This window comes from Ranitomeya imitator, chromosome 2 (assembly GCF_032444005.1).
Source record: "Ranitomeya imitator isolate aRanImi1 chromosome 2, aRanImi1.pri, whole genome shotgun sequence".
In the NCBI taxonomy this organism is placed as follows: domain Eukaryota; kingdom Metazoa; phylum Chordata; class Amphibia; order Anura; family Dendrobatidae; genus Ranitomeya; species Ranitomeya imitator.
The window spans coordinates 729,167,239-729,239,327 of NC_091283.1; positions in this window are offsets into that span (position 1 = coordinate 729,167,239).

The window sequence follows — 72,089 nt, forward strand, 5'->3', positions numbered from 1 at the left end:
TCTCCAGCAAGTCTGTGTTACTGTTCGGGTTCGGCACCCTGAACACTGGTTTTTGTTGCACTGACATCTGCATGACAGTGTAAGAAACAACAACAGCTCTGATTAGTGGTAAGATTATTCTCTCCAGTCACAGAGATGTTGTCTGATGGGAGTACTACTGACCACTAGTGTTGAGCGATACCTTCCGATATTTGCAAGTATCGGTATCGGATGGTATCGGCCGATACCGGCAAAATATCGGATCTCGCCGATACCGAGTTCCGATACCAATGCAAGTCAATGGGACACAAATATCGGAATGTATCCTGCATGGTTCCCAGGGTCTGAAGGAGAGGAAACTCTCCTTCAGGCCCTGGGATCCATATTAATTTAAAAAATAAAGAATAAAAATAAAAAATATGGCTATATTCACCCCTCCGAAGAACCCTGGCTGTCACCGCTGCAAGCGTCCGCCTCCGTCCTTAAGAATGCTGTGAGTGAAGGACCTTCGATGACGTCACGATCAGGTCACCGGTCACCTGACCGCTCACGTGACCGCTCACCTGACCACTGAAGCTAAAAATTTCTGATGGTGACCTGCGATGGTCTCACTAAGCTCACTGCTGCACGGTGCGACATTTTCTCAGGGTGATAGCAGTGATCTCACTAAGAACACCACAATTCAGGGGCTCGGCTGGGAGTGCAGCCTAAGTGACCTACGCTAATCTCGATGACATCACTGCTAGTCAATGACGCAGCATTCATAGCAGCTGATTCTCTTGCGGTTTTCAGCCTGGAAGGTTGCATCTTGGCAATGTCCAGGTTACAAGCCATTTATCACAGACATAGATTATGGCGTGGGACAAAACTTCGGACAGGTGAGGGATACAGTTGTTATTTATTTTTGCATTTTTTAATGGGAGGCCAAGGTTTCAATGGAATGGGCATTAGGTGAGTATTTTTGTTGTTTATTATTTTATTTTTTTTACAGGGGACGAGAGCTTCAATGGAATGGGTATTAAGTGAGTCTAACTGTGTTTGTTATGTTTAAATAAAGTAAAATGGTGACTCTTTTTATTTTAAATAAAGGACTCTGTTCTTGCTGTGCATTTATTTACATTATGACCATGAGATTAGTAATAAATAATGATGAGCGAGCGTGCTCGCCACCATTCGTTACTCACCCGAGTATCACAATGCTCAGTGTACTCGGCGAACAACGAGTATTTCTGGGATTATTAGGCGGGAGCTCGGGTCTCCACCCTGCAATTCTGGTGCTCTTAAATGCGCCAATGACAATGCAGGGATTGTCAGCCATGCACTGTAATGCCGCAGCCATCTTTGCTGTGGTATTACAGTGATTGGCTGGCCACACAGCTTGATCAGGTCTATAAGAGACCTGGCGCTGCCCTGCTCACTGCATTCTGCTCCGGACTTAGCGAGTGTAGGGAGAGCAACTGCTGAGATAGGGTCAGAATCATCCTTTTAATAGTGTAGGTCTGCAACTGTTCTGTCCACAACTCCTGAGAAACCAACAGTCCTTTTTAGGGCTAATTCGGGGGTCTAGAGATTGCAGCGCTAGGTAGGCAGGGGAGTCTAGGCACATATCCACATTAGTGTAAGGCCTGCAGGCACTGTATGTGAGTTCATAGCTCTTACTGTATACCTCCAAAAGCTCCATTACTGTCTGCTGCTTATTTAATATATACCTAGCTGAAGTTTTCTGTGGCATTTTTTTTCTCCACCTTATACCTGCTCATTTTATTCTAAAGCAATCCATAGCCCCCTTACTTCAAAATTCGTCTTCTTGGTCACATTGCATACTACAGTCAGGTTATTGTAATCAAAAAACGTGCAAATCTACCTTTGTTTTTTTTCTGTCCCAGGCACCAGATGTTGAGTGCGACAACATTTTATACAGTCTGTCATGTCAGGCTGAGGCCTGATGTATCTGTGATGGAAAAATCACAGTTTTGCAGGCATACGTAACATAGTTCTGTGTGCTAGCCATGTTCTACTTGTTTTTTTTTCAAAAATTCACCATCCCCAACAAAAAAAAATTGTACAGTCTGTTATGTCAGGCGGAGGCCTGGTGTATCTGTTTGGAAAAATCGTACCTTCGCAGGCATAAGTTCCATAGTTCTGCCTACTAGCCTTGTTGTACTCATTTTCATTTTTTTCAAAATTTCACATACAACAGAAAAAATAATTATACAGTCTGTTGTCTATGGCTGCAGCCTGTTGTATCTGTCGTGGAAAAATTGTAGCTTTGAAGGCATACTAATCAGATATAATTTTGCTCCAAATACAAGTGTTGGGCTTTTGAAATAGTTCAGCAGTCCATTTAAGATGGGCAAGGCAAGGGGCAAGGGACAGGGAAGTGGATGTGATCCTCAGGGTGCATGCAGAGGACAAGGCCATGGCTGAAAAGAAGGCCACAACAAAGACCCATATCTTCTCGCTCGACCTTCCTTTTCCAGTTTCTAGGGGATCGCAGCACACCACTATTGAAGCCAGAGAAGTGAAACAGTTGTTGGTTGGATACTGGATAATGCTTCCAGTCACATAGCCACCACCACCATGTCTTCCACACAGTCAAGTCTGAGTAGCCGTGAGTGTGGACCGGGTATTCCTCATCCTGATCATCCTTCCTCCCACCATGCCGAGTGCCCTGTGACAATTGATTCCACACTTGGACACTCCGAAGAGCTGTTCAGATTTCCTTTTCAAGATTCCTGATTCTCAGCTGGTCAACTTGAAGTGGGGCCAGATGAGATTGCATGTAGCGATGCCCAAAGCTTTGACCAGCCATGGTCACACAAAGGCGATGATGGGAAAGTGTCACAAAAGGTGGATGATGATGAGACACAATTGCTAGAAAGTCAGGAGGAGAAGCAGGGTGCGGATGTGGAAGACGAGGTGGTGGATGACATAGTGGCTGACCAAACCTGGCTGGAGGTCATGCAGAGCGAGGACAGCAGCACACATAGGGAAGGAGGCAGATCACCCTAACAGGCAGGAAGAAGCACTGTAGTGGTCAAAGACAAAAGGCATGCATCCGTTCCCCGTAACTCCAACATGAGGGAAGTTGCTATTCCAACTGTTAGATCTTCCTGAGGCTGGTTACTTTTTAAAGACTCTGCCAATAACCCCAAACAGGCCATTTGCAGCACCTGCCATGCCCGCATCAGCAGTGGTAGCAAAGCTACCAGCCTGACTACCACCAGCATGATCAGGCACATGGCAGCAAAGCACCCAACTTTGTGGGCCGAGCCCCAGGCTCCAGGAACACTGTCTTCTGGTTACACCACTGCTTCTTCCACTGTTTTGCATAGATGCCAATCCTCAGTCCACCGTGTATGTGAAGATGCCTCTTGCCCTGCACCTGTTGTTGCCCACTGTCAAGCAGCACCATCATCAAGCCCATCCATATCCTTGTTCCAGCACAGCCTTCAGTTGTCTATACCCCAGTCTTTGGAACGTAAGCGGAAATACCCAGGCAATTCCCCACAGGCCACAGTACTAAATTCTAACATTTCTCTTCTGCTTGAGCTCGAAATTTTACCTTTTAGGCTCGTTGAGATTGAAGCTTTCCACAACTCGAGGCACTCGGTGTCCAGTCGCCAATATTTCTCCAGGTGTGCCATACCAGCATCACATCAGCATGTGTCCTACAACATTACCCGTGCCCTCAACAATGCTGTTACTGGGAAATTCCATCCATCCACCAGTTACAGAAGAAGAAGTAATCAGGCTCCTTGCATCCTCTCGCCCGACCACTTGCACCAGTGACCCCATTCCGTCACATCTCCTCCAGTCCCTTTCCCTGGCAGTCACCTCTCACGTAATAAAAGTATTCAACCTTTCTCTCTCTTCTAGTATTTTTCCTCCTCATTTAAGCATGCCATCATACATCCATTACTTTAAAAACCATCCCTCGATCAAAACTGTGCCGCTAATTATAGATCTACTTCTAATCTTCCCTTCATCTCTAAACTTCTCGAACGCCTGGTTCACTACCATCTTACCCGCTATCTCTCAAATAACTCTCTTCTCGACCCTCTTCAATCTGGTTTCAGCTCTTTACACTCTACGGAAACTGCCCTCACTAAAGTCTCTAATGACCTACTAACAGCTAAATCTAATGGTCACTACTCCATGCTAATTCTCTTGGATCTCTCCACAGCATTCGACACTGTGGATCATCAGCTACTCCTCACTATGCTTAGCTCCATCGGCCTCAAGGACACCGTTCTCTCCTGGCTCTCCTCCTATCTCTCTGACCGCTCCTTCACTGTATCTTTTGCTGGTTCCTCCTCTCATCTTCCCCTTACTGTAGGGGTTACTCAAGAATCAGTCCTAGGCCCACTCCTCTTCTCTTTTTATACTGCCCCTATTGGACAAACAATCAGTTGATTTGGCTTCCAGTACCATCTCTATGCTTACGACACCCAATTATACACTTCTTCTACTGATCTCATGCCTGCCTTTTTAGAAAACACCAGTGATTGTTTTACCTCTGTCTCTAACATCATGTCCTCCCTCTATCTGAAACTGACCTGTCAAAAACTGAACTCCTCGTGTTCTCTCCCTCTACTATCCTACCTTTGCCTGACATTGCCATCTCCGTGTGTGGTTCCACCATTACTCCAAAGCAACATGCCCGCTACGTTGGGGTCATACTTGATTCTGAGCATTCATTCACCCCCCACATCCGATCACTGGCTTGCTCTTCTTATCTGCATCTGCATGGGGGGGTGGGATTATGGGTTGTGATGGGGTGGGGGGCGGGATTATGGGTGGTGATGATTTTATGGGTGGTGATGGGGTGGGAGGTGGGATTATGGGTGGTGAAGGGGTGGGGGGCAGGATAATGGGTGGTAATGGGGTGGGAGGTGGTATTATGGGTGGTGATGGGGTGGGGGGCGGGATTATGGGTGGTGATGGGGTGGGGGGCAGGATTATGGGTGGTGATGTGGTGGGGGGCGGGGTTATGGGTGGTGATGGGGTGGGGGGGTGGGATTATGGGTTGTGATGGTGTGGAAGCGCGATTATGGGTGGTAATGGGGTGGGGGGGAGGAATTATGGGTGGTGATGGAGTAGGAGGGCGGGATTATGGGTGGTGATGGGGTAGAGGGCTGGATTATTGGTGGTGATGGGGTGGGGGGTGGGATTATGGGTGGTGATGGGGTGGGGGGTGGGATTGTGGGTGATAATGGGGTGGGGGGTGGTATTGTGTGTAGTGATTGGGTGGGGGGAATAATGTGTGGTGATGTGTTGGGGGGCAGGATTATGTTGTGATGTGGTGGGGGGCGGGATTATGTATGGTGATGTGGTGGGGCGGAGCTACTGTGCAGGGGGTGGGATTAGTGAGTGTGATGTGGTGTGGGGCGGGATTATGTGTGGTACTGTGGTGAGGGACGGGATTATCTGTGGTAATGGGGTGGGGGGCGGGAAATATGTATGTTGATGTTTGGGGGGGCGGGATTATGTGTGGTGATGGGGTGGGGGGAGGGATTGTGCATTGTGGTGGGGGTGGGATTATGCATGGTGATGGGTGGGGAGCAGGATTATGCGTGGTGATGGGGTGGGGGCGGGATTATGTGTGATGATGTGTTGGGGGTGGAGCTACTCTTCAGGGGGTGGAATTAGCGAGTGTGTGTGTGATTAGCGAGTGGGATTATGTGTGGTGATGTGGTGGGGGCGGGATTATGTGTGGTGATGTGGTGGGGGCAGGATTATGTGTGGTAATGTGATGGGGGCGGGATTATGAGTGGTAATGTGGTGGGGGGGATTATGTGTGGTTATTTGATGGGGGGCAGGATTTTGGGTAGTAATGGGGTGGGGGGTGGGATTATGGGTGGTGATGGGGCGGGGGCGGAATTATGGGTGGTGATGGGTGGGGGGTGGGATTATGGGCGGTAATGTGGTGGGGGTGGGGTTATCTGTGGTAATAGGGTGGGGGGGCAGGATTATGTGTGGTAATATGGTGGGAGGCAGGATTGTGATGTAATATGGTGGGGGGCAGGATTATCTGTGGTAATGTGGTGGGGGCGGGATTATGCTTGGTGATGTGGTGGGGGCGGAATTATGCATGGTGATGGGTGGGGGGCAGGATTATGCGTGGTGATGGGGTGGGGGGTGGGATTATGTGTGGTGATGTGTTGGGGGTGGAGCTACTGTTCAGGGGGCGGGATTAGCGAGTGTGTGTGTGATTAGCGAGTGGGATTATGTGTGGTGATGTGGTGGGGCGGGATTATGTGTGGTAATGTGATGGGGGCGGGATTATGAGTGCTAATGTGGTGGGGGGGATTATGTGTCGTTATTTGATGGGGCAGGATTTTGGGTAGTGATGGGGTGGGGGTGGGATTATGGGTGGTAATGGGGTGGGGGGTGGGATTATGGGTGGTGATGGGGTGGGGGGCGGTATTATGGGTGGTGATGGGGGGGTGGGATTATGGGTGGTGATGGGGTGGGGGGGTAGGTTTATGGGTGGTGATGGGGTGGGGGGTGGGATTATGGGTGGTGATGGGGTGGGGGGCAGTATTATGGGTGGTGATGGGGTGGAGGGGCATGATTATGGGTGGTGATGGGGTGGGGGGTGTGATTATGGGTGGTGATGGGGTGGGGGATGGGATTATGGGTGGTGATGGGGTGGGGGGCGGGATTATGGATGTTGATGGGGTGGGGGGTGGCTTTATGGGTGGTGATGGGGTAGAGGGGTGTGATTATAGGTGGTGATGGGGTGGGGGAGCAGGATTATGGGTGTTGATGCGGTGGGGAGCGGGATTATGGGTGGTGATGGGTAGGGGGCGGGATTATGGGTGGTGATGGGGTAGGGGCGGGATTATGGGTGGTGATGTGGTGGGTGGTGGTATTATGGGTGGTGATGGGGTGGGGGGTGGGATTATGGGTGGTGATGGGGTGGGGGGCGGGATTATGGGTGGTGATGGGGCGGGGGGCGGGATTATGGGTGGTGATGGGGTGAGGGGTTGGGATTATGTTTGGTGATGGGGTGGGGGGTGGAATTATGGGTGGTGATGGGGTGGGGGGGCGGGATTATGGGTGGCGATGGGGTGGGGGGTGGGACTATAGGTGGTGATGGGGTGGGGGTGCAGGATTATGGGTGGTGATGGGGTGGCGGGGTGGGATTATGGGTGGTGATGGGGTGGGGGGTGGGATTATGGGTGGTGATGCGGTGGGGGGGTGGGATTATGGGTGGTGATGGGGTAAGGGGGTGGGATTATGGGTTGTGATGGGGTGGGTGAGCGGGATTATGGGTGGTGATGGGGTGGGGAGGAGGGATTATATGTAGTGATGTGGTGGGGGGCGGGATTATCTGTGGTAATGGGGTGGGGGCGGGATTATGTGTGATGATGTGTTGGGGGCGGGATTTTGTGTAGTGATGTGGTGGGGGGCAGGATTGTGTGTGGTAATGGGGTGGGGGATGGGATTGTGTGTGGTAATGGAATGCGGGGTGGGATTATGTGTGGTGATGTGTTGGGGGCGGGATTATGTGTGGTGATGTGGTGGGGGCAGTATTGTGTGTGGTGATATGGTGGGAGGCGGAGCTACTGTGCAGGGGGTGGGATTAGCGAGTAATCATGATTCCTCTTATATATATACAGTAGATAGCCAATTTTTGAGCAACCAAATTTGTACATCTGTAGCAGGACAATTTTTCTTTTTCTTTTCTAACCAACAAAATTTAACACAATACATGTTATACATTATATATGACAAAATAAAAATTTTTGTAGGAAAAACATTTTGAACTGTACCAAGCCAAGCATTTTCAAAAAATTTTTTATCCCACCTTAATTTTCCACAAAGCATATTAAACTGTGTAGATGACTAATTGAATCTAGATTTTTAGAAAAAAACTTAACTGTTTTTGGAGTTTTTGAAATGACTGTATTGTAACAATAACCATGTAAGGCTATGGTAACGCTATCAGTATTTTGTCAGTATATTTTATCAGTATTTGTAAGCCAAAACCAGGAGAAGAACATACAGAGGAAAAGTATAATAGAAACACGTCACCACTTCTGTATTTTTTACCCACTCCTGGTTTTGGCTTGCAAATACAGATGTAAATTACTGACCAAATACTGAACGTGTGACTGTAGCCTTAACTGGATGACTAATTGAATCCAGAAACAAAATTGAACTCAATTTTTGGAGTTTTAGATACCACCATAATGTATGTAGAAATGAGCCATAGCCCTTTGTGTCACCTGCACCGTCGCCTGCTCTCACATAGAAGGTGGTGAACCCCAAGGACAGTCTGATATCTCAGTGGTGGTAGCCCGATCTGGAGCCTCCTCGTGTAGGCTCTCCAAGGTCTGTTCATTTCTCAAGATGGGTTCATCCTGATCTTCTCCTTCTTGGATCACACCCGTTCCGTCTCAACTGCTCGCTGGATGTAGAAGATGTGATGATGAGTGCCAAACTCTTTGATTGACCCCCTTCTCCGATGCTGGTCATATGTTATCACCTCCTACTGGGATGCCATCTGTAGGTACCTTTCAGCTAGTGGGAACACTAGCATTTCTCCAGCAGTAGTCCTGGCTTGCCTCCTTCTTTCTTCCAACCAGCCTAGGCCTCTCAGTCCACTCACTAATAGCAGGATCCTGGCAACATCTGAATGAGGCCCTCCAGTTGTTACCTTCAAGGGTATATGGATGACCCATTTTTACTGGCTTTGCACTGTGTGCAGAGCCTTTTTGAGTCTAAAAATATCAGAACTACATTTAATATTTTAATGAGGCCCTCCAGTTTGTACCTTCAAAAGCATATGGATGACCCTGCCACTGTACTTGCAGTGGGTACGGAAAGTATTCAGACCCCTTTACATTTTTCACTTTTTTTCATTGCAGCCAATTGGGAAATTCAAAAAAGTTTTTTTTTTCTTATTAATGTACACTCTGCGCCCCATCTTGACCAAAAAAACAGAAATGTAGTAATTTCTGCAAATTTAATAAGAAATAAAAACTGAAATATCACATGGTCATAAATATTCAGACCCTTTGCTCAGTATTGAGTAGAAGCACCCTTTTGAGCTAATACAGCCATGAGTCTTTTTGCTAATGATGCAACAAGTTTTTCACACTTTGATTTGTGGATCCTCTGCCATTCTTCCTTGCAGATCCTCTCCAGTTCAGTCAGGTTGGATGGTCAGCATTGGTGGACAGCCATTTTCAGGTCTCTCCAGAGATGCTCAATTGGGTTTAGGTCAGAGCTCTGGCTGGACCAGTCAAGAATAGTCACATAGTTGTTCTGAAGCTACTCCTTTGCTTTTTAAGCTGTGTGCTTAGGGTCATTGTCTTGTTGGAAGGTGAACCTTCTGCCAAGTCTGAGTTCCAGAGCACTCTGGAAGAGGTTTTCATCCAGGATATCTCTGTACTTGGCCGCATTCATGTTTCCTTCAATGGCAACCAGTGGTCCTGTCCCAGCAGCTGAAAAACAACCCCATAGCATGGTGCTGCCACCGCCATGTTTCACTGTTGCTATTGTATTGGGCAGGTGATGAGCCGAGCCTGGTTTTCTCAACATATACCACTTAGAAATAACACTAAAAACGTCTTCTTTACCTCTCTCACCAAGGCTCTTCTCCCACGATTGCTCAGTTTAGCTGAACGGCCAGTTCTAGGAAGACTTCTGGTGGTCCCAAACTTCTTCCATTTAAGGATTATAGAGGCAACTGTGTTCTTAGGAACCTTGACTACTGCAAAAATTCTGTTGTAACCTTTGCCAGATCTGTGCCTTGCCACAATTCTGTCTCTGAGCTCCTTGGCCAGTTCCTTTGACCTCATGATTCTCATTTGGTCTAATCTGTACTGTGAGCCGTGAGGTCTTATATAGATAGGTGTGTGCCTTTCCACCTCAAGTCCTATCAGTTTAATTAAACACATCTGACCTCTGAGGGAGTAGAACCATCTCAAGGAGGATTGCAATAAAATGGACGGCATGTAACTTAAATATGAGTGTATGAGCAAAGGAGCTGAATACTTATGACCATGTGATATTTAAGTTTTTCTTTTTTATTAAATTTGCAAAAATTTCTACATTTTTGCTTTTTTAAGTCAAGAAGGGGTGCAGAATATACATTCATGTTAAAAAAGAACTATTTTGAATTTACCAAATTGCTGCAATTAAAACAAAGAGTGAAAAATGTAATGGTGTCTGAATACTTTCTGTACTCACTGTAAATTAATACATTATTTTGCTTAAATCCTTTTTAGTTTTCCCTTAAGTTCAAGTGATTATACAGGGAACAATGTTTCTTAACAATTTTTGCCTGCAAACTCATATTGTTGTCAATTTTGAATGTTTTATTGTCAGTCCTGAAAGTTGTGTAAAAGTGCGACACCATTATTTTCAGCAGTGATTTTGGAGTCAGAGATGCTTCCAAATGTCTTTCCCATGTGTTAGGTCTCGAGTTCCCGCTTCTGCACAGGGGGAATCTCGAGCCATCTCTGCTGCGGTCTCCCATTCTTATCCAGCCGCAGTGGAGTCTGCTCAGCAGAGACGTCAGTCCCAGCGTCTTGCTCACTCTCACTCTGTACAGAGAGTTACTGCTACTTCTTCAGCTTCTGCCATTAAAGCCAGTGCTGGTCAGCAGCGAGCGGACTTCTCTGGGACTAAGTCCTTGTCTGCACACACTGAGCATGCCCAGGGCAAGATCTCCCGTTGGAGATCGAGGGTCATGTGCTCAGGCCCTGCAGCACATTCCATTGGTCCTCTTGGCAGGTCTTGGAAGGGCAAAGTTTCTGTGGCCACTTCCTGTGCTGCAACTATATAAACTGCGCATGACCGCACGGCCATGCGCTAGTGTACATTTGCTTACGTGTGTTTGTTGTGAGTGCAAGTCGTCCTTGGATACCCCTTCCCTATTGAATGTCTGTTCGCGGAAGGTGTATGGTTGCTATCTAGCGCCCGACTTATCCTACAGCACGAATCACACAGTACAGCGTCCAGTTGCTGTGACCGCCAGTACGGCGCCGTGCACTTCCTCTGTGCTTTCCTTACCCAAGTCTGGGTGGTTAGTGGCGTTCGTCAGTGCGGCACCGCATGCACTCTTGTGCCCTAATATAGTTATTTAGCTTCCTTACACACCCAGTTGCGGTGTTGTGCCAGCAAGGGTCTAATCGGACTTCAATCCTAGTTGGGGTTGAGTTCGCTGACTACTTGCTCGCGCTCTATGTGCGGTACCGCGATCCTGTGACGCAACAGGATCGCTTCCTTCACGCTGGGTGAAGTTTAACCCACGTGTGTATACTTATGAGTACCGCCATATAGTCCGTCATTACTTGGCAGCAGGTTCCATCTCTGCACGGTGGACCCCGGGCTGCGAATGCACCATACTCTATCTGTCTTATTATTTGGTGCGTTCCGCTAGCCCTAACATTACACTAGCGCCAGGGTCTGGCTAGTAATGACGGACAAACAGCAATCCTTGCAGTATATCCAGCAGCTGGAGGGTAGGTTGGCGGCTCTTGAGAGCGCAACCTCAGCTGTGGATGTTACCGCAGTTGCTGTAGTGGCTGCAGCAACCCTGTCCATTGCCACCCCTGCTCCGACATTTTCTCGCCTCCCGCTGCCAGAAAAATTTTCTGGTGATAGCAAATTTTGTAGGGGATTTGTGAGTCAGTGCTCTATTCACCTCGAGCTCCTGGCTGCACGTTTTCCCACAGAGCAGGCTAAGGTGGGATTTATAGTGTCTCTCTTGTCGGACAGGGCGTTGGAATGGGCTACGCCGCTGTGGGAGCGTGGCGATCATGTGGTGCAGAGTGCTCCGCTGTTTCTGAGCACTCTGAAACAGGTCTTTTTAGGACCTCAAGTCACCCATGATACTGCGCTCCAACTGCTGGCATTAACTCAGAGTGAGTCCTTGGTCAGTCATTTTGCCGTCCAATTCCGCACTTTAGCTTCTGAGCTGGATTGGTCGGATAAAGCTCTTATCCCCATATTTTGGAGGGGCCTGGCTGACCACGTTAAGGACGCTCTGGCCACTAGGGAGATTCCTGCCACACTGGAGGAGTTAATAACTGTCTCCACTCGAATTGACCTCCGTTTTAACGAGCGGAGGTTAGAGCGAGCCCAGTGTAGGCAGAGGTTTCGGCTGGCTCCTACCTTCGCCAAACCTCTGGAATCTCCGGTCCTGGTTCCTGAGTCACATGAGGCCAGGGAAGTGTCACAAGCGGGATCTAAGTCCCGGACCGCTTGTGCACTCAAGGTCTGTCATGTTTGCCAGCAGTCAGGACATCTAGCCACCAGATGTCCTCAGCGGTCGAGGAAACGTCAGCGTCTAGTGGTAGTAGGTGGAGGTACACTAGACACGGCGACGTTTGCCTCTAAATTGTCCTTTAAGGGGACAATTACTATAGGCTCATTCTCCCACTCGGTAGAGCTCTGCGTGGCTTCTGGGGCGGAGGGCAATTTTATGTCTTCTGCCTTCGCCCAACGTCACGCAATACCCCTGGTTATGCTAGCTCAACCAGTAACGGTGCGAGTGGTGAATGGGTCGACACTGCCCTCACAGATAACACACCAGACCATCCCTTTTACTCTGTCCATGTCACCATCTCATCAGGAGATTATATCTCTGCTCGTCATTCCTGAGGGAATTGATGAGGTCCTGTTGGGAATACCTTGGCTACGGTACCACTCTCCTCATATCGAGTGGTCCTCTGGCAGAATCCTGGGATGGGGCGAATCTTGTGGGGGTAGGTGTCAGAGGGAGTGCGTTCAGGTTGCTTCTACAGAGGTACCCGCAGATCTTTCCTCTCTCTCCAAGCAGTATTGGTCTTATGCAGACGTGTTCTCCAAAAAGGCGGCGGAGATCCTTCCGCCCCATCGCCCCTATGAATGTCCTATTGATCTCTTGCCTGGTGCTGAGCCTCCCCTATCCGCTATCTCTCCTGGAGATGGAGGCAATGTCACAGTACATCCAGGAAAATCTGGCAAGAGGATTCATTAGGAAGTCAGTGTCACCTGCTGGGGCAGGGTTCTTCTTCGTGCAGAAGAAGAATGGGGAATTGCGTCCATGCATAGACTAGAGGGGTCTTAATGCCATCACCGTTAAAAATAAGTATCCTTTGCCCTTGATATCTGAGCTCTTCGATAGGCTTCGGGGAGCAAGGGTATTTACTAAACTAGATCTGCGGGGTGCTTACAACCTGATTCGCATCCGTGAGGGGGACGAATGGAAGACGGCTTTTAACACCAGGGATGGGCACTATGAATATCTGGTGATGCCCTTCGGGCTCTGTAATACCCCAGCCGTTTTCCAAGACTTTGTGAACGATATCTTCCGGGATATGCTTTCCACCTCGGTCGTAGTCTATCTGGATGATATTCTCATCTACTCTCCAGATATCGACTCCCACCGGAGAGATGTTTGCAAAGTCTTCGACCTCCTACGGGCAAACTCCCTCAATGCCAAGTTGGAGAAGTGTATGTTTGAGCAGGAGTCCTTACCTTTCCTAGGCTACATCATCTCTGCCCAGGGATTGGCTATGGATCCTGCCAAACTACAGGCTGTGATGGACTGGCAGGAACCCCATTCTCTTAAAGCGGTGCAGCACTTTATGGGGTTCATTAATTATTATCGCCAGTTCATTCCGCACTTCTCAACTTTGGTAGCTCCCTTGGTTGCCCTCACCAAGAAGGAGGCGAATCCCAAATTGTGGTCTGAGGAGGTCTCCAAGGCCTTTAACTCTATAAAGTCACACTTCGTTAGCGCTCCCATCCTACATCGCCCCGATGTTGATAGGCCATTTATCATGGAGGTGGATGCCTCTTCTGCTGGTGCTGGAGCAGTCCTCTTCCAAAAGGATGCTTAAGGTCGGAAGCATCCTTGCTTCTTTTTCTCCAAGACCTTCTCACCAGCAGAGAGGAATTATTCCATCGGGGACAGGGAGTTGCTAGCCATGAAGTTGGCTTTCTCGGAGTGGAGACATCTCTTGGAGGGAGCACGTTTTCCCTTCCAAGTCTTCACAGACCATAAAAATTTGGTGTACCTGCAGACAGCCCAGCGGTTGAATTCTCGCCAGGCCAGATGGTCCTTATTCTTCTCCCGGTTTCATTCCACCCTCCATTTTCTTTCTGGGGAGAAGAACATTCGGGCCGACGCTCTCTCTCGCTCCGTTGTGTCATCTGCGGAGGAGGAGGAGGAGCCTCGGCTTATTGTCCCCACCGAGAGCTTGAGAACTGTGGCCCCGGTTTCGCTAGAGTCTGTGCCTCCGGGCAAGACTTTTGTACCATCCAGTTTGCGACCAGAGGTTCTCTCTTGGGCACACTCGTCCAGGGTGGGTGGACATTTTGGTACCAAAAGGACATCTGAGTTACTGGCGAGGACATACTGGTGGCCGCATATGGCTCATGACGTCGCAGAGTATGTTCGGGCGTGTGTCTCTTGCGCCAAGAACAAGACTCCTCGGCAACGGCCAGCTGGTTTGCTTTATCCTCTGCCGGTGGCGGACAGGTCCTGGGAGATGGTCGGGATGGACTTTGTGGTGGGCTTACCCAAGTCTCGTAACTGCACCATTATCTGGGTGATCACCGACCATTTTTCCAAAATGGTGCACTTGGTGCCTCTTCCACGGCTACCTTCTGCACGGGCGTTGGCTGTCTTGTTCGTCAAGCATATCTTTCGCCTACACGGTATGCCAGACAAAATTGTTAGTGACCGGGGTCCCCAGTTTGCGTCTCGATTCTGGAGAGAGCTTTGTCGTCTACTCAGTATTGAGTTGAATCTCTCTTCGGCATATCATCCCAAGACGAATGGGTTGGTATTGAGGGCCAACCAGACCTTGGTCACATATTTACGACATTTTGTTTCTGCCAGGCAGGATGACTGGGCATCCTTGCTACCGTGGGCAGAGTTTGCACTTAACAATGCCGTAGCCGACTCCACCGGTCAGACTCCATTCCTCCTAAATTACGGTCAGCATCCGCGTGTTCCTGTGCCCATGCCTGTGTTTTCTGCTGACTCCAGGGTGGCAGACTGGGCTGTGGAGGCACGGGACATTTGGGACCGCACGCAGGATGCCATTCGGGCCTCCAAGGAGAGAATGAGGTCCTCCGCCGATGTTCATCGGCGCCCCGCTCCGACCTTTGCTCCTGGCGACTTGGTGTGGCTCTCCGCCCGTAACATCAGGCTGCGAGTTTGCTCCTCGCTACTTGGGTCCCTTCAAGGTTCTCGAACAGGTTAATCCTGTGGTCTACCGTTTGGCTCTTCCTCCACGCTTGGGTATCACCGACACCTTTCATGTGTCCCTCTTGAAACCCGTATACATGTCCCGGTTTTCCGAGTCATCTGCCGGGACATCGGGTTCGTCTACGGACGATTACGAGGTGAACGCTATTTTGGGGTGCAAGGTGGTACGCGGCAAAAAGTTCTATCTGGTGGATTGGAAGGGTTATGGCCCAGAGGACAGGTCATGGGAGCCTGCTGAAAACATTCGGGCCCCACAGCTCATTGCTGCCTTCGAGTGTAGCGAGGCCCAAGGGGGGGGGGGCCCTAGGAGGGGGGGTAATGTTAGGTCTCGAGTTCCCGCTTCTGCACAGGGGGAATCTCGAGCCATCTCCGCTGCGGTCTCCCATTCTTATCCAGCCGCAGTGGAGTCTGCTCAGCAGGGATGTCGGTCCCAGCGTCTTGCTCACTCTCACTCTGTACAGAGAGTTACTGCTACTTCTTCAGCTTCTGCCATTAAAGCCAGTGCTGGTCAGCAGCGAGCGGACTTCTCTGGGACTAAGTCCTTGTCTGCACACACTGAGCATGCCCAGGGCAAGATCTCCCGTTGGAGATCGAGGGTCATGTGCTCAGGCCCTGCAGCACATTCCATTGGTCCTCTTGGCAGGTCTTGGAAGGGCAAAGTTTCTGTGGCCACTTACTGTGCTGCAACTATATAAACTGCGCATGACCGCACGGCCATGCGCTAGTGTACATTTGCTTACGTGTGTTTGTTGTGAGTGCAAGTCGTCCTTGGATACCCCTTCCCTATTGAATGTCTGTTCGTGGAAGGTGTATGGTTGCTATCTAGCGCCCGACTTATCCTACAGCACGAATCACACAGTACAGCGTCCAGTTTCTGTGACCGCCAGTACGGCGCCGTGCACTTCCTCTGTGCTTTCCTTACCCAAGCCTGGGTGGTTAGTGGCGTTCGTCAGTGCGGCACCGCATGCACTCTTGTGCCCTAATATAGTTATTTAGCTTCCTTACACACCCAGTTGCGGTGTTGTGCCAGCAAGGGTCTAATCGGACTTCAATCCTAGTTGGGGTTGAGTTCGCTGACTACTTGCTCGCGCTCTATGTGCGGTACCGCGATCCTGTGACGCAACAGGATCGCTTCCTTCACGCTGGGTGAAGTTTAACCCACGTGTGTATACTTATGAGTACCGCCATATAGTCCGTCATTACTTGGCAGCAGGTTCCATCTCTGCACGGTGGACCCCGGGCTGCGAACGCACCATACTTTATCTGTCTTATTATTTGGTGCGTTCCGCTAGCCCTAACACCATGCTGTTCTCCTTCCATTCAGCACTTTTTCCTTCCATGTCAATATTTTCACTGCCCCCTATAACTCCTTGTAGGGACTTGCTGAAAAAATGCTAAGATTTCTTATTGTCTCCCAATATAAATGTTACACGAAATGATCATTTGAGCATTAGGAATTGCTCAGTTTGAGTGACTGAATTTCTGAGATTAATTTTGGCTGTATTGTACCGGGTTTCCAAGTGTTTTTGTTTGAGAGATTTTTTTAAGTTAATTAGATCTTTTTTTTTTATATATATATTTTCCAATTTCAAAGCATATGAAAAAAAATCACAATATGTTAAGTTGTTATGTTGAATGAAAGAGAAAGTGATAAATGAATGTTTATCTATTGTTCATTATTTTTGATCAGTTTGTTATCCCCTTTCTTTTCCATTTCTTATTGGGAAGTTTTGATATTGTTATGGTTAGAGTTGAAATGGAGATAAATTGCAATGGTACTTGTGTTGAACGTGAGTTACAAAGTTGTGACAAATGTTTCCAAATAGATATTGCTGCTCTGTTGTAGGGAGTTTCAGGTTTGGGAGACTTGAGTCCAGGAGATGTGCTATGAATTATGCAGAGCTATGAATTTCATCCAATCCAGTTTCTACTCATACAAGACTATTTTCATTTGTGAACCATTTTCTGGATTGGGTAATTATATTAGCCTCGTAGTGTCCTCTTAGCTGTAGTAGTAGTAGTAGTAGTAGTAGTAGTAGTAGTAGTAGTAGTAGTAGTAGTAGTAGTATAAATGCTCCCTGATCACTGTGAATAAGGTAAGTAGTATTTTTGATAGTCTCTGAGCGATGACTTTAGCGTAAATTTTAGTGTCAGTGATGAGATGGTAGATCAGTCTTTAATTCGTAACTGATGTTAAGCCACTACCATGTTTTGATATAACTGTGATAGTAACTTTAAGCATTTCACTCATTGTAGTTCCTTCTTTTGTAATATGATTTAATAATTTTGTCAAAAAATTACTATGTGGTAATATTTGGTAGTATTCATTTGATAGCCCAGGAGCTTTACCTTTTTGACTTACTAATGATCAATATTATCTCCACAACATTCCATAGTATCCTGTGATATGTCGCTGGGGTGCATAAACCTACAGATGTCACTATGTTTAATTACCGTATATACTCGAGTATAAGCCGAGATTTTCAGCCCAAATTTTTGGGCTGAAAGTGCCCCTCTCGGCTTATACTCGAGTCAATGTGGGTGGCAGGGTCGGCGGGTGAGGGGGTGAGGGCGCTGAGGTATACTTACCTAGTCCCAGCGATCCTCGCGCTGTCCCTGCCTTCCTCCCCGTCTTCTGTGCTGCAGCTTCTTCCCCTCTTCAGCAGTTACGTGGGACCGCTCATTAGAGATATGAATAAGCGGCTCCACCTCCCATAGGGGCGGAGCCGCCTATTCATTCCTCTAATCGGCGGTGCCGGTGACCGCTGACAGGAAGAGCTGCGGCACCGAAGACCAGGCAGAGGGACAGCGCGAGGATCGCCAGGACTAGGTGAGTATGTCATATTCACCTGTCCTCGTTCCAGCCGCCGGGCGTTGCTCCATCTTCCCGGCCGGCGCCTCCATCTTCCCGACGTCTGCGCTCTGACTGTTCAGGCAGAGGGCGCGATGACGCATATAGTGTGCGCGGCGCCCTCTGCCTGATCAGTCAGAGCAGAGACGCCGGGAAGATGGAGGCGCCGGAACGAGACGCCGGGAGCTGCAATCAAGGGAGGTGAGTATGTGTTTTTTTTTTTATTGCAGCAGCGGCGGCGGTGGCGGCAGAGATTTCTATGGGGCACAATGAACGGTGCAGGGAGCAGAGCTGTGTATATATGTGGGACATGCAGGGAGCAGAGCTGTGTATATATGTGGGACATGCAGGGAGCAGAGCTGTGTATATATGTGGGACATGCAGGGAGCAGAGCTGTGTATATATGTGGGACATGCAGGCGGCAGAGCTGTGTATATATGTGGGACATGCAGGGAGCAGAGCTGTGTATATATGTGGGACATGCAGGGAGCAGAGCTGTGTATATACAGTGGGGCAAAAAAGTATTTAGTCAGTCAGCAATAGTGCAAGTTCCACCACTTAAAAAGATGAGAGGCGTCTGTAATTTACATCATAGGTAGACCTCAACTATGGGAGACAAACTGAGAAAAAAAAAATCCAGAAAATCACATTGATTTTTTATCATTTTTTTTGCATACTATGGTGGAAAATAAGTATTTGGTCAGAAACAAAATTTCATCTCAATACTTTGTAATATATCCTTTGTTGGCAATGACAGAGGTCAAACGTTTTCTGTAAGTCTTCACAAGGTTGCCACACACTGTTGTTGGTATGTTGGCCCATTCCTCCATGCAGATCTCCTCTAGAGCAGTGATGTTTTTGGCTTTTCGCTTGGCAACACGGACTTTCAACTCCCTCCAAAGGTTTTCTATAGGGTTGAGATCTGGAGACTGGCTAGGCCACTCCTGGACCTTGAAATGCTTCTTACGAAGCCACTCCTTCGTTGCCCTGGCGGTGTGCTTTGGATTATTGTCATGTTGAAAGACCCAGCCACGTTTCATCTTCAATGTCCTTGCTGATGGAAGGAGGTTTGCACTCAAAATCTCACGATACATGGCCCCATTCATTCTTTCATGTACCCGGATCAGTCGTCCTGGCCCTTTGCAGAGAAACAGCCCCAAAGCATGATGTTTCCACCAACATGCTTTACAGTAGGTATGGTGTTTGATGGATGCAACTCAGTATTCTTTTTCCTCCAAACACGACAAGTTGTGCTTCTACCAAACAGTTCCAGTTTGGTTTCATCAGACCATAGGACATTCTCCCAAAACTCCTCTGGATCATCCAAATGCTCTCTAGCAAACTTCAGACGGGCCCGGACATGTACTGGCTTAAGCAGTGGGACACGTCTGGCACTGCAGGATCTGAGTCCATGGTGGCGTAGTGTGTTACTTATGGTAGGCCTTGTTACATTGGTCCCAGCTCTCTGCAGTTCATTCACTAGGTCCCCCCGCGTGGTTCTGGGATTTTTGCTCACCGTTCTTGTGATCATTCTGACCCCACGGGGTGGGATTTTGCGTGGAGCCCCAGATCGAGGGAGATTATCAGTGGTCTTGTATGTCTTCCATTTTCTAATTATTGCTCCCACTGTTGATTTCTTCACTCCAAGCTGGTTGGCTATTGCAGATTCAGTCTTCCCAGCCTGGTGCAGGGCTACAATTTTGTTTCTGGTGTCCTTTGACAGCTCTTTGGTCTTCACCATAGTGGAGTTTGGAGTCAGACTGTTTGAGGGTGTGCACAGGTGTCTTTTTATACTGATAACAAGTTTAAACAGGTGCCATTACTACAGGTAATGAGTGGAGGAAAGAGGAGACTCTTAAAGAAGAAGTTACAGGTCTGTGAGAGCCAGAAATCTTGATTGTTTGTTTCTGACCAAATACTTATTTTCCACCATAAAATGCAAATAAAATGTTAAAAAAACAGACAATGTGATTTTCTGGATTTTTTTTTCTCAGTTTGTCTCCCATAGTTGAGGTCTACCTATGATGTAAATTACAGACGCCTCTCATCTTTTTAAGTGGTGGAACTTGCACTATTGCTGACTGACTAAATACTTTTTTGCCCCACTGTATGTGGGACATGCAGGGAGCAGAGCTGTGTATATATGTGGGACATGCAGGCGGCAGAGCTGTGTATATATGTGGGACATACAGGGAGCAGAGCTGTGTATATATGTGGGACATGCAGGGAGCAGAGCTGTGTATATATGAGGGACATGCAGGCGGCAGAGCTGTGTATATATGTGGGACATGCAGGCGGCAGAGCTGTGTATATATGTGGGATATGCAGGCGGCAGAGCTGTGTATATATGTGGGACATGCAGGCGGCAGAGCTGTGTATATATGTGAGACATGCAGGCGGCAGAGCTGTGTATATATGTGGGACATGAAGGGAGCATATGGCACCGTATATGGCACAGCAATGGGGCACAATGAACAGTGCAGAGCACCGTATATGGCACAGCAATGGGGCACAATGAACGGTGCAGAGCACCGTATATGGCACAGCAATGGGGCACAATGAACGGTGCAGAGCACCGTATATGGCACAGCAATGGGGCACAATGAACGGTGCAGAGCACCGTATATGGGCACAGCAATGGGGCACAATGAACGGTGCAGAGCACTATATGGGGCACAGCTATGGGGAAATAATGAACGGTGCAGAGCACTATATGGCACAGCTATGGGGAAATAATGATCTATTTTTATTTTTGAAATTCACCGGTAAATGCTGCATTTCCACCCTAGGCTTATACTCGAGTCAATAAGTTTTCCCAGTTTTTTGTGGCAAAATTAGGGGGGTCGGCTTATACTCGGGTCGGCTTATACTCGAGTATATACGGTAGGTTGATTCTTGCTTTCTGTCTCTGAAATTTTGCTTTACTGTATTAGCCACAAGTTTGTATATATTATTATTGGGTAATAAAGATTGGCTATAGTTAATTGAAATGATTTATCAGATTCTAGCAGATATAATTGTATACCACCACGCTAACACCTATAGCCCAATAATTAATAAGTACCTACCCCGACAGTGCAACGTAGGTTGTGCCCACAATGATATACAGTGTCAATTACCTAAGAGACAGGAGATCAGTAGTCAGAGTGTCCCCTGATCTGATGCGGCGAGACTAGTTGAGTTTGGTTGCTTTGGGTGTATGAAGCACAGTTGGTTCAAGCATTTAGATGAATGAAACACTCACTGTTCCATTAATTTGATTCATGGTCCTCCAGTTCCAATCCCACAGGGTAGATGATGGCAGGATCCTCTGGAAAAGTAGGTAAGTTACGGGAGCATCCTCTCATGTCTGCCCCTCTGCTCTGCCTGCCTGGAATGATTGTAACGATGGCGCTTTCTCCAGCTGCTCCTGTTGACTCGCTGCACGAGAGGGCCGTGAACAGTGCGATGTCACTGAAAGCTAAGCTACGGTACCTCGGTGCAGCCACAAACTGATGGGTTTTGTATTACATCATTGCTCGTCAAATATCCGCTGTCAGGGTCCGTTCCAAAACACTAGGTGCTCAGGACGGACCCTGAACATTACTGTTTGGGTTTGTCCATTGCAAGCCTTAAGTAAATGAGAAAAAATGAGTGCTGCTTTTCTTATTCTTGAATAAACTTTTGTCTGACAACAAATAATATCTGTTGCTAGATGTTGATTGCAGAAAGATCCTTCGACTTTCCGAAGAATATTTCATATTTTTGTATTTAGGTTCCGGGGCTTGAAATATATCTTTCCTTCTGGAGTTGATAGTAGAGATGTGTTTGACCTGCAAGGATCTGCAGGTCTTGCTTCATCTTCCTCACTCTCTTCTGTCATTTTCTTGATACTCCTTTGTGAGGTATTTTTTGTGTCTGGAGAATTCAATGAATTTTCAATTTATAATTTTGAAGCAAAATATTGCTGTCATGAAAGTCAAAGAATTTTGCTGTGATAACTATACAATTTTGCTCTTTCTGACAATTTTTGTCTTTCTGACCTGCTATGTGCAAAGTCCGCACACATGACAAAATTGTATTCACTTTGTAGTAGATGAAAAGGGTCCTCAAGGTCAAATATACGATCAGCAATTATTGTTTGTGGAAAAACTTCAATGACTAGGTAACATAGACTTTCCTGCTACTAAGCCAACTCCACCACCTCAAAATTTTCAGGACAGTTTTGGGAAAAATTTATCATTTTGTTTAAAGAAAATGTCACATATGAAGGTCAAACTATTTTGGTTTGACAATTTTCAACAATTTTTCACAATCATGTTAGAATGAAATTGAAAAAATTAAATCTAGATGCTGTAGCAATATTAATTGATTTCAAAATTGTAACATGTAATACAATAAATGTTGTATATTGTTACAAAAAAACTGGCTGGGCCAGCTTTTTGGTACAATAAATAATGGCAACTAGATGTATTCCCAAGAGCCTAATTAAATGCAATTCTTATAACAATGGCAATATAATCAAGGTGGTCTGGCATCAATTGTGCTGAACTTGAATATATGGAAGTACAATTTCCATATAATTGGATTCATGTTTCTTGTAAAACCAAAAGGAGAACTGAAGATACAATGAAGATACTGGAGGAATCTTATGGAAAGCAGTAGGTGGGAATAATAATGGGGCTGATGATAAGTCAAGACATGGGGACAGGTCGGTTACTAGAAAGATAATGAGAAAGGAGGATAGTTTGAGCCTTGCTTAACTTGCTGGGCAATTTACTCGCTACTAGTGTTGAGCATTCCGATACCGCAAGTATCGGGTATCGGCCGATATTTGCGGTATCGGAATTCCGATACCGAATTCCGATACTTCCCGCGTATCGGATACCGGAATCGGAAGTTCCCAGAATTCAAACAGAACGCAGCAATCAATGAGGAATGATTGGAAGTGTGGGCACATCCTGTTTAGCATGGTGGGCATGTAAGTACTGGCAAGGCTGTGATTGGCTGCTGAAATGATGTCACTCTGCACTATAAAAAATGCTGCCACCATTTTGCGCTCACTCTGCTGTGATTTCAGTTAGGGACAGGACGCTGTGCTCTAACTGAGGGCCAGTTGAGATAGCTCAATAGTAGAGAAAACATACATCCGCACTGCTCAAAGGTCCAACTCAGTGACCGTATTATAATATCAGTCTAGCACCACAGAAAGTGATACTGGCTGTATGAATCCTTTACACCTGAATCAACGGGGTGCTGCTGCCAGGAAAAATGTGTGCAGAATCCAAATGGCAAAAACGAAAAAGTAGGCGCGCACTTACCCTGTTGCGGTGAATATCACTTTATTAGGACATATAAACAAACGGATAGCAGGGAGGGATAGGGTCAGCCATGGACAACGATCGTTTCGTGCTCTACGGCACTTCAACGGGTCCTCAACCTAATAAAGTGATATTCACCGCAACAGGGTAAGTGCGCGCCTACTTTTTCTTTTTTGCCAGTTGAGATAGCTAATTGCTTTATTTTGCTTTTCCAAGGCTAATTTAGCAAACGCTGTGTTCACTGTTCAGTTCACCTTGCTCTTGCCTTGCAGCGCTGTTTTAACAGCGTTCTGCAAGGTCTCTGTGTGTGTGTGTGTGTGTGTGTGTGCAGCTCACTCTGTAGTCTGTGTGCAGCCATATACCCGGTTGTATTCAGCTCAGGGGGGGTTCACACTGCCTCACACAGTTGTCCTTTTTTGCTCATGGTGCAGCCTGCTGCACATTTTTTCTCAAATTTCCTATTAGTGTTTTTACACCCGTCTCCAGCTAAATTGTGGAAAAACACTACATAGGATAACCTAGAGGGGGGTTTTTGGGCCTTGCAGCGCCGTTTACGGCTGTCTGCACGGTCTCCGTGTGAGCCCAGCTCGCCCTGTAGTCTGTGTGCAGCCATAGCCGGTTGGATTCAGCTCAGGGTTCGTTACTGGCTCATACCTTGAGAAAAATTTTCCTTTTTTTCAAACAGTGCAGCCTGTTTAAAAATTTAAACAAAAAATTCCCTATTAGTGTTTTTCCACCCGTCTCCAGCTAAATTGTGGAAAAACACTACATAGGATAACCTCGAGGGGGGTTTTTGGGCCTTGCAGCGCCGTTTACGGCTGTCTGCACGGTCTCCGTGTGAGCCCAGCTCGCCCTGTAGTCTGTGTGCAGCCATAGCCGGTTGGATTCAGCTCAGGGTTCATTACTGGCTCATACCTTGAGAAAAATTTTCCTTTTTTTCAAATAGTGCAGCCTGTTTAAAAATTTAAACAAAAAATTCCCTATTAGTGTTTTTCCACCCGTCTCCAGCTAAATTGTGGAAAAACACTACATAGGATAACCTAGAGGGGGTTTTTTGGGCCTTGCAGCGCCGTTTACGGCTGTCTGCACGGTCTCCGTGTGAGCCCAGCTCGCCCTGTAGTCTTTGTGCAGCCATAGCCGGTTGGATTCAGCTCAGGGTTCGTTACTGGCTCATACCTTGAGAAAAATTTTCCTTTTTTTCAAATAGTGCAGCCTGTTTAAAATTTTTTTAAAAAAATTCCTATTAGTGTTTTTCCACCCGTCTCCAGCTAAATAGTGGAAAAACACTACATTAGATAACCTAGAGGGGGTTTATTGGGCCTTGCAGCGCCGTTTACGGCTGTCTGCACGGTCTCCGTGTGATTTAAACTAGCTCTGTAGCCCGATCTGCACAAAAAAAAAAGTAAAGTTCACCAAACACAACTTAACACTTGTGTAGGCCACATTTGAAAAATAATAAAGTTTAGTCCACACTTTACAACATTAGTGTTTCTTACACCTGTTAGGAGGAGCATTTCAGGAATAAGCACACTAAGGCCTTAGTACTTTTCTGCTTATCTTTATCTGTCAACCAAGATGAAGAGGGCAGGGAGTAAGGCACGTGGGCGTGGGCGCGGGGCAGGGAGAGGAGCAGGGAGAGGACGTGGTGATTCTGTGCCTGCTGCGGGCGCCGGTGACTCGTCGTCACTCAGTTTCAGCAGGGAACAATCCTTCATGCGCAGCTTTGTCGGAGAGCGCCGTGCACCGCTGCTGCGTGAAGACCAAATTGAAGCCGTTGTCGGGTGGATGGCAGCTAACGCCTCGGCATCGACTTCAGTTAGTGCCACATCCTCTCAGGCACAGAGCACTGGAGAGCAGCCATCTGTCTCTTCACCACCTGCCAAATTGGCCAGGCAGTCAGAGAGCCCAGGACAGGAGCCGTCTCTACTTCTGTTCTCTGAATCTCTTGGCTTGGAAACAGGGGGCCAGCCAAGCAGCATTGGAGAAATGGAAGAAGAGGCAGTGTGCAGTGATGCCCAACAGCTTTTTCTCTCTGACTCTGAAGAGGCAGGTGGGCCAGTGCCTCCGGTGACCACAGCGCAGTACGCATCTGATGATGAAACTCAGGTGCCGCTTTCTGATGCGTACTGTGCTGCTGAGACTACCCAGGAGGAGCAGTTGGTGGCAGAGGGTAGTGGAGATGATGAGGTCCTTGACCCATCGTGGCGTGAGGAACAGGAAGGTGGTGGGAGCAGCTCTGAGGAAGAGATTCCCCTTACGGGCCAAAGAGGGAGAGGGAGGGGGAAGACTGCGGAGCCTGTAGCCTCCACTTTGGCACCCGTTAGGAGCCTGTCTCTTTCCAAAGCCAAAAAGGGCGCTCCCAAGACTTGCAGTGCCTGGTCCTTTTTTGACAGAGTTGCAGATGACATTTGTTTTGTCAAATGCAAGCTGTGTCATCAGAAAGTAAAAAGAGGGAAAAATGTCAGCAACCTCAATACCACAAATATGTGGAAACATGTGCGGACCAGGCACGCGGTGGAGTTACAGAAACAGACTGAAGATGTAGGCCAACCAACAGCGGCAGCTACCACCTCTTCAGCTCGTGTTGCCTCTTCCTCCAGCTCACGCACAGCTGGTTTGGCTTCCTCCCAGGATCGCCATGGAAGAACCTCTGGCACTGTTGTCCAGAGACCTTGTGTAATTCCACCCACAGCACCACCTTCCCAGTCATCCTCACACTCCCAGTCTACTCTACAGCCATCGGTAGTACAGGCATGGGAGAAAAGGCGGGCATTCTCGGCCAACCACCCCCGAGCACAGGCTCTGAATGCAGGCATTGCCAAACTGTTGTCCCTGGAAATGCTCCCGTTCAGGCTGGTGGAGACTGACAGCTTCCGTGACTTGATGGCATTGGCAGTCCCACAGTACAAGGTGCCCAGCCGCTTTTACTTCAGCAGGCAGGCTGTCCCTGCCCTGCACAGGCATGTTGAGGCAAACATAAAACGCCGTCAGTAGCAAGCTCCACCTCACCACCGATGCGTGGACCAGTCAGCATGGACAGGGGCGATATGTTTCCCTCACTGCCCATTGGGTTAATGTTGTTGAGCCAGGTACAGATCGTGCGAGTGGCGCAGGACGTGTCCTGCTCACTCCAAGGATTGCAGGAATCCAGTCTGTACGCATCGACTCCTCCTCGTATACCAGTTCCTCAGATTCCTCTCTGCAGGATCTGTCACAGTCCACCTCCACATGGACCCGTGAACGTTTACCTATGACCGACATGAGCACAGCCGTGGCCAAACGTCAGCAGGCCGTCTTGAAACTAGTTTTATTGGGGCATCGAAGCCACACAGCGCAGGAGCTCTGGAATGCCATCAAGCAGGAGAGCGATGTGTGGTTACTGCCAGCGAATCTCCAGCCAGGCATGGTAGTGTGTGACAATGGCCGAAATCTGGTGGCAGCTTTGGCCCTTGGCAACCTCACTCACATCCCATGTCTGGCACATGTGCTCAATTTGGTTGTGCAGAGTTTTCTGAGGGACTATCCGGATCTTGATGCCCTGCTGCACAAGGTCCGCCTAGAGTGTGCTCACTTGCGGCGTTCCAGCTTGGCCAGATCCCGCATTGCTGCTCTGCAGCGCCGATTCCGCCTTCCGGAACACCGCATCATATGTGACCTACCTACCCAGTGGAATTCCACGTTACATATGTTGGAGCGGTTGTGTGAGCAGCAGCAAGCAGTTATGGAGTACCAGCTGCATCAGGCGCAAAGAAATCGCAGTCAGCGCCGATCAGACTTCACAACCACAGAGTGGGCCACTATGAAGGACGTCTGCCAGGTTTTGTGTCCTTTTGATTATTCCACGCGGATGGCAAGTGCAGATGATGCACTAGTCAGCATGACTGTCCCCCTTATCTGCCTGCTTCAGCAAACTTTGCAAGGGTTAAGGGATGATGTTGTGGAAGAGGTGGAGGATGAGGAGTCACCTTTTCCATCAGCTTCTGGAGAGTCAGCGCCACGTGGTTCCTCACAAAGGGGTACGCAGGGGCCAATTTGTGAGGAGGATGAGGAGGAGTCAATGGAGGAGGAAGAGCTCCGTCCAGAGGAGGGAGCGACACAATTGTCCAGTGGTCAGTGTGTACAGCGAGGGTGGGGTGATGACGAGCGGGCAGAGATCATGTCTCAAGCAGGGGACAGCGTTTCTGGGCCAGTTGGCACTCTGCAGTACATGGTGGATTTCATGCTGCAGTGCCTGAGAAACGACCGCCGCATCGACCACATTCTCAACATGCCTGATTATTGGGTGTTCACCCTCCTCGATCCTCGCTACCGGGACAACGTCCAAAACCTCATCCCTGCGTTGACCCGGGAGCGTAAATTGCGGGAGTACCACGACACACTGGTGAATTCCATCATCTTCTCCTGTCCAACTGAGAGGAGTGCTGCTAGTGCTTTACAAAGCAGCTCAGTGTGTCGAGGCAGTGGGGGAGGCTCTGCCCAAAGAGGGAGCAGAAGCAGTGCCTCTGCCCAAGGCAAGCCCAGTATGGCACAACTCTGGCACACTTTTGTGTGCCCGCCCCAAATGTCTACACCATCACCGGCGGCTCCAGTCAGCAGGAGGCAACGGTTCCGTCAGATGGTGACAGACTACATGGCTTGCCCTCTTACTGTACTCCCAGACGGCTCTTCCCCGTTCAAGTTTTGGGTCTCTAAGCTGGATACATGGCCAGAGCTAAGCCAGTATGCATTGGAGGTGCTGGCTTGCCCTGCGGCTAGTGTCTTATCGGAACGTGTCTTTAGTGCCGCAGGTGGTGTACTAACAGACCGTCGCATGCGACTATCCTCCGATAACGTTGACCGACTTACTTTCCTGAAAATGAACCAGGCCTGGATCTCGCAGGAATTTGCCACTCCTCTGCCTGATTAAGTAATTGGATGTCATCCAGGTCTCCTGCTGTGTTCATCTTTCTACCACCTGAACTGCTATTCCAGGGCTCCAACACCGCCAGTTGCGGCTCAGAAGTGCAGGCTGCACAGTAAAAACATACGACCCAGTGTTATTGGGTTTCAGTAACGTCAGCTGATCCCCAGCTGTGTAGCCGGCAATGTGTCCTGTGACCGCCACGCTGGCACAACAACCTAAATGTAAGGGAACCTGTCCCCCCCCCCCCGTCGTTTGTTACTGAAAGAGCCATCTTGTGCAGCAGTAATGCTGCACAAGGAAAAGGTAGCTCTTTTTTTTTAGCTCCTTGCACACGCAGAACTTAACACTTATAAAATGTGTTCACTGATACCGTTATACTGTCCCGGAGCTGGGACTTTCCTTCGTAATGTGACGCAGCACAGCCGTCATTCCTACCCCCTTGGTGCCATGCGCTGCCTCCTCAGCGTTGTTTTAAGCTGTCACGGAGCCTGCGCTGTTCTGATATCCCTTGGCCATGACCTATTTGCGCTGCCTGTCTTTTGACATAATTTGGTGTCAGGCTGGCTGCGCCTGTGCGTCCGCGCTGCCCGAGATCCCGCCTCGCAGTGTCTTCTGATTGAGTCACACTGCGGGCCTGGGATCCATGGGCATGCGCAGTGCATATCTTCCCCTCGGGCTCTCGCTCATTTCACTCCGCCTTCTTTAGACTGTGCGCCGTCAGCTGATCCCTAATAGCATGCCACGGCCGTGACACCGCATAGTCTGAAGAAGAGGGAAGGAGGGGAGTGAGAGTCGAGGATATGCACTGTGCATGCCCATGGTTCCAAGGCCCGCAGTGGGATTTTGTTAGACAAGACTGCGAGGTGGGATCTGGAGCAGCGTGGACGCACAGGCACTGACAGCCTGACACCAAATTATGTCAGAAGACAGGCAGCGCTAATTGGGCATGGCCAAGGGCTAACAGAACAGCGCAGGCTCCGTGACAGCTTAAAACAACGCTGAGGAGGCAGCGCACGGCAACAAGGGGATAGGAATGACAGCTGTGCTGTGTCCCATTACGAAGGAAATTCGCACCTCCGGGACGGTTTAACGGTATAAGGGGACACATTTTTAGTGTTTACTTCGGTGTTTGCAAGGAGCATAATTAAAAGAACCACCTTTTCCTTTTGCATCCTTAGTGCTGCACAAGATGGCTCTTTCAGCTACAAACGTCTTGGGGGGGGGGGTTAAAGGTTCCCTTTCAACTTGCTCCAATCAGGCTTCGGCCTACACTCTGTTCCTCTGCTCCTCCTGCTGTCCCTGGGCTCTAACACCGCCAGTTGGTGCCTGGAAGTGCTGTGTGCACAGTCAACAGTCGCTCCTCTGGTATTGGGGTTCAGTAACGTCAGCTGATCCCCAGCTGTGTGTGCGGCAATACCTCCAATCTGCTCCTCCTGCTGTCCCTGGGCTCTAACACCGCCAGTTGGTGCCTGGAAGTGCTGTGTGCACAGTCAACAGTCGCTCCTCTGTTATTGGGGTTCAGTAACGTCAGCTGATCCCCAGCTGTGTGTGCGGCAATACCTCCAATCTGCTCCTCCTGCTGTCCCTGGGCTCTAACACCGCCAGTTGGTGCCTGGAAGTGCTGTGTGCACAGTCAACAGTCTCTCCTCTGCTATTGGGGTTCAGTAACGTCAGCTGATCCCCAGCTGTGTGTGCGGCAATACCTCCAATCTGCTCCTCCTGCGGTCCCTGGGCTCTAACACCGCCAGTTGGTGCCTGGAAGTGCTGTGTGCACAGTCAACAGTCGCTCCTCTGTTATTGGGATTCAGTAACGTCAGCTGATCCCCAGCTGTGTATCCGGCAACGTGTCATGCGACCGCCACGCTGGCACAACTAAAATGTAAGGGGACCTGTCCCCCCCCCTAGGCGTTTGTTACTGAAAGAGCCACCATGTGCAGCACTAATACTGCACAAGGGAAAGGTCGCTCTTGAAATTATGCTCCTTGCAAACGCTGAACTACACACTCATGTAATGTGTCCCCTCACACCGTCCAACCGTCCCGGAGGTGGGACTTTCCTTTGTAATGTGACGCAGCACAGCCGTCATTGCTACCCCCTTGGCACCGTGCGCTGCCTCCTTAGCGTTGTTTGATTCTGTCATGGACCCTGCGCTGTTATGTTATCCCTTGGCCATGCACAGTTTGCGCTGCTCGTCCTCTGACATCATTTGTTGTCGTCCTGGCTGCGCCTGTGCGTCCACGCTGCCCGAAATCACACCTCGCAGTGTCGTCTAATGTGATCCCACAGTGGGCCTGGTATCCATGGCCATGCGCAGTGCATATACTAGCCTCTCACTCCCCTTCTTCACGCTTCTTCAGACTAGGCGGCGTCAGCTGATCCCTAATAGCATGCCACGGCCGTGACGCCGCACAGTCTGAAGAAGCAGGAAGGAGGTGAGTGAGAGGCGATGATATGCACTGCGCATGCCCATGGATCCCTGGCCCGCAGTGGGACTACATTAGATTACACTGCAAGGTTGGATCTCGGGCAGCTTGGACGCACAGGCACTGCCAGCCTGACACCTACATGATGTCAGAAGACGGGCACCGCTAACTGTGCATGGCCAAGGGATAACATTACAGCGCGGGCTCCGTGACAGAACCAAACAACGTTGAGGAGGTGGCGCACTGCACCAAGGGGGTTGGAATGACGGCTGTGCTGTGTCACATTACAAACGAAAGTCCTACTTCCGGGATGGTTTGACGGTGTGAGGGGACACATTATATGAGTGTGTACTTCAGCGTTTGCAAGGAGCATAATTTTCGGAGCCACCATTTTCCATGTGCAGTATTACTGCTGTACAAGATGGCTCTTTCAGCAACAAATGCCTGGGGGGGGGGTTAAAGGTTCCCTTTCAACTTGCTCCACTGCAGGCTTCGGCCTACACTCTGCTCCTCTTTGATTCCCTGGGTTTCAACACTGTCAGTTGCCACCTGGAAGTGTTGTCTACACAGAAAAAACACTAGGTGATGTGTCAGTGGGGTTCAGCACCGCCAGCTGTTCCCCTGCTGTGTAGTCGGCAACGTGTCCAGCACAAGCCACGCTGGCACAACAGAACAAAAGCTGCCACCAGTGCAGGCTTCGGCCTACACTCTGCTCCTCTCCTCCTCCTGCTGACCCTGGGCTCAAACACCACTAGTTTTTGCCCTGAAGTGCTAGCTGCACAGAGAAAAACACCAGCCAATGTGTTAGTGGGGTTCAGCAACGCCAGCTGTTCCCCTGCTGTGTAGCCGGCAACGTGACCTGCAAACGCCACGCAGGCACATGAACTGAAATTAAAGGGAACCTGGCCCCACCCCCCCAGGTGTTTCTATGTATAACAGCCACCTAGTACAGCAGAACTGCTGCATTTGTACAAGGTGGCTGTTTTTTTATCCTTGCCCACGTAGAATTAAACACGTAAAATATGTGTCTCATTACAGACCATTACAATGTACCTGAGGTGTGACTTTCCTTTTTAATGACACGCACCACCCCCCTTGGTAGCGCTGCCCGTCTTCTGACATCATTGGTTGGCTGCCTGTGCCTGTGCGTCCGCCCTGCCCGACACAACCCCCTCGTTTCATATATTTTGGCTGCGAGGGTGTGATTGATGGGCATGTGCAGTGCATATGTTCGCCTGTCTTAACTCATCTCCTTCCGCCTTCTTCAGACTGTGCGGCCTCCTGGCCGTGGTAGGCGTTAAGGGATCAGCTGAGGCCGCCCAGTCTGAAGCAGGTGTAAGGACATGTGTGAGCGGCAAACATATTTACTGCACAAGGCCACGAATCCCAGCCACGCAGTGTGATTTTTTTAAAACACACTGTGGGCCTGGGATTCATATCCATTGCTAACCGCAACGGCCAACATGAAATGAGTTGAGAAGACAGGCATCGCTCACAGCGCATGGCCAAGGGATAACAAGAGCGCAGACTCCTGTACAGCTAATACAACGCTCAGGAATCTGCGCCCACCACCTAGGTGTTAATTTTGACACCTGTACTGCGTCTCCTTAAAAAGACAAGTCACGCCTCCACTATTGTTTGACAGTATAATGGGCTAAATAGTGTACGTGTTTTATTCAGCGTGTGCAAGGAGCAAACTAAATAGAGCAACCTTTTACTTGTGCAGCATTAATGCTGCACAAGGTGTGGCTCTTGTACCTTGCAACACCTGAGGGGGGGTTAAAGGTTACCTTTGAAATTGGTTCAACTAGGCTTCGGCCTACACTCTGCTCCTCTCCTCCTCCTGCTGACCCTGGGCTCTAACACCGCTAGTTTTTGCCCGGAAATGCGAGCTTCACAGAGAAAAACAACAGCCAATGTGTTAGTGGGGTTCAGCACCGCCAGCTGTTCACCTGCTGTGTAGCTGGCATCGTGTCCAGCACAAGCCACGCTGGCACAACCGACCAAAAGCTGCCACCAGTGCAGGCTTCGGCCTGCACTTTGCTCCTCTCCTCCTCCTGTGACCCTGGGCTCTAACACCGCCAGTTTTTGCCCGGACATGTGAGCTGCACAGAGAAAAACACCAGTCAATGTGTTAGTGGGGTTCAGCAACGCCAGCTGCTCCCCTGCTGTTTAGCCGGCATCGTGTCCAGCACAAGCCACGCTGGCACAACCGACCAAAAGCTGCCACCAGTGCAGGCTTCGGCCTACACTTTGCTCCTCTCCTCCTCCTGCTGACCCTGGGCTCTAACACCGCCAGTTTTTGCCCGGACATGCGAGCTGCACAGAGAAAAACACCAGTCAATGTGTCAGTGGGGTTCAGCAACGCCAGCTGTTCCCCTGCTGTGTAGCTGGCAACGTGTCCTGCAAACGCCACGCAGGCACATGAACTGAAATTGAAGGAAGCCTGCCCCCCACCCCCAGGTGTTTCTATGTATAACAGCCACCTTGTACAGCAGTACTGCTGCATTTGTACAAGGTGGCTGACTTTTTCTCCTTGACCACGTGGAACTCAACACGTACAAAATGTGTCTCATTGAGACCATTCAACTGTCCCTGAGGTGTGACTTTCCTTTCTAATGATACGCAGCACCACCCTTGGTAGCGCTGCCCATCTTCTGACATCATTGGTTGGCTGCCTGTGCCTGTGCGTCCGCCCTGTCCAACACAACGCCCCTCGTTGTCTCATATATTTTGCCAGCGAGGGTGTTATTGATGGGCATGTGCAGTGCATATGTTCGCTTGTCTTAACTCATCTCCTTCCGCCTTCTTCAGACTGTGCGGCCTCATGGCCGCGGCATGCGATAAGGGATCAGATGAGGGCTCCCAGTCTGAAGTAGGTGTAAGGACATGTGTGAGCGGCAAACATATTAACTGCACAAGGGCACGAATCCCAGCCACGCAGTGTGATTTTTTCCAAACACACTGTGGGTCTGGGATTCATGTCCACCGCTAACCGCACCGGCCAACATGAAATGAGGTGAGAAGACAGGAAGCGCTCACAGCGCATGGCCAAGGGATAACAAGAGCGCAGACTCCTGTACAGCAAATAACAACGCTCAGGAAGCTGCGCCCATGCACCAAGGTATTATTTTCGACACCTGTGCTGCTTTTCTTTAAAAAGACAAGTCACGCCTCCACTACTGTTTTACAGTAGAATGGGCTAAATAGTGTACGTGTTTTATTCAGCGTGTGCAAGGAGCAAAATTAAGAGAGCAACCTTTTACTTGTGCAGCATTAATGCTGCACGAGGTGTGGCTCTTGTACCTTGCAACACCTGAGGGGGGTTAAAGGTTACCTTTGAAATTGGTTCAACTAGGCTTCGGCCTACACTCTGCTCCTCTCCTTCTCCTGCTGACCCTGGGCTCTAACACCGCCAGTTTTTGCCCGGACGTGCTAGCTGCACAGAGAAAAACACCAGCCAATGTGTTAGTGGGGTTCAGCACCGCCAGCTGTTCCCCAGCTGTGTAGCCGGCAACGTGACCTGCAAACGCCACGCAGGCACAACAGAACAAAAGCTGCCACCAGTGCAGGCTTCGGCCTACACTCTGCTCCTCTCCTCCTGCTGACCCTGGGCTCTAACACCGCCAGTTTTTGCCCGGACGTGCTAGCTGCACAGAGAAAAACACCAGCCAATGTGTTAGTGGAGTTCAGCACCGCCAGCTGTTCCCCTGCTGTGTAGCCGGCAACGTGACCTGCAAATGCCACGCAGGCACATTAACTGAAATTAAAGGGACCCTGCCACCCACCCCAAGGTGTTTTTTTATGTATAACAGCCACCTTGTACAGCAGTACTGCTGCATTTGTACAAGGTGGCTGACTTTGTCTACTTGCCCACGTTTAATTAAACACGGAAAAAATGTGTCTCATTACAGACCATTACAATGTCCCTGAGGTGTTACTTTCCTTTTTAATGACACGCAGCACCCCCCTTGTTAGCGCTGCCCGTCTTCTGACATCTTTGGTTGGCTTGCTGCGGCTGTGCGACCGCCCTGCCTGAAAACACGCTCCTCGTTGTCTTGCTTATTTTGACTGCGAGGGTGTGATTGATGGGCACGAGCAGTGAATATCTTCGCCTGTCTTTACTCATCTCCTTCCGCCTTCTGCAGAATGTGCGGCCTCATGGCCGCGGCATGCGAGAAGGGATCAGATGAGACCGCCCAGTCTGATGCAGGTGTAAGGACATGAGGGACAGGCGACAAAATTTACTGCGCAAGGTCACGAATCCCAGCTCTGCAGTGTGACTTTATTAAAAGACACTGCGGGTCTGGGTTTCATGGCCATCGCTAACCGCACCGGCCAACATGAAATGAGGTGAGAAGACAGGCATCGCTCACAGCGCATGGCCAAGGGATAACAAGAGCGCAGACTCCTGTACAGCAAATAACTACGCTCAGGAATCTTCGCCCAGCACCTATGTGTAAATTTTGACACCTGTGCTGCATCTCCTTAAAAAGAAAAGTCACGCCTCCACTACTGTTTGACAGTATAATGGGCTAAATAGTGTACGTGTTTTATTCAGCGTGTGCAAGGAGCAAAATGAAGAGAGCAACCTTAGACTTGTGCAGCATTAATGCTGTTCAAGGTGTTGCTCTTGTACCTTGAAACACCTGAGGGGGGGTTAAAGGTTTCCTTTGAAATTGGTTCAACTAGGCTTCGGCCTACACTCTGCTCCTCTCCTCCTCCTGCTGACCCTGGGCTCATAACACCGCCAGTTTTAGCCTGGAAGTGCTAGCTGCACAGCGAAAAACACCAGCCAATGTGTTAGTGGGGTTCAGCACCGCCTGCTGTTCCCCCACTGTGTAGCCGGCAAAGTGTCCTGCAAACGCAACGCAGACACAAAGCTGCCACCAGTGCAGGCTTCGGCCTACACTCTGCTCCCCCTGCTTACCCTTTGCTCCAACACCGCTAGTTGGCGCTGTAGGAAGACAATGTTTGATAGGCAAAGCATCCGGGTTCCAGCACCGCCAGCTGTTTCTCGGCAGTGTTTTTGTCACAGGTACTCCCTCGTGCCAAACCTGGTTTCAGCACCGTCAGCTGTTTCCGGGTTGTGTCAAACTCGCTGAGACGCCTATGCTTGCCCCGTCGTGTTGCGGTCGGGTTAGCCAACTCCAGGGTGCCTCCAGTTTAGGAGCTTCCTATGTGGGCTGCGTGAACTGGTAGTCAAGGCTGGTTCTGTAGTGCCAGTAGGCCCAGCTCCCCCTGTAGGACTGTTGGGGTTCGGTAACTGCGGCTGCCTCGCGGCCTAGCTGTTCTCTCCTCTCCTGTGGACCTTCGGGTCCACCACCTGGTTCCAGCACCGTCAGCTGGTTCCAGGCCGAGCCTTTGGCTTAGGTGCCTCCTCCTGGGTATCCGAGTTCCGCCAACGTCAGGCGGTCCTTGGTAGTGCTTTTAAGCGCGGGCACCTACAGCTTAGTAACCGGGTTCCAGCACCGTCAGCTGGTCCTCGGTGCCATTGGCTCTTGCACACTGGGGCAACGCATCTGGGTTCCAGCACCGCCAGCTGGTTCTCGGCAGTGTTCTTGTCACAGGTAGTCCCTCGTGCCAAGCCTGGTTTCAGCACCGTCAGCCGTTTCCGGGTTGTGTCAAGCTCACTGAGACGCCTATGCTTGCCTCGTCGTGGTGCGGTCGGGTTAGCCAACTCCAGGGTGCCTCCAGTTTAGGAGCTTCCTATGTGGGCTGCGTGAACTGGTAGTCAAGGCTGGTTCTGTAGTGCCAGTAGGCCCAGCTCCCCCTGTAGGACTGTTGGGATTCGGTAACTGCGGCTGCCTCGCGGCCTAGCTGTTCTCTCCTCTCCTGTGGACCTTCGGGTCCACCACCTGGTTCCAGCACCGTCAGCTGGTTCCGGGCCGAGCCTTTGGCTTAGGTGCCTCCTCCTGGGTATCCGAGTTCCGCCAACGTCAGGCGGTCCTTGGTAGTGCTTTTAAGCGCGGGCACCTACAGCTTAGTAATCGGGTTCCAGCACCGCCAGCTGGTCCTCGGTGCCATTGGCTCTTGCACACTGGGGCAACGCATCTGGGTTCCAGCACCGCCAGCAGGTTCTCGGCAGTGTTCTTGTCACAGGTACTCCCTCGTGCCAAGCCTGGTTTCAGCACCGTCAGCTGTTTCCGGGTTGTGTCAAGCTCACTGAGACGCCTATGCTTGCCCCGTCGTGGTGCGGTCGGGTTAGCCAACTCCAGGGTGCCTCCAGTTTAGGAGCTTCCTATGTGGGCTGCGTGAACTGGTAGTCAAGGCTGGTTCTGTAGTGCCAGTAGGCCCAGCTCCCCCTGTAGGACTGTTGGGGTTCGGTAACTGCGGCTGCCTCGCGGCCTAGCTGTTCTCTCCTCTCCTGTGGACCTTCGGGTCCACCACCTGGTTCCAGCACCGTCAGCTGGTTCCGGGCCGAGCCTTTGGCTTAGGTGCCTCCTCCTGGGTATCCGAGTTCCGCCAACGTCAGGCGGTCCTTGGTAGTGCTTTTAAGCGCGGGCACCTACAGCTTAGTAACCGGGTTCCAGCACCGCCAGCTGGTCCTCGGTGCCATTGGCTCTTGCACACTGGGGCAACGCATCTGGGTTCCAGCACTGCCAGCTGGTTCTCGGCAGTGTTCTTGTCACAGGTACTCCCTCGTGCCAAGCCTGGTTTCAGCACCGTCAGCTGTTTCCGGGTTGTGTCAAGCTCACTGAGACGCCTATGCTTGCCCCGTCGTGGTGCGGTCAGGTTAGCCAACTCCAGGGTGTCTCCAGTTTAGGAGCTTCCTATGTGGGCTGCGTGAACTGGTAGTCAAGGCTGGTTCTGTTGTGCCAGTAGGCCCAGCTCCCCCTGTAGGACTGTTGGGGTTCGGTAACTGCGGCTGCCTCGCGGCCTAGCTGTTCTCTCCTCTCCTGTGGACCTTCGGGTCCACCACCTGGTTCCAGCACCGTCAGCTGGTTCCGGGCCGAGCCTTTGGCTTAGGTGCCTCCTCCTGGGTATCCGAGTTCCGCCAACGTCAGGCGGTCCTTGGTAGTGCTTTTAAGCGCGGGCACCTACAGCTTAGTAACCGGGTTCCAGCACCGCCAGCTGGTCCTCGGTGCCATTGGCTCTTGCACACTGGGGCAACGCATCTGGGTTCCAGCACTGCCAGCTGGTTCTCGGCAGTGTTCTTGTCACAGGTACTCCCTCGTGCCAAGCCTGGTTTCAGCACCGTCAGCTGTTTCCGGGTTGTGTCAAGCTCACTGAGACGCCTATGCTTGCCCCGTCGTGGTGCGGTCAGGTTAGCCAACTCCAGGGTGCCTCCAGTTTAGGAGCTTCCTATGTGGGCTGCGTGAACTGGTAGTCAAGGCTGGTTCTGTTGTGCCAGTAGGCCCAGCTCCCCCTGTAGGACTGTTGGGGTTCGGTAACTGCGGCTGCCTCGCGGCCTAGCTGTTCTCTCCTCTCCTGTGGACCTTCGGGTCCACCACCTGGTTCCAGCACCGTCAGCTGGTTCCGGGCCGAGCCTTTGGCTTAGGTGCCTCCTCCTGGGTATCCGAGTTCCGCCAACGTCAGGCGGTCCTTGGTAGTGCTTTTAAGCGCGGGCACCTACAGCTTAGTAACCGGGTTCCAGCACCGCCAGCTGGTCCTCGGTGCCATTGGCTCTTGCACACTGGGGCAACGCATCTGGGTTCCAGCACCGCCAGCTGGTTCTCGGCAGTGTTCTTGTCACAGGTACTCCCTCGTGCCAAGCCTGGTTTCAGCACCGTCAGCTGTTTCCGGGTTGTGTCAAGCTCACTGAGACGCCTATGCTTGCCCCGTCGTGGTGCGGTCGGGTTAGCCAACTCCAGGGTGCCTCCAGTTTAGGAGCTTCCTATGTGGGCTGCGTGAACTGGTAGTCAAGGCTGGTTCTGTAGTGCCAGTAGGCCCAGCTCCCCCTGTAGGACTGTTGGGGTTCGGTAACTGCGGCTGCCTCGCGGCCTAGCTGTTCTCTCCTCTCCTGTGGACCTTCGGGTCCACCACCTGGTTCCAGCACCGTCAGCTGGTTCCGGGCCGAGCCTTTGGCTTAGGTGCCTCCTCCTGGGTTTCCGAGTTCCGCCAACGTCAGGCGGTCCTTGGTAGTGCTTTTAAGCGCGGGCACCTACAGCTTAGTAACCGGGTTCCAGCACCGCCAGCTGGTCTTCGGTGCCATTGGCTCTTGCACACTGGGGCAACGCATCTGGGTTCCAGCACCGCCAGCTGGTTCTCGGCAGTGTTTTTGTCACAGGTACTCCCTCGTGCCAAACCTGGTTTCAGCACCGTCAGCTGTTTCCGGGTTGTGTCAAGCTCACTGAGACGCCTATGCTTGCCCCGTCGTGGTGCGGTCGGGTTAGCCAACTCCAGGGTGACTCCAGTTTAGGAGCTTCCTATGTGGGCTGCGTGAACTGGTAGTCAAGGCTGGTTCTGTAGTGCCAGTAGGCCCAGCTCCCCCTGTAGGACTGTTGGGGTTCGGTTGCCTGCGGCTGCCTCGCGGCCTAGCTGTTCTCTCCTCTCCTGTGGGCCTTCGGGTCCACCACCTGGTTCCAGCACCGTCAGCTGGTTCTCGGCAGTGTCTTTTGCTCTTGTGCCTTCTGCTCCCCATCCTGGTTCCAGTACCGTCAGCTGGTTCCGGACAGAGCCTTTGGCTTAGGTGCCTCCTTCTGGGTATCCAAGTTCCACCAACGTCAGGTGGTCCTTGGTAGTGCTTTCAGGCACGGGTACCTCCTGCTTAGTAACCGGGTTCCAGTAACGTCAGCTGGTCCTCGGTAGTTCCATTGGCTCTTGGACCTTCGGCTACCCATCCGGGTTCCAGTACCGTCAGCTGGTTCTCGGCAGTGTCTTTTGCTCTTGTACCTTCTGCTCCCCATCCTGGTTCCAGTAACGTCAGCTGGTTCTGGGCAGAGCCTTTGGCTTAGGTGCCTCCTTCTGGGTATCCGAGTTCCGCCAACGTCAGGCGGTCCTTGGTAGTGCTTTTTAGCACGGGTACCTCCTGCTTAGTAACCGGGTTCCAGTAACGTCAGCTGGTCCTCGGTAGTTCCATAGGCTCTTGAACCTTCGGGTAGCCATCCGAGTTCCAGTTCCATCAGCTGGTTCTTGGCATTTTCTCAGCCTTCTTGTACCTTCTGCTACATTTCCAAGTTGAAGACCCTAAAGTCGACGACCCGGAAGACCACCCCGATGACGACGACGACGACCCGGAAGACCACCCCGATGACGACGACCCGGAAGACCACCCCGATGACGACGACGACGACGGCGGAGACGACGACGGCGGAGACGACGACGGCTGAGACGACGACGGCGGAGATGACGACACTGGAGACGACGACCCTGGAGACGACGACATGGAAGACCGAGAAGCAGAAGAACAAGAGGCTGCAGAACAAAGAGCAGAAGAACATTAAGCATAAGACTTAATATCAGAGCAAAAGATATTATCTAAATTATATGCAGAAGAAGACTAAGCAGTGTATGGGGGTGAGTCCGTTCCTCCTCGTGGTGCCCCTGGATAAAGCCTGATGCTGCAGGCCAAACTGAACGCGGACAAATGTAACTTTTGTGACTTGCAGAACGGAAGGTGTAATCTTCAAACTTTTATAGATAACAACTATGGGAATGCCTGTCACAAATGAGAATATGATGAAGAAGTAGAATAGGAAGAATAATAACAGTGGAATAAAAAGAATATGTAGAATAGGAAGAGTAATAATAGTTGAATAAAATGAATATGAAGAATGTAATCAAAAAAAAAAAAAGGTAAAGGATGAAGAAGAAGATGAATAAGGTGAAGAAGAAGTTGATGTCAAAGATGCTGATGATGATGAAGATGAAAGTGTGGGAAAAGAAAAAAAAAAAGAAAAAAAAGAAGGGGAAGGGCGTGGAATAGTGAAACATCAATATCTGACAAAATAAAAAAAAAAATTTACATAGTCAATATCTTTGTCACTCCGAACGTCTTAAAAAAAAACAAAAAACATGCTATTCTATTTGATTGGGATAAACCTCTATGACTTTAATGTCTCTGCCACCTCCCCAAATACATCCGGCATTATTCTTAGTTGTTTTCCTTCATGTAGAATGAACCTACAAGGCAAGAAAGGGTTTATTTTAATTCCGATATTTTGGTCCCATTGACTTGCATTGGGATCGGGTATCGGTATCGGCGATATCCGATATTTTTTGAATATCGGCCGATCCTATCCGATACCGATACTTTCCGATATCGGAAGGTATCGCTCAACACTACTCGCTACACATAACGAGGTAATGTAATGACGTTTCACTTGCTGATAGAGTGATGTACTTCCTACTCAATGTACACTAGGATGGTAGAGAATAGTAACACTGAAATTTGCACTATGAAAACCTTCCTTACTGGGAGATCGAGAGTGTTTATTGAACTAATGGGGTTTGAGACCATAATAAAGCCCGCACGTTAGCATTGCATCTATAGGGTTACAAATGGGTATAGGTCCACTAAAATGATCAGCCTGAATATCCCAATGACTATAGTGTCATTCAATAGATGGAGAAAAGGTATATCCCCCCGGTCTCATGGTGGGAGTCCCGGGTGATGTAAATGAAGTCAAATATACCCCACAATCAAATTACTACAGGGTAAGTACTGACTGCAGTGTGAAAGAAATGGTATTACCTTTCCCGTAGTGAGGTAAATGCCTGATCTGCAGAATAATTGTGCTGGCTGACAATCTTCCGTGTTGTTTCCTGTAAGTGTGGGGACATTTGATGAGTGGATAAAGTTGGAGCACTGTGCAAGCCGGTGACAGGGGCCCGTGCAGCTTTTCCGACCTACCGTGGAATTACAGCCACCGCAACTAGGTTATGCGTACTGGTAGCATCCGGTTCGTATAGGACCTGTGCAGGATCTGTGTGATGTTGGTGGTCACGTGAGACCCTTGGGACTCGTGAGCGGTAAGAGGTGCTGAGAGGACTAATTCTTACTACGCATCATAAAAACTTTGGTCCCAATTTCCCCATCCCAAATCCCAATTCTCAATCCCAATATGGTCCCAAATCCCAATTTTCTTCATGTTTTTGTGTCAACATCATTTTGGATGAAAAATATAATTTTTTTGGGGGGATCTAATGCTTTACTTCCCCTTAAAAAACTCTGCAGTTGATTGCGCCCTTAGATAGGAAAAACTTGTAGAATTTCATTAGCACAAATTTAACAAAACTCAAATTTTTTTACTAAATTGTTAATCATGTTTTGCTTTTGGAGAAATTCCCTCGTATACTTTGAGCAGGATTGGGCTACTGCTCAGACACTCCTGGTCCATATTACATGTAACAGGCTGTGAATAAGGAGCAGCCTCTAGTAGATATGGAGAAGGATGCAGAATTAACACTACCAGGGGGATGAGGTTGACATTCAGAATGAAAGTTATGTCAGCAATGACAATGCTGGTCTTGATGATCAACCCTGACAGAGGGGTGTGAAAAGTAAATTAAACGGCCATACCATTTGCTTGCATGTTCATTTTTTGTCAGTTTTGCTGCCTGTTGTGCCAATGGATCATGTTCAATCGGACAGTTAATTCCTGGCCATCACGTCACCTGTACTTTTGCTACTGGTGTCAGGGCTGCTTTTGCTGAAAACACACTGTTAAACATCTCAGTGCCTGCACTGTCTTATTGTTCAACTGTGCAACTTCAGTCACTGCCATTTCTGCTAGTAAAGGAGAGAGGAGTGCAGTAGTTCCGGGTGATGCAGCAGACAAAGGTTAATCAAAGCCCTAAGCATAAAAAAACTTCCAATTTATTGCAACACATTTCAGAGTATAACTTACTCTTTCCACAGGTTCTACTACAAAATACAATAAACATAATACAGTTTTTTATGCTTATTGCATGGATTAACCTTTGTCAGTGGCAGCAGCCGGGATACATTGCAGTAAACTCTTTTTTATTGTTATGTCCTCTCTCCATTTGGTGTCAGTATAGAGGCAAGAGCAGCATCCACAATTAGATTATACATCAGTCTTCACAGTCTGCACACTGTTGAGAGACTGAAACTCTAGCTCACCTTCAACTATTGCCTTCCGTGTTACACAGGGAGCGCCTCTTATTTTTTATATTTCCCGCCATTGCTGCTAGACACCCATACACAATGTTGTTAGCTAGTTTGATGGTTAACATCTATGTTTCTTCAGGCAAACAGATTAGGTTCATTTGTACATTAATAAAATTGTGTGTTCATCAAAGAGCTCAAAAGGGATCAGTATAGAAATAAGAGACCACAAAAAGTTATGCATATTTTTTCAGGCAATCAGAGGCTTTGGGGTGTTGATAATTTATTCACCTCAGTTTATTTTTGGGGAGAAAATTGAATCTGAAAAAATCCGCTTATTACATCTCTACTCATGAATCCTTTGACTTTCATGTGATTGTGGGGATTTAGTTATGTGTAGTGATGAGTGAATACATTTGGCACTATTCGTTACTCGCATGAATAGCATGTTGTTCCGGCTATTTGTTACTCGGGAGAGTCATTTGCTTCAGTATATTCCAGTGCATGTTTGGCACTTTATTTGCAGCCAATGAACATACTGTGCTTGCTTGCCAATCACTGTAATGCTGACAAAATCTTTGGTGTGGCATTACTGTGATTGGCTGGCCTTACAGCATCTGAGGGGAAATTTAATCCCTGCAGGCACCATCTTGCCCATATTGCAGCCAGAAACAGCATAATGAGAGTGTAGTGTGAGCGTAGGGAGAGTGAAAGCAGCGTATAGGGATAGTTTGTGATTTCAAAAAGCTCTTTTAAGAGCTGCTGAGGGTGAAGATTAGTTGATTGTAAGGTGGAGTTAGTGTAGGGAGAAATGTAATATGAGGGAGAGTGAAAGCCAGGTGGAGCACCCTCTAGGACCCTGAGGTACTCAGGTCTGGTCCAGTGGTCGTTATAGGGGTGGTCACGGTGGCAGTGACCCGGTCTGTGACCCTTGGTATCCAAATAAAAGGAAAGGACTTTAAAGAGGTTATTTGAATAAAGAGTGTTCGTGAATCCACCTGTGGTATTCGGTCAGGGATAACCGATGCTGCTTAATGGGGTCCTCTGAGTGTGATGGAACTGCAGCAAGGATGGTATGGCTTCTCACAGGTGAAGCTGGGTCCTCAGGGCTCCCGGTGTAATAGGCAAAGATGGTGTGGGGCCAGAAAGAATCAGAGGACACAAAGTTACAGTCTTTTATCTGTTTACTGGTGGTGAAAAGCCTCAGTTCAGGGTACCGGTAACAGGTGATGGTAAGGTCCGGTCGACCTTGAAGCGATTATGGATCCCCCTTTTCACATGAGGTTAAAAGCCTTCCTTCTTGTGCTGTAAGGCGAGTCCCTTGCTGCCTATGACTCCACACAAGGCCCTCTCTTTCCCTGTCCTAAGACAGTACCTGCGTGGCAGGCAACGTGAACCTTTGCCTTTGGGAGTGGGTGCCTACAGATGACCTAGAATTGTCTGCTCTCTGGTTTCTGCTATGGGATATACAGTTCCACACAGCATTGGGCTCCCGGTGCCCAGTTCATGCACTTCAGCATGGAAGGAGCTCAGTGGCAGCTCCCTTCCAGCTCCTTCAGTCTCCTGTGCTCCTCCTCTCTGGCATGTTCTACAGATACAACACTGTCCACTTCTCCTCTCTGACCTGGAGCTGCTGCACTATGTGGCTGCACGGCCCCAGCTCTCCTGCTCACCTCTCTCTTCTCCAACTGACTGTCTGACACCATCTAACTAACTCCTCCTCCAAGCCAGAATATATATATCTGGGGAAGCTCCCCAGAAACCAGGTTCAGAGCTCCCCCTGCTGGCCTGGAATCAGAACATGTTGCATATATGTACCACCTGTTAAAGGGATCCTCCTCACTTCCAGGCTTGACAACACCCTCCATGAAAGGAAAGCGGCACCACTGTAACAGCTGGCATCCTGGGGTGTTACATGATCACCTGGGCGTTATCATCATTGTAAGTACATGCTGGAGATATCTGCTAGTTTGCATTGTGCTGTATAGTTTAGGAACAGACTGAGGAATTAGGGAGAGATAGACAGGGTTTCATCCACTACTATAACATACAAAGCAAAGAGTCAAATAATATTAGTTATTACCAGCATATAGGGTTGAGCGACTTTTAGTTTTTCAGGGTCGAGTCGGGTTTCACGAAACCTGACTTTCTCAAAAGGCGGGTTGAGTGAAATCGGCCGATCCTATTGAAAAGTCGGGGTCGGGGATCGGCCGAAACTAGAAACCCAATGTAAGTCTATGGGTTTTTTTTTTTTTTTTTACTTTTCCTTCAGGGAGATATAGCAGAAAAGCCGGTAATTCAATTACCGACTTTTCATTTCTTCTGCCAAAACCCGACATGATATGAGACATGGTCTACATACAGCAAACCATGTCATATCCCCCTTTTTTTTGCCTATTCCACACTACTAATGTTAGTAGTGTGTATATGCAAAATTTCGGCGCTCTAGCTCATAAATTTAAGGGTTAAATCGCGGAAAAAATTGGCGTGGGCTCCCGCGCAATTTTCTCCGCCAGAGTAGTAAAGCCAGTGACTGAGGGCAGATATTAATAGCCTGGAGAGGGTCCACGGTTTTTGCCCCCCCCGGCTAAAAACATCTGCCCCCAGCCACCCCAGAAAAGGCACATCTGGAAGATGCGCCTATTCTGGCACTTGGCCACACTCTTCCCATTCCCGTGTAGCGGTGGGATATGGGGTAATGAAGGGTTAATGCCACCTTGCTATTGTAAGGTGACATTAAGCCAGATTAATAATGGAGAGGCGTCAATTATGACACCTATCCATTATTAATCCAATTGTATGAAAGAGTTAAAAAAAAACACACACACATTATTAAAAAGTATTTTAATGAAATAAACACACCGTTTGTGTTTAACATCATTTGGTGCAAAAGGAGAATTTTTTTTCAACTGGATTTATTCCCACTTTCAAAGTTCAAGGACAGATTTACCACTCAATTGGCGCACTGTTTCCATTACAAGGAAAATAACCTCAATTTCTTCAACTCTCCTTCATGGGAAATGTAGAAGCAGAAGCTCAGCACTAGTGTTGAGCGATACCGTCCGATACTTGAAAGTATCGGTATCGGATAGTATCGGCCGATACCCGAAAAATATCGGATATCGCCGATACCGATATCCGATACCAATACAAGTCAATGGGACATCAAGTATCGGAAGGTATTCTCATGGTTCCCAGGGTCTGAAGGAGAGGAAACTCTCCTTCAGGCCCTGGGATCCATAGGGATGTGTAAAATAAAGAATTAAAATAAAAAATATTGATATATTTACCTCTCCGGCGGCCCCTGAACTCAGCGCGGGTAACCGGCAGGCTTCTTTGTTCAAAATCAGCGCTTTTAGGACCTGAGAATCACGTCCCGGCTTCTGATTGGTCGCGGGCCGCCCATGTGACCGCCACGCGACCAATCACAAGCCGTGACGTCATTCGCAGGTCCTTAACGCGCTCATTTTTTAAAAATGAGCGCGGTAATGACTTTCAAAGACGTAGCGGCTTGTGATTGGTCGCGGCCACGCGACCAATCACAAGCCGTGACGTCACCGCAAGCTATTAACGCGCTCATTTTTAAAAATGAGCGCGTTAATGACTTTCAAAGACGTAGCGGCTTGTGATTGGTCGCGTGGCCGCGACCAATCACAAGCCGCTACGTCTTTGAAAGCCATTAACGCGCTCATTTTTAAAAATGAGCGCGTTAATAGCTTGCGGTGACGTCGCGGCTTGTGATTGGTCGCGTGGCCGCGACCAATCACAAGCCGCTACGTCTTTGAAAGCCATTAACGCGCTCATTTTTAAAAATGACCGCGTTAATAGCTTGCGGTGACGTCGCGGCTTGTGATTGGTCGCGTGGCGGTCACATGGGCGGCCCGCGACCAATCAGAAGCCGGGACGTGATTCTCAGGTCCTAAAAGCGCTGATTTTGAACAACGAAGCCTGCCGGTTACCCGCGCTGAGTCCAGGGGCCGCCGGAGAGGTAAATATATCAATATTTTTTATTTTAATTCTTTATTTTACACATCTCTATGTATCCGATACCGATACCCGATACCACAAAAGTATCGGATCTCGGTATCGGAATTGCGATACCGCAAGTATCGGCCGATACCCGATACTTGCGGTATCGGAATGCTCAACACTACTCAGCACAGATGATCTTTAATTAAAAACACTTGCCTTGATATTGTCAGTAACTTGCAGCAGTTACTTCACAAACAATCCACATGTTCAACTTTTCAAGACTGCACTTGAATGCATGCCAAGTGACGATTATAAAGCTGTAATAAGAGCTGACAAAACACCACAAGGTGAGCATTAGTGGCATTTCAATGCCCCCACATTTGATGAGACAGCTATTATGATTGTGGGTAATGAGTTTCACAGCTGTAACATTGTACTTCAGAAAAGGAACAATGGTTTGTAATGGGTGGCAGAAACTCACAGGTCCTATAATGCACTGCAATATCTAATTATCTTTTGGCAGGGACAGGATGGCTTTCACTTTAAAATACCTCAGACAAATCATGTAACAGGCAACCCTTCGGGGGAAAGTGTCAGCCATAGACATCTATGCCTATCGGATCATGAAAAGAATTGGTGAGGAAAATCACATCCTCAAATGCAGACAAGTGTATATGATACGTTTTATTGCAATTAGTGCAATTTCTCTTGGGATCAAGTGTTTCCAATTGTATATTGAAGAGGAGTGTGAGATGCTGCTGGAGGAGGCGACTATAAAGGAGAAAAGCTGTGCTTTATGTGCAATATAATCATTATAATTGGTTATAACTAGGGTTGAGCGAAACGGGTCGAACATTTTCAAAAGTCGCCGACTTTTGGCTAAGTCGGGGTTTCATGAAACCCGATCCGACCCCTGTGCGGGGTCGGCCATGCGGTACGCGACTTTCGCGCCAAAGTCGCGTTTCAATGACGCGAAAAGCGCCATTTCTCAGCCAATGAAGGTAAACGCAGAGTGTGGGCAGCGTGATGACATAGGTCCTGGTCCCCACCATCTTAGAGAAGGGCATTGCAGTGATTGGCTTGCTGTCTGCGACGTCACAGGGGCTATAAAGAGGCGTTCCCGCCGACCGCCATCTTACTGCTGCTGATCTGAGCTTAGGGAGAGGTTGCTGCCGCTTTGTCAGAAGCAGGGATAGCGTTAGGCAGGGTCCATTAACCACAAAACCGCTTGTGCTGCAGCGATTTGCACTGTCCAACACCACCCTCGGTGTGCAGGGACAGTGGAAGTTTTTTTTTTTTTTTTTTCCCCTCAGCGCTGTAGCTCATTGGGCTGCCCTAGAAGGCTCCCTGATAGCTGCATTGCTGTGTGTACGCCGCTGTGCAAACCAACTGCTTTTTTCAAAGCACAAATCCTCTTGTTCCTTCCTTTCTGCACAGCTATCTTTTTTGTTTGTCCACACTTTTTATTTCATTTGTGCATCAGTCCACTCCTTATTGCTGCCTGCCATACCTGGCTGAGATTACTGCAGGCAGGGAGATAGTAGCTGCCTGCCATACCTGGCTGAGATTACTGCAGGCAGGGAGATAGTAATTGTAGGACATTCCCTGTGTTTTTTTTTTTTTTTTTTTTGGTGGGAGATTAAGATTGGCAATTTGGCATTTCTGCTAGAGTGCCATCCCTGTGTGTGCCATCTCTCTCACATAGTGGGCCATAGAAAGCCTTTTCATTTTTCTGTATTTTTTTTTGTGGGGTGTATAAATTCTCCCTGATAAAAATACAGTGGGAGATTAATATTGGCCTTTGGGCTTGTGTGCCAGTCCTGAGTGTGCCATCTCTCTCACAAATAGTGGGCCATAGAAAGCCTATTTTATTTTTTTTGGGGTTTTATAAATTCTCCCTGAAAAAAAGGGAGATTAATATTGGCCTCTGGGCTTGTGTGCCAGTCCTGAGCGTGCCATCTGTGCCAGCCCTGAGCGTGCCATCTCTCTCACAAATAGTGGGCCATAGAAAGCCTATTTAATTTTTTTTTTGGTTTTATAAATTCTCCCTGAAAAAAAGGGAGATTAATATTGGCCTCTGGGCTTGTGTGCCAGTTGTGAGCGTGCCATCTGTGCCAGTCCTGAGCGTGCCATCTCTCTCACAAATAGTGGGCCATAGAAAGCCTATTTAATTTTTTTTTTTTGTTTTATAAATTTTCCCTGAAAAAAGGGAGATTAATATTGGCCTCTGGGCTTGTGTGCCAGTTGTGAGCGTGCCATCTGTGCCAGTCCTGAGCGTGCCATCTCTCTCACAAATAGTGGGCCATAGAAAGCCTATTTAATTTTTTTTTTGGTTTTATAAATTTTCCCTGAAAAAAGGGAGATTAATATTGGCCTCTGGGCTTGTGTGCCAGTTGTGAGCGTGCCATCTGTGCCAGTCCTGAGCGTGCCATCTCTCTCACAAATAGTGGGCCATAGAAAGCCTATTTAAATATTTTTTTGGTTTTATAAATTCTCCCAGAAAAAAAGGGAGATTAATATTGGCCTCTGGGCTTCTGTGCCAGTCCTGAGCGTGCCATCTGTGCCAGTCCTGAGCGTCCCATCTCTCTCACAAATAGTGGGCCATAGAAAGCCTATTTTTTTTTTTTGGGGGGTTTTAGAAATTCTCCCTGGAAAAAAAAAGGGAGATTAATATTGCCCTTTGGGCTTGTGTGCCAGTACTAAGCGTTCCATCTCTCTCTCTCTCTCTCTTAGTCAGTGGGCCATAGAACGCCTATTTTTGGTTTTATTTGTTTTCTAAATTCTCCCTGAAAAAATCATTTTATTTTATTTGGTTTCTAAATTCTTCCTGACAAAATCATATTTTTTTTATTATTTTTTTTTCTAAAGTCTCCCTGAAAAAAAAAAAAAAAACAGTGGGAGATTAATATTGGCCTTTCTGCTTGTGTGCCAGTCTTGACTCCTGGGTGCATCATCTCTCAGTCAGTGGGCCATAGAACGCCTATTTTTGGTTTTATTTGTTTTATAAATTCTCCCTGAAAAAATCATTTTATTTTATTTGGTTTCTAAATTCTTCCTGATAAAATCATATTTTTTTTATTATTTTTTTTTCTAAAGTCTCCCTGAAAAAAAAAAAAAAAAAACAACCAAAAAAAACAGTGGGAGATTAATATTGGCCTTTCTGCTTGTGTGCCAGTCTTGACTCCTGGGTGTGCCATCTCTCTCTCTCTCTCTCTCTCTCTCTCTCTCCAATTGTGGTCCATAGAAAGCCTATATTTTTTTTCCTTGATTTGGGTTCCAAAATCTACCAGAGAAAATAACTCCATCAATCATTGGTAGAAAAATATTGGCCTCTGGGCTTGTGTGCCACTCCTGATTCCTGTGTGCGTCATCTCTCAGTCAGTGGGCCATAGAACGCCTATTTTTGGTTTTATTTGTTTTATAAATTCTCCCTGAAAAAATCATTTTATTTTATTTGGTTTCTAAATTCTTCCTGATAAAATCATATTTTTTTTATTATTTTTTTTTCTAAAGTCTCCCTGAAAAAAAAAAAAAAAAACAACCAAAAAAAACAGTGGGAGATTAATATTGGCCTTTCTGCTTGTGTGCCAGTCTTGACTCCTGGGTGTGCCATCTCTCTCTCTCTCTCTCTCTCTCTCTCTCTCCAATTGTGGTCCATAGAAAGCCTATATTTTTTTTCCTTGATTTGGGTTCCAAAATCTACCAGAGAAAATAACTCCATCAATCATTGGTAGAAAAATATTGGCCTCTGGGCTTGTGTGCCACTCCTGATTCCTGTGTGCGTCATCTCTCAGTCAGTGGGCCATAGAACGCCTATTTTTGGTTTTATTTGTTTTATAAATTCTCCCTGAAAAAATCATTTTATTTTATTTGGTTTCTAAATTCTTCCTGATAAAATCATATTTTTTTTATTATTTTTTTTTCTAAAGTCTCCCTGAAAAAAAAAAAAAAAAAACAACCAAAAAAAACAGTGGGAGATTAATATTGGCCTTTCTGCTTGTGTGCCAGTCTTGACTCCTGGGTGTGCCATCTCTCTCTCTCTCTCTCTCTCTCTCTCTCTCCAATTGTGGTCCATAGAAAGCCTATATTTTTTTTCCTTGATTTGGGTTCCAAAATCTACCAGAGAAAATAACTCCATCAATCATTGGTAGAAAAATATTGGCCTCTGGGCTTGTGTGCCACTCCTGATTCCTGTGTGCGTCATCTCTCAGTCAGTGGGCCATAGAACGCCTATTTTTGGTTTTATTTGTTTTATAAATTCTCCCTGAAAAAATCATTTTATTTTATTTGGTTTCTAAATTCTTCCTGATAAAATCATATTTTTTTTATTATTTTTTTTTCTAAAGTCTCCCTGAAAAAAAAAAAAAAAATCAACCAAAAAAAACAGTGGGAGATTAATATTGGCCTTTCTGCTTGTGTGCCAGTCTTGACTCCTGGGTGTGCCATCTCTCTCTCTCTCTCTCTCTCTCTCTCTCTCTCTCCAATTGTGGTCCATAGAAAGCCTATATTTTTTTTCCTTGATTTGGGTTCCAAAATCTACCAGAGAAAATAACTCCATCAATCATTGGTAGAAAAATATTGGCCTCTGGGCTTGTGTGCCACTCCTGATTCCTGTGTGCGTCATCTCTCAGTCAGTGGGCCATAGAACGCCTATTTTTGGTTTTATTTGTTTTATAAATTCTCCCTGAAAAAATCATTTTATTTTATTTGGTTTCTAAATTCTTCCTGATAAAATCATATTTTTTTTATTATTTTTTTTTCTAAAGTCTCCCTGAAAAAAAAAAAAAAAACAGTGGGAGATTAATATTGGCCTTTCTGCTTGTGTGCCAGTCTTGACTCCTGGGTGCGTCATCTCTCAGTCAGTGGGCCATAGAACGCCTATTTTTGGTTTTATTTGTTTTATAAATTCTCCCTGAAAAAATCATTTTATTTTATTTGGTTTCTAAATTCTTCCTGATAAAATCATATTTTTTTTATTATTTTTTTTTCTAAAGTCTCCCTGAAAAAAAAAAAAAAAAACAGTGGGAGATTAATATTGGCCTTTCTGCTTGTGTGCCAGTCTTGACTCCTGGGTGTGCCATCTCTCTCTCTCTCTCTCTCTCCAATTGTGGTCCATAGAAAGCCTATATTTTTTTTCCTTGATTTGGGTTCCAAAATCTACCAGAGAAAATAACTCCATCAATCATTGGTAGAAAAATATTGGCCTCTGGGCTTGTGTGCCACTCCTGATTCCTGTGTGCGTCATCTCTCACTCAGTGGCCCATAGAAAGCATATAGTTTGTTACATTTGTTTTCTAAATTCTCCCTGCAAAAATCAATGTTTTTTTTGGGGGGGGTTTCTAAAGTGTTCCTGAAAAAAATAAAAATAAAAAAAAAATAATAGTGTGACATTAATATTAACATTTGTGCTTCAGTGACAGTCCTGCGTGTGGGGCATCTCTCTAATTTGCAGCCACCAAAAAAAGAGTGTGTAACATTGGGCCTGATTTTCGCTGTGGTCTCACCAACCTGTAAAGGGGTAGCTAAATCATACTGAAGTTATAGCTCACCGTGTAAGTTGTGTGACTGCAACAAATAACGTTAGTTTGGTTACGTTTTTAAAACAATGAGGAAGTCTAGTGGAAGAGGTCGTGGCCGGGGGCGTTCATTGTCAGCTGGTAATGAGGGTAGTGGTAGTGGTGGAGCATCAGGTGGTCGTGGGGAAAAAAATATTGCACCTAAGTCTGGAGCTGTGGAGCCAGGTTCGTCGTCCGGCTACACAAGGCCTCGAACGCTCCCTTTTCTGGGATTAGGAAAACCGCTTTTAAAGCCGGAGCAGCAAGAGCAAGTTTTGGCTTATCTTGCTGACTCAGCCTCTAGCTCTTTTGCCTCCTCTCGTGAAACTGGTAAAAGTAAAAGCAGCGCGTCGTTAGTGGATGTTCACGGTCAGGGACAAGTCACTTCCTTGTCCTCTTCAGCAAAAACAACAACAGAGAAGAATGCAGCAGGCGACACAACGGGTTACTCCATGGAGCTCTTTACACATACCGTCCCTGGCTTAGAAAGTGAAGCAGTTAACAGTCCATGCCCATTACAAATTGAATCTGACATGGAGTGCACTGACGCACAGCCACAGCCAGACTACTATGCTGGTCCTTTGACTCAGACCACAACATTGCCCTCGCAGGGTGCTGATCAAGAATCAGACCCTGATGAGACTATGTTGCCCCATCACGAACGCTATACCACCGAACGACACGGTGACACAGACGAAGTTGCGCAGGAGGTACAAGAAGAGTTATTAGATGATCCAGTTCTTGACCCCGATTGGCAGCCATTGGGGGAACAGGGTGCAGGCGGCAGCAGTTCTGAAGCAGAGGAGGAGGAGGGGCCGCAGCAGGCATCAACATCGCCACAGGTTCCATCTGCCGGGCCCGTATCTTGCCCAAAACGCGTGGCAAAGCCAAAACCTGGTGGAGGACAGCGTGGCCATCCGGTTAAAGCTCAGTCTGCAATGCCTGAAAAGGTATCCGATGCTAGAAAGAGTGCAGTCTGGCATTTTTTTAAACAACATCCAATTGATCAGCGCAAAGTCATCTGTCAAAAATGTTCTACTTCCTTAAGCAGAGGTCAGAATCTGAAAAGTCTCAATACTAGTTGCATGCATAGACATTTAACCACCATGCATTTGAAAGCTTGGACTAACTACCAAACGTCCCTTAAGGTTGTTGCACCCTCGGCCAATGAAGCTAGTCATCAACGCAACATCCCTTCCGGCAGTGTAGGACCACCATTTAGCGCACCACCTGCTGTATCTGTGCAGGTATCTTTGCCAGGCCAAAGCAGTCAGGGTCAGGGAATCACCAGTTTCGTAGTAGGAAACACTGCATCTAGGGCACCGGCGGCAACAATACCATCTCCCACCGTCTGTCAGTCTGCCATGTCCACCGGCACCCCCGCTAGTTCCACGATCTCCATCTCTCCAGTCCAGCTCACCCTACATGAGACTATGGTTAGAAAAAGGAAGTACTTAGCCTCGCATCCGCGTACACAGGGTTTGAACGCCCACATAGCTAGACTAATCTCGTTAGAGATGATGCCCTACCGGTTAGTTGAAAGCGAAGCTTTCAAAGACCTGATGGACTACGCTGTACCACGCTACGAGCTACCCAGTCGACACTTTTTTTCCAGAAAAGCCATCCCAGCCCTCCACCAGCATGTTAAAGAGCGCATCGTCCATGCACTCAGGCAATCTGTGAGCACAAAGGTGCACCTGACAACAGATGCATGGACCAGTAGGCATGGCCAGGGACGTTACGTGTCCATCACGGCACACTGGGTAAATGTGGTGGATTCAGGGTCCACAGGGGACAGCAAGTTTGGGACAGTTCTGCCTAGCCCACGGTCTAGTAAACAGTTGTCTGTAGCCGTTCGCACCCCCTCCTCCTCCTCCTCGTCCTCCTGCAGAAGCAAGAGCTCGTCCACAGACCGCAGTCGCACAAACACTCCATCCGCACCTGCCACAGTTGCACACCAGGTCTCCCATTATGGGGCAGCTACTGGCATACGTCAGCAGGCTGTATTGGCTATGAAGTGTTTGGGCGACAATAGACACACCGCGGAAGTTCTGTCCGAGTTCTTGCAGCAAGAAACGCAGTCGTGGCTGGGCACTGTAGATCTTGAGGCAGGCAAGGTAGTGAGTGATAACGGAAGGAATTTCATGGCTGCCATCTCCCTTTCCCAACTGAAACACATTCCTTGCCTGGCTCACACCTTAAACCTGGTGGTGCAGTGCTTCCTGAAAAGTTATCCGGGGTTATCCGACCTGCTCCTCAAAGTGCGTGGACTTTGCGCACATATCCGCCGTTCGCCTGTACACTCCAGCCGTATGCAGACCTATCAGCGTTCTTTGAACCTTCCCCAGCATCGCCTAATCATAGACGTTGCAACAAGGTGGAACTCAACACTGCACATGCTTCAGAGACTGTGCGAACAGAGGCGGGCTGTTATGTTTTTGTGGGAGGATACACATACACGGGCAGGCAGTAGGATGGCAGACATGGAGTTGTCAGGTGTGCAGTGGTCGAAGATTCAAGACATGTGTCAAGTCCTTCAGTGTTTTGAGGAATGCACACGGCTGGTTAGTGCAGACAACGCCATAATAAGCATGAGCATCCCCCTAATGCGTCTGCTGATGCAAAGTTTGACGCACATAAAGGATCAGGCGTCTGCACCAGAGGAAGAGGAAAGCCTTGATGACAGTCAGCGATTGTCTGGTCAGGGCAGTGTACATGACGAGGTACCGGGCGAAGAGGAGGTGGAGGATGAGGAGGATGATGGGGATGAGTATATTTTTAATGAGGAAGCTTTCCCGGGGGCACGGGAAATTGGTGGCGTGGCAAGGCCGGGTTCTGGTTTTTTGAGGGACACAAGTGACGTAGATTTGCCTGCAACTGCCCCTCAACCAAGCACAACCGCAGATTTGACAACGGGAACTTTGGCCCACATGGCGGATTATGCCTTGCGTATCCTCAAAAGGGACACACGCATTACAAAAATGATGAACGATGACGATTACTGGTTGGCCTGCCTCCTTGATCCTCGCTATAAAGGCAAATTGCAAAATATTATGCCACATGAGAACTTGGAACTAATATTAGCAACAAAACAATCAACTCTTGTTGACCGTTTGCTTCTGGCATTCCCTGCACACAGCGCCCGTGATCGTTCTCACACGAGCTCCAGGGGCCAGCAGACCAGAGGTGTTAGAGGGGCAGAAATCAGAAGTGGCGTTGGCCAGAGGGGTTTTCTGACCAGGTTGTGGAGTGATTTTTCTATGACCGCAGACAGGACAGGTACTGCAGCATCAATTCAAAGTGACAGGAGACAACATTTGTCCAGTATGGTTACAAACTATTTTTCATCCCTTATCGACGTTCTCCCTCAACCGTCATTCCCATTTGATTACTGGGCATCCAAATTAGACACCTGGCGAGAATTGGCAGAATATGCATTGCAGGAGCTTGCTTGCCCGGCAGCTAGTGTCCTATCAGAAAGAGTATTCAGTGCTGCAGGTTCAATACTAACAGAAAAAAGGACTCGTCTGGCTACCCAAAATGTAGATGATCTAACCTTCATTAAAATGAACCACAACTGGATTTCAAAATCTTTTGCCCCACCCTGCCCGGCTGACACCTAGCTTTCCTATGAAAAGGTCTTGCCTGTGGACTATTCTGAATGACTTTTCCAATCTCGTAATTTTCTTCACCTGATTGTCCAGCATACGACATGTTTCCACCTCACGAAATGGCCAAACTCCCCACACGGGGCCGTGCTATCGCCACTTTGCGCTTGGACCCTTGAGAGTGCTGTTTGTCTGAAGAGGTGGGTGTGGCCGCTTTTGGTCGACGGCACTGCCACTGGGTCCCTCATAGTACAATAAAGTGTCTCTGGCGGTGGTGGTGCGCACCCAACGTCAGACACACCGTTGTAATATGAGGGGCCCTGTGCCTGTACCGCCGGCCACAAGCCAGTTCCCCCCCCAGCTCAAACAGTGCTCTACCACTAGCAAAATTATCTCTCACAGCTTCACCAATGTGTAGTCTAGGCGCTGACATCCTTCAATGCCTGGCACTGACAATACCATTGTTTTGACATTTTTGTTATGTTAGGCCTTCGAAGCCTGTCTGCGGTCCCTTCTTTCTACAACTACTACACTGACCAGGCCACTGCTGGCCGTGTTACCCTGGAACCAATTTAAAAGTGCCTATAGTCAGCCCAATTTTGTTATGTTAGGCCTTCGAAGACTGTCTGCCGTCACTCCTTCCACTAGACTTCCACTGACCATACACTGCTGCCCATGTACCCCTGGAACCAATTTAAAGTGCCTACAGCCAGCCCAATTTTGTTATGTTAGGCCTTGGAAGCCTGTCTGCGGTCACTCCTTCCACTAGACTTCCACTGACCAGACCACTGCTGCCCATGTACCCCTGGAACCAATTTAAAAGTGCCTACAGCCAGCCCAAGTTTGTTATGTTAGGCCTTCGAAGCCTGTCTGCGGTCACTCCTTCCACTAGACTTCCACTGACCAGACCACTGCTGCCCGTGTACCACTGGAACCAATTTAAAAGTGCCTACAGCCAGCCCAAGTTTGTTATGTTAGGCCTTGGAAGCCTGTCTGCGGTCACTCCTTCCACTAGACTTCCACTGACCAGACCACTGCTGCCCATGTACCCCTGGAACCAATTTAAAAGTGCCTACAGCCAGCCCAAGTTTGTTATGTTAGGCCTTCGAAGCCTGTCTGCGGTCACTCCTTCCACTAGACTTCCACTGACCAGACCACTGCTGCCCGTGTACCCCTGGAACCAATTTAAAAGTGCCTACAGCCAGCCCAAGTTTGTTATGTTAGGCCTTGGAAGCCTGTCTGCGGTCACTCCTTCCACTAGACTTCCACTGACCAGACCACTGCTGCCCGTGTACCCCTGGAACCAATTTAAAAGTGCCTACAGCCAGCCCAAGTTTGTTATGTTAGGCCTTGGAAGCCTGTCTGCGGTCACTCCTTCCACTAGACTTCCACTGACCATACACTGCTGCCCATGTACCCCTGGAACCAATTTAAAAGTGCCTACAGCCAGCCCAAGTTTGTTATGTTAGGCCTTCGAAGCCTGTCTGCGGTCACTCCTTCCACTAGACTTCCACTGACCAGACCACTGCTGCCCGTGTACCCCTGGAACCAATTTAAAAGTGCCTACAGCCAGCCCAAGTTTGTTATGTTAGGCCTTGGAAGCCTGTCTGCGGTCACTCCTTCCACTAGACTTCCACTGACCAGACCACTGCTGCCCGTGTACCCCTGGAACCAATTTAAAAGTGCCTACAGCCAGCCCAAGTTTGTTATGTTAGGCCTTGGAAGCCTGTCTGCGGTCACTCCTTCCACTAGACTTCCACTGACCATACACTGCTGCCCATGTACCCCTGGAACCAATTTAAAAGTGCCTACAGCCAGCCCAAGTTTGTTATGTTAGGCCTTCGAAGCCTGTCTGCGGTCACTCCTTCCACTAGACTTCCACTGACCAGACCACTGCTGCCCGTGTACCCCTGGAACCAATTTAAAATTGCCTACAGCCATGTTTTATTATTTTAGGCCTTCGATGCCTGTCTGCGGTCACTCCTTCCACTAGTCCTCCACTGACCACACCACTGCTGCCCGTGTACCCCTGGAACCAATTTAAAATTGCCTACAGCCAGCCCAATTTTTTTATTTTAGGCCTTCGATGCCTGTCTGCGGTCCATTCTTTCAACTACTACTACACTGACCAGGGCACTGCTGCCCAAGTACCCCTGGAACCAATTTAAAATTGACTACAGCCATGTGTTAATATTTTAGGCCTTCGATGCCTGTCTGTGGTCACTCCTTCCACTAGGCCTCCACTGACCACACCACTGCTGCCCGTGTACCCCTGGAACCAATTTAAAATTGCCTACAGCCATGTGTGATTATTTTAGGCCTTCGATGCCTGTCTGCGGTCACTCCTTCCACTAGGCCTCCACTGACCACACCACTGCTGCCCGTGTAACCCTGGAACCAATTTAAAATTGCCTACAGCCATGTGTTATTATTTTAGGCCTTCGATGCCTGTCTGCGGTCACTCCTTCCACTAGGCCTCCACTGACCACACCACTGCTGCCCGTGTACCCCTGGAACCAATTTAAAATTGCCTACAGCCAGCCCAATTTTTTTATTTTAGGCCTTCGATGCCTGTCTGCGGTCCATTCTTTCAACTACTACTACACTGACCAGGGCACTGCTGCCCAAGTACCCCTGGAACCAATTTAAAATTGACTACAGCCATGTGTTAATATTTTAGGCCTTCGATGCCTGTCTGCGGTCACTCCTTCCACTAGGCCTCCACTGACCACACCACTGCTGCCCGTGTACCCCTGGAACCAATTTAAAATTGCCTACAGCCAGCCCAATTTTTTTATTTTAGGCCTTCGATGCCTGTCTGCGGTCCATTCTTTCAACTACTATTACACTGACCAGGGCACTGCTGCCCGTGTACCCCTGGAACCAATTTAAAATTGCCTACAGCCATGTGTTATTATTTTAGGCCTTCGATGCCTGTCTGCGGTCACTCCTTCCACTAGGCCTCCACTGACCACACCACTGCTGCCCGTGTACCCCTGGAACCAATTTAAAATTGCCTACAGCCATGTGTTATTATTTTAGGCCTTCGATGCCTGTCTGCGGTCACTCCTTCCACTAGGCCTCCACTGACCACACCACTGCTGCCCGTGTACCCCTGGAACCAATTTAAAATTGCCTACAGCCATGTGTGATTATTTTAGGCCTTCGATGCCTGTCTGCGGTCACTCCTTCCACTAGGCCTCCACTGACCACACCACTGCTGCCCGTGTACCCCTGGAACCAATTTAAAATTGCCTACAGCCAGCCCAATTTTTTTATTTTAGGCCTTCGATGCCTGTCTGCGGTCCATTCGTTCAACTACTACTACACTGACCAGGGCACTGCTGCCCAAGTACCCCTGGAACCAATTTAAAATTGACTACAGCCATGTGTTAATATTTTAGGCCTCCGATGCCTGTCTGCGGTCACTCCTTCCACTAGGCCTCCACTGACCACACCACTGCTGCCCGTGTACCCCTGGAACCAATTTAAAATTGCCTACAGCCAGCCCAATTTTTTTATTTTAGGCCTTCGATGCCTGTCTGCGGTCCATTCTTTCAACTACTACTACACTGACCAGGGCACTGCTGCCCGTGTACCCCTGGAACCAATTTAAAATTGCCTACAGCCATGTGTTATTATTTTAGGCCTTCGATGCCTGTCTGTGGTCACTCCTTCCACTAGGCCTCCACTGACCTGTCTACTGCGGCCCGTGTACCCCTTGAACCAACCTAATAAAATATTTAAAAAATTAATTTGATTATAAAAAATAAGATCGTGTTGAGATCTCAAATGCAGACATTTTAACAATCAAAACAAACACACAACAAATATCTGGAACTGTACTACAAAGGTCCAACAGCTACAATTTCTTTCTCCTGCAAGAAGTTAACTGAAAGTTTTTTGGAGTTGTTAACACAGATATGGCATCCACCGAGTGTTGTCCTGTCGCGTCTCCTTTAAATTATTTCCAATAAGATGTTAAACTATTAATTTAATAAAATCAATAATTAAAAAAATAATTGAGTAAGTCAAAAGCACATTGCAAATAAACATTAATTACAAATCAAGAAGCATGGCGCGTCCGAGGGTGAGTAGATACCGAATAAGAATATAATCACCCTCGGACGCGCAATGCTTATTTACAACAGCCTTCCTTCCTAAGAATCAGCCCTTCCGTGGTGTAGAGAGAGGTTGTGTTACACTCCAAGGTGTTCCCCAGGTTGCCTTTCCTGAGCTTCGATCTTCCGGCTCTCGTTTAGTAGCTGTTGGAAACTACGCTGCATTAGGCCTACTAATTGTGTATGGGGTGTAGAGACAGGTTGTGTTACACTCCAAGGTTTTCACCAGGTTGCCTTTCCTGAGCTTCGATCTTCATGCTCTCGTTTAGTAGGTGTCGGAAAGTAGGCTGCATTAGGCCTACAAATTGGGTATGGGGTGGAGAGAGATGGTGTGTTACACTCCAAGGTGTTCCCCAGGTTTCCTTGCCATTGCTTCGGTCTTCCGACTCTCGTTTAGTAGTTGTAGAAAAGTACACAGCATTAGGCCTACAAAATGGGTATGGGGTGGAGAGAGATGGTGTGTTACACTCCAAGGTGTTCCCCAGGTTGCCTTTCCTGAGCTTCGATCTTCATGCTCTCGTTTAGTAGGTGTCGGAAAGTAGGCTGCATTAGGCCTAAAAAATGGGGAATGGGGTGGAGAGAGATGGTGTGTTACACTCCAAGGTGTTCCCCAGGTTTCCTTGCCATTGCTTCGGTCTTCCGACTCTCGTTTAGTAGTTGTAGAAAAGTACACTGCATTAGGCCTAAAAAATGGGTATGGGGTGGAGAGAGATGGTGTGTTACACTCCAAGGTGTTCCCCAGGTTGCCTTTCCTGAGCTTCGATCTTCATGCTCTCGTTTAGTAGGTGTCGGAAAGTAGGCTGCATTAGGCCTACAAATTGGGTATGGGGTGGAGAGAGATGGTGTGTTACACTCCAAGGTGTTCCCCAGGTTTCCTTGCCATTGCTTCGGTCTTCCGACTCTCGTTTAGTAGTTGTAGAAAAGTACACAGCATTAGGCCTACAAAATGGGTATGGGGTGGAGAGAGATGGTGTGTTACACTCCAAGGTGTTCCCCAGGTTGCCTTTCCTGAGCTTCTATCTTCAGGCTCTCATTAAATTGTGGTTAAATGGAACAACTGCATTTGGCGTACTAGTTGGTTTGGGGCCTACTATCGGTGTCTGCCACTCCTTGCTGTTCTCCTGGTTTCCTGTCCTGAAATTCCATTTTCAGCCTCTCGTTAAGTAGTTGTTAATGTTAGACTGCATTTGGCCTACTAGTTGGGTTGGGGCCTACTATCGGTGTCTGCCACTCCTTGCTGTTCTCCTCCACTGAACAAAGCTGTGCCGCCTGTTTACTACGGTTGCCAATTTTGAACTGCATTTCGACTACTTACTGATTTGGCCCTACTCTCTGTGTCAGCCTCTCATTCCAGTTGTCCTCCACTGCAATGCCCCCTGGTTATTCCTGTGTTACCAATTTTGAACTGCATTTAGCCCACTTTCTTCTTTGGGCCTATATCTGTGTTTCCACTTCATCGTGCCCATTGCCCAGCCAGTGATAGATGAGTCTGCTGGTACATTGACCCATAACGCAACATTCCCCGTGCACGCTACACAACAACATTGTGACCCTGCTGAAAGTCAGGTTGCTCTTCCCGCATACCATACCACCTTACACGGGGACAAAGAGGAAGGTGCAGATGAAAGTGCAGGTTCCTTCATCAGGTGGGGGGAGGAATACTAGTTGGCGACGTCACTGGCACAGGGCCTCTCATAGTACGCAAAAGTGTTGCTGCCGGTGGGAGGCGCCCCCGCCGTGCAAACACACCGCTGTACTTTGAGGGGCCCTGTGCCAGTGCCAATGCCAACGAGTGGGCCCCCCCCTGCTTGCTCAGGATCACAGCACTTGCAAAGTTGAAATACTTACCTCTCCCTGCTCCACTGCCGTGACGTGGTCCAGATTTACTGGGCCCACTAATTACTTGAACCAGCCCTACCCCCCACAACTTTAGCCAAATGACCCCCAATTTCAAATGCCTTCCAATTATTTTAAGGTAAATTACGCTTGACAAGCTTCATTAAGAAGAATGGATGGTTTTGACATTAAAATGGGCACTCTAGGTGTTTTCCTGGCCCCCACTCACTGCCGACTATGCTGCCCCATTGACTTGCATTGGGTTTCGTGTTTCGGTCGATCCCGACTTTACGTCATAATCGGCCGATTTCACTCGACCCGACTTTGGACATAGTCGGGTTTCGCAAAACCCGGCTCGACTCTAAAAAGGTCAAGGTCGCTCAACTCTAGTTATAACTAACCACAGTAATTTACTATGCCTGGGCAACGCCGAACTCTTCAGATAGTAACTTATATTTACCTAGCAGTTGTGCGACTGGCACAAAGCATGCAGAGATACAGTAAGCAATCATCACAATTTACCAGTAATTTCAAAAAAATTGAACGTTTGACTCTTTGTAGTCTGACACACATGGCTCAGTTGATGACCAGATGCCTTTTCCAAGACCTTTGCATGAAAGACATTTTGTCCACCATAAAATACTGGCTACACAATTTTTTGACCCAAGGTACAAGGAGAAATTTCCTTCTCTCATGTCAGAGTCAGACATGCCATTTTCAATGCATGCATTCCAGAGGGCCATTTTGGAAGACATGTTCAGCAAATTACTCAAGGACAATGCTGCTGGCAGAGATACTGGGTCTTTTCAACCACAAGGATTACAAGGGTGGAACACGCACACCAGGTGCAAATCAGGGAGGGGGGAATGTTGACCACCTGGGCCATTTTCATGAAACCGACACATCAGCAAGGGCTATCTGTGGGTATAACTATGAGGAGGAGGGAGAAGTTGACCAAGATGGTGAAGGAGTACTTAAGTGACCATACCAGTGTCCTTCCTGATTCTTCAGTGGCCTTTAAGTGTGTTGTCTGAGCAGATTTTGAATTCAGCTAGTGCAATAGTAACGGATAGGTACACATTGCTGTCAAAGGAAAATGCAGACAAGCTGACTATTCCAAAATTGAACAATGGCTGAATTTCCTCCGACTTTGTAAGTCTTTTGGATGACAGCAGCTCAACTTAACTGCAGCACAAATGTTCTTTTTTGGAAGTTTTCCTAATGTCCATGCCTTACCATCCAAACCCATTTTGTTCAGGAAATCATGGCCTACTTCTCCTGCTTCTGCAACAAGTACTTAGTGGTCATATATAGAGTTGAGCGACTTTTACTTTTTTAGGATCGAGTCGGGTTTCACGAAACCCGACTTTGTCAAAAGTCGGGTCAGGTGAAATCGGCCGATTATTTCGAAAAGTCGGGGGCCAACTGAAATACGAAACGCAATGCAAGTCAATGGGGAATCAAAGTTGGCAGTGAGTGGAGGACAGGAAAATCACCTACAGTGTCCATTTTAATGCCAAAATCATCAATTCTTATTACTTAAGCTTGTTAATCTTAATTTACTTTATAATAATAGTTAGGTATTGAAAACTGGGGGTCATTTGGCTTAAGTTGTGGGGGGTACAGCTTGCTCAAGATTTTTGTGGGCCCAGGAAACGCGGAATACGTTACGGCGGTAGAGCAGAGAGAGGTAAATATTTCAACTTTGTAAGTGCTGTGATCCTGAGCAAGCAGGGGGGCCCACTCGTTGGCACTTGGTACTGGCACAGGGCCCCTCATAGTACGGTGGTGTGTTTGATGGCGGGTGGCGACTCCCACTGCCAGAGACACTTTTGCGCACTATGAGGGGCCCTGTGCCAGTGACGTTGCCAATGAGCGTGATGACATAGGTCTTGGTCCCGACCATATTAGAGAAGGGCATGACAGTGATTGGCTTGCTTTCTGCGGCATCACAGGGGCTATAAAGGGGAGTGCACGCCGACCACCATCTTACTTCTGCCGACCAAAGCATAGGGAGAGGTTGCCGCAGCTTCATCAGAAGAAGGGATATAGTTAGGGAGTGAAGATTAAGCCCCGAAACTGCTTGTGCTGTAGCAATTTCCACTGTCCAACACCAGCATTTGTTTGCAGGGACAGTGGAGGCTATATTTTTGTGCATCAGCTCTGTAGCTTATTAGGCTGCCTTATAAGGCTCCCTGATAGCTGCATTGCTGTTTGCACGCCTCTGTGCAAACCAACTGCTTTTTTAAAAACAAAAATCCTGTTGCTCCTTTCTGCACAGTTATCTTGTTTATTTGTCCACACTTTTGTCTGCAGCAGTCCTTTTTATTGCTGCCATACTTTTCCTGAGATCATTGTAGGGAGATTGAAATTCTACTACAGTCCTTGTATTTTTTCATATATCTTCTAGCCACTTTCTGCCACTTACATTGTGTTGTTTTATACACTAGGCCTGAGTTTTGGTTCAGTCTCCCCCCAAAAAAGTGAGATTCAAATTCTCACAAAGTGGATTTACTTCAGTCCTGTTAGTTTGTCGTCTGTCAGCCAGCCACTTTCTGCCACTTAGATTGCATTGTTGTATACAATGGGCCTTAATTTTGGTTCAGTCTCCCCCCAAAAAAGGAAGATTCAAATTCTCACAAAGTGGATATACTTCAGTCCTGTTAGTTTATCTTATGTCAGCCAGCCACTTTCTGCCACTTAGATTGCATTGTTATATACACTGGGCCTGAGTTTTGGTTCAGTCTCCCCCCAAAAAAGGGAGATTTAAATTCTCAACAAGTTTATATACACCTTCTACCTTGTTTTACAGTATCCATATAACGGTTGTTATTTTGGTTAGATTTTCCAAAAAATGAGGAAGTCTGGTGGAAGAGTTCGTGGGCGGTGGTTGCCAGCTGATACTGATGGTGGTGGTGGTGGTGGTGCATCTGGTGGTAGTGGCAAAAGCACAATAGCACCTAAGGCTGGAGGTGTTGAGCCAGCCTCATCATCTGGCTACACAAGGCCTCGAAGGCTCCCTTATCTGGGAGTAGGAAAACAGCTTTCAAAAAGCCGGATGATCTAACCTTCATTAAAATGAACCAATCATGGATTTCAAATTATTTTGCCCCACCTTCCCCTTCTGACACGTAGCCTGCCTGAAAAATGTCTTGCTTTTGGCCTCCTCTTACTGGCTTCTCCAATTCCTCCATTTGCAGCTGCTGAATGTCCACCATAGGCCATTTTTATATCTCCCTAAATGGGCTAACTCCCCCAACAGGGCTGTGGTCACCACCTGGCGCAAGCACCCGTGCAAGTGCCGTTTGCCTGTACAGGTGGGTGGGCCCACTCTTGGGCGACGGCACTGGCATAGGGTCCCTCATAGTACAATGAAGTGTCTCTGACGATGGTGGTGCACAACCAACGTCAGACACACCATCGTAATACGAGGGGCCCTGTGCCAGTACTGCCGCCCACGAGAGAGTGTTCACCCCCAGCTCGAACAGTGCTCTACCACTTGCAATACCTGCCTCTCCCTGCTCAACCACTGTGTATTCTGTGCTGTTAAATCATTCAATGGCACTGCCAATACAAATTTGTTGAAATGATAGATGATAATTAAAATATACAGGGGCCCTGGCCTCCATTTAGACCAGTTAATACTTTGTGCCTACTACCACTGTCTGCTACTCAGGAGAGGAACCTACCCCTGTACCTAGCTATGCTACCAGTTTATTTATGAACATTTTTTGGGCTGACATTTAGCCCACTTTATTATTTTGGCCTACTAACTGTGTCAGCCACTTATTACAGTTGTCCTCCACTGAACATTGCAATGCCGCCTGTGTACTCCTCTTACCTATTTTGAACTGCATTTAGCCTACTTTTTTATTTTAGACCTACTAAGTCTGTCTGAGCCACTTATTACAGTTGTCCTCCACTGAACAAAGCTATGCCACCTGTGTACTCCTGTTACCAATTTTGAACTGCATTTAGCCTACTTACTTACTTGGCCGTAGTAACTGTGTGAGCCTCTCATAACAGTCGCCCTCCTCCGCTGGACAAAGCTATGCCACCTGTGTACTCCTGTTGTCAATTTTGAACTGCATTTAGCCTAATTTTTTATTTTAGGCCTACTAAGTCTGTGTGAGCCTCTCATAACAGTTGTCCTCCTCCGCTGAACAAAGCTATGCCGCCTGTGTACTCCTGTTATCAATTTTGAACTGCATTTAGTCTAATTTTTCATTTTAGGCCTTGTACTAAGTCTGTGTGAGCCTTTCATAACATTTGTCCTCCTCGGCTGAACAAAGCTATGCTGCCTGTGTACTCCAGTTACCAATTTTGAACTGCAGTTAGCCTACTTTATTATTTGGGCCTACTAACTGTGTCTGCCACTCATTACAGTTGTCCTCCACTGAACAAAGCAATGCCGCCTGTTTAGTCCTGTTACCAATTTTGAACTGCATTTAGCCTACTTTATTATTTGGGCCTACTAACTGTGTCTGGGCCACTCATTACAGTTGTCCTCCACTGAACAAAGCTATGCCGCCTGTTTAGTCCTGTTAACAATTTTGAACTGCATTTAGCCTACTTTATTATTTGGGCCTATATCTGTGTTTCCTCCTCATCCTGCCCATTGCCCAGCCACTGCTAGATGAGTCTGCTGGTACATTGACCCAGACCACTACATTCCCCTTGCACTCTACACAGCCAGAATCTGACCCTGCTGAAAGTCAGGTTCCCCTTCCCGCATACTATACCACCTTATATGGGACAAAGAAGAAGGTGCAGATGAAAGTGCAGGTTCCTTCATCAGGTGGGGGGCATACTCTTTTGTGATGTCACTGACACAGGGCCCCTCATAGTACACAAAAGTGTATCTGCCAGTGGGAGGCGCCACCTGCCGTCAAACACACCGCCATACTATGAGGGGCCCTGTGCCAGTGACAATGAGTGGGCCCCCCCTGCTTGCTCAGGATCACAGCACTTGCAAAGTTGAAATACTTACCTCTCCCTGCTCCACCCAGTGATGTATTCCGCGTTTCCTGGGCCCACAAAAATCTTGAGCCACCCCTACCCCCCACAACTTTAGCCAAATGACCCCCAGTTTTCAATGCCTAACTATTATTATAAAGTAAATTAAGATTGACAAGCTTAAGTAATAAGAATTGATGTTTTTGGCATTAAAATGGGCACTGTAGGTGATTTCCTGTCCTCCACTCACTGCCAACTTTGATTCCCCATTGACTTGCATTGGGTTTCGTGTTTCAGTCGGCCCCCGACTTTTTGCAATAATTGGCCATTTTCAGCCGACCCGACTTTTGACAAAGTCGGGCTTCGCGAAAACTGACTTGATCGGAAAAAAGTAAAAGTCGCTCAACTCTATTCCCTATCACAATATATTGTAAAAGCTACAAGCCTGTATGATACAGACCCCTTGAGTAATTTTAGGAAACCTTTGTGCATTGTGCAATGGTCAAATTTCAGCTCTCAATCTCTATATATTGTATTATAATAATTTTTTTGTGTTGTCCTAATCACTTTCTCTTTCTGGAAGCCTGATGTTGATTTTTGGGTCTGCACTTGGAACATCAATGTATTAATATGTCCACACACTTCTTCAAGTTTCAGCCTTACACAGAACAATCATATGAAAAATGAAACATGCTCTATATAAATGCTGCTACTTCAAAAATCTTACAGCAAATCTTTGTAAAGGAAATTCGAAATAATACCTCTGTTAGCATACACCATTTACTGCTCACATGTGCAGTACCGTAGTAGGTGTGAGGAATGCCTAGTTACAAAATCTGTGTCTGTTGGTGAAACCACTGGCCCTTCCCCTGTGTTACATCATTCCGAATTTACTGTCCAGGAAGGAAGCGCTGATGCCTCTTGCCCACAGCCTGTAGTTGAACCACAACAGTCAGTAACTATGTCCAGTTTGATGGCCCAGCGCGGCATTCAGTTTTCCCTTGTCAGCATATATGTCTCTTCCCAAATTGTTAGCTAGATAGGGCATACATATTCGGTATTGCTTTACATTCTCCGGTGCTGGACAAAGACCATTGCTGGCTTTCCCAGGCTCCTTAATGAGACTTGTGTCTCATTATTAAACTGTCGCTTTTCTTACATTTTCTAAATTTGGGTGGAAAAAAAAAATTGGTGGTGGTGTATTGACCTTTTTCTGTACATTTTAAGCATGTCTTAGAGACTGGGTTAATATGCTCTATAGTCCTATTCAAGCCGCAGACTTACATATATTAGAACATGGTCATTGCATGTCACCTAAGTAATACAATTCACAGACCTCCTCACTCTCTGGGACATATCCTGTAATAACTCCAATGTTGCTTAAAACCATGCAAAAGATACATTCTGCCTGGTTGGGTAGTTTCCATAAGAAGTGCATAGGCTTTTGCAGATTGGTCAATGGCACTCCTGTCTCTTTCCCTTGAGGAGGCTGCTTATAAGTAAAATGAGGCTTGTACATGTTCCTGACATGGGCTTCAGGCCTGACAGACAGATCACAATACAGGCCCTCGCTTGTATACACTGTATTCAAAATTAAATTCTAATGCTTTTGGGGTCTGGTAGTATCCAATTTACTGAAATTGAGCATATAGCACCCCCAACTCCTGTATTATATTCACCTTACAGTGGCTTCACCCGCTATGACAGTGGCTCCATTGGGATCTGGTGGCTAAAATCAACTGTGGAGCTCACAAAACTCAGATTTCACAGCACCTGATGGCCCTCTGAAAATGTGATGCGTGGGCCACATTATCTCATGGGGGTGGACGTGTTGGTGGTGGGTGAAGCCCAAAATTCAAATGGGCATATTTTAGTTTGCATTGTAAAGCGATGGGGAATATGTATTTCACTATCTAGCTAACAATTTGGAATGAGGGAGTGGTCTCCCAAATATAAGAGTGAGAGCTCTCCCAAATGTACGATACAGGGCCACCTGAGGGCCCTTCCCAAGCTTGGGTTCAACGTCACTTACTGACCATCTGAAAATGTGAAGCAAGGGCTGCATAATCACATGGCGATGGACATGGTGGTGGTGGGGGGCAAAGCAAAAATTTCAAATGTGCATGTTTTAGCTGGCATTGTAAAGGGATGGGTGCACTGAGTGCATTTGCTGAACATATATTTCAGTAGGCCAACATTTCGGATTTTAAAATAATTTTTCAAGCTAGTGTTATAAATTATTTTAATTTATTGAAGAACTGAAATAAATTAACTTTTTGATGATATTCTAATCTTGTAAGAAGCAACTGTATATATATGTGCAGCGCCCCAGGGTCCTAGTCATTGCAGTAATATAATTTTCCTCTAGGGGGGAGTGCTGTTACATCTGAAGGCAATTAAAGAGATCTCTTTACCAGGTATCACAAACCACACAACACACTTCACACTTCAGTCTTCACAATTAGGTAAAACTGGTGGTCTGGATAGGAAGTTAGACAGAAGCTGGCTGGGCTTCACCCAGTGAGCTGCTATCTTAGCTCCGCTAAGGTAGTTGGTCCCTGACAGGGGTGAGATCCTGTCAGAGGCCTAGACAGAAGGCCACGGAGTTGCAACTGCCCACCGATGCGGAAGCATCCTAAGAAAGAGACAAGAACAGCGAATTGATTTGTAGAGGGTGAGAACCGAAGTCATAGCAAAAGGAGAGGAAACCAGAAGGAGTTCTGCCCTACACAGGCTGCCTCCTTCGGAGGCGCAGGATCTGGTAGCCAGAACACCGAGGGAGCAATCGTCTCCATGCCTTGCTCCAGAGACTGGCAGTACAGCTAATTGCATATTACCTTCCCGCCCAATACCAAGGAGGCATGGTGGCACCTTGTTGAGGCTAGGGCGTGCTAAAGTCCCTGTAAAAAGCAACAGGCAACCAATCATATGGGTTTGTCATATCATTACCATCAGAGGGACAGAGAGAGGGAGACATAACATCTACAATATTTGTGAAGACCTTGCCGAGAAGCTTAGCAGGAAGGGTCTACAACACCCAGGAGCTAGAGGAAGGCTACTGATTTCCACCTGGATAAGGGGACTCTGGATTTGCCATCGGACCGGTCGGGCTCTGCCTGCCCTGTGATCTGGTGCTCTGGACTGTGGATGCTGAAGCCTTCAGTAAAGGTAAAGAGACTGCAACCTTGTGTCCTCGTTCTTCACTGCACCTCACACCATCCACCATCTACACTCTGGGAAGCCCTGGCGACACACTTCACCGTGTGGGAAGGTATACCATCTAGCTGCCATAACATCACCCCAGTGGACCCTTAAGCAGCGTCGGTCACCCTGACCGAATACCACAGGTGGCATCATGAACATATCCCTTTAAAGACCGCCCCATTTTTCAACGGACCTCCCGAGGGCCAAGGACCGGGTCAGCCACCGTGACATCCCCCTTTGAGAACCGAAGAGCCCCGGTACCAAGTACCCCACTGCTCTACGGGGGCGCTTCATATATATATATATATATATATATATATATATATATATATATATATATATATATATATATATATATACATATATATATGTGTATATATATATATATACAGTATATATATATATATTTATTTAGGTTTAAGAATTAAACGTTTACCAAAATGGTGGTACTGCAAGGCTACTGTATGGCTGTGTGCACACATTGTATTTTTTAATCTGTTTTTGCTGCATTTTTCAGCATGGAAATGGGCCCAAAACACTAAGGAATCCTTATGCAAACTAATTCAATGACAACCCAGGACAACATCTGCAAAGAGTTTGTATGTTCTCTCCGTGTTTGCGTGGGTTTCCTCCGGGTACTCCAGTTTCCTCCCACATTCCAAAGACATACTGATAGGGATTCTAGATTGTGAGCCCCAACGGGGACAGTGATGATAATGTGTGAAAACTGTAAAGCGCTGCGGAATATGTTAGCGCTATATAAAAAATAAAGATTATTATTATTATTATTATTATTAATCTTGAAGTGTTGTGCACATGATCAGTAATTTTCCTTGAGTATTTTCAGTACATTTTTTTTTTGCAACATGTCAATTCTTTGTGCGTTTCTGCAGCGTTACTCACCCATTGACTTCAATTGAGTCAGTGAAATCCTCTGCAAAAATGCAATATTAAAATGTTTGTGGATTTGCTGAGTTTTTTTATGCATTCTACTGGCTTCCTATGGTGTTTCACACGCTGTCATCTGTGTGACAGCATGGGAAACACTGGTGCGGTGGTTCTTATCGGCCATAACACTGCTGTCGGTCAGAGCGCTGTGGGATCATGCTGTCAGATGTCAGCATGACCACACAGCTGTGACTGTGATCCACAGCAATGCTACCACAGATTGTCGGTCAGAGCATTGCAGAATCATGCTTTCAGATGTCAGCTTGACCCTGCAGCTGTGACTGTGACCCACACTAATGCTACCACAGACTGTTAGTTAGAGCATTGTGGGGTCATGCTGTCAGTTGTCAGTTGTCAGCATGATCCCGCAGCTGTGGCTGTGACCAGCAATGGTGATATGCAGTGAAAAGCTTACCGTAGGCCAGCAGGCATGGTCTGATGAGACTAATGCTCCCATCCGGCTACGTCTGCTGCCACTGATAACAGTGACAGCAGGTGCTGCTGGTGGGAGACATAGTCTCATCTGCTGGCGTCTGTGCTCACAGTTAAAAAAAAGTAAAATAACTACATGAATGTTCAAGTAAAATTTAAAAAAGTTATACTCACCTAACACCAAATCCCCAATGCCCTCATCTCCTAGAAATAATGTAAAATAATGCACCAACCTATACTCATTTGTCCTCCGTAGTCCTGATAATCCCGAGTGTCCCATGGCGGTCTCACGTGCACTGCTCTGTGAAAACTTTCTCACAACAGCTCAGTGCGATACACTGCAGGAGTGACTACCTCTTGTGAGTATATCACAGGCTGTCTTTGATAGCAGTCACATCTGTGACTGCTCTCAAAGTGATCAGAATCATCGTGGAACATTATGAATTATCTTCTCTGATTAGGAAAATTGTGGTTTATTATTTTATTTTTGCTGCAGGAGACGTTGGCTTTGGTGTATTAGGCATTCGGTGAGTATGGTTTAATTAATATTCACTAAAGGAGTCTGTGTCATTATTTCAAATAAAATACTTTATTCTGGGTGTCTGTGTTTTTATACAATATCTCTACGGGGTTAGTAATGGATAGCTGTTTTATAGACGCCTCTCTAATAGTAACCTGCTGGCTTGATGTCATCTGACAATGCAAATGTGACATCAACCCCATAAATATGAACCCCAATTGCCACCGCTACAGGGCAAGTGGGAA